The 62,298-nt window shown below is 34.7% G+C and overlaps 5 protein-coding genes across 5 annotated transcripts in view; 2 read left to right on the top strand and 3 right to left on the bottom strand.

Annotated features, from left to right (window-relative positions):
- Positions 1-6,131: 6,131 nt before the first annotated feature.
- Positions 6,132-17,752, bottom strand: LOC132277945 (U-box domain-containing protein 35-like). Its single transcript, XM_059779783.1, has 18 exons — positions 17,424-17,752; positions 16,767-16,966; positions 16,522-16,643; positions 16,056-16,238; positions 15,277-15,571; positions 14,783-14,884; positions 13,751-14,072; positions 13,351-13,436; positions 11,837-12,002; positions 11,022-11,128; positions 10,458-10,579; positions 9,561-9,775; positions 9,417-9,471; positions 9,059-9,350; positions 8,583-8,684; positions 7,950-8,378; positions 6,603-7,367; positions 6,132-6,504 (listed from the first exon to the last, which is right to left on the bottom strand). Exons 1-18 carry the CDS (start codon positions 17,587-17,589, stop codon positions 6,397-6,399), a joined length of 3,837 nt encoding a protein of 1,278 aa, XP_059635766.1. The 5' UTR covers positions 17,590-17,752; the 3' UTR covers positions 6,132-6,396.
- Positions 17,753-19,834: 2,082 nt separating this feature from the next.
- On the bottom strand, positions 19,835-23,323 carry LOC132277944 (pollen receptor-like kinase 1). The gene is made up of 3 exons (XM_059779782.1): positions 22,660-23,323; positions 21,455-22,051; positions 19,835-20,778 (listed from the first exon to the last, which is right to left on the bottom strand). The coding sequence occupies exons 1-3, from the start codon at positions 23,321-23,323 to the stop codon at positions 20,111-20,113; spliced, it is 1,929 nt and encodes a 642-aa protein (XP_059635765.1). The 3' UTR covers positions 19,835-20,110.
- A 2,284-nt stretch (positions 23,324-25,607) lies between these two features.
- On the bottom strand, positions 25,608-34,064 carry LOC132278889 (uncharacterized). The gene is made up of 9 exons (XM_059780790.1): positions 33,803-34,064; positions 33,500-33,605; positions 31,648-31,817; positions 30,875-31,020; positions 30,168-30,259; positions 29,738-30,081; positions 28,777-28,846; positions 26,978-27,037; positions 25,608-26,138 (listed from the first exon to the last, which is right to left on the bottom strand). Exons 1-9 carry the CDS (start codon positions 33,922-33,924, stop codon positions 25,953-25,955), a joined length of 1,296 nt encoding a protein of 431 aa, XP_059636773.1. The 5' UTR covers positions 33,925-34,064; the 3' UTR covers positions 25,608-25,952.
- A 9,270-nt stretch (positions 34,065-43,334) lies between these two features.
- LOC132279517 (TORTIFOLIA1-like protein 2) lies at positions 43,335-52,592 on the top strand. Its single transcript, XM_059781508.1, has 8 exons — positions 43,335-43,404; positions 44,485-45,358; positions 45,791-45,985; positions 46,085-46,187; positions 46,995-47,656; positions 48,255-48,953; positions 50,999-51,164; positions 52,244-52,592. The coding sequence occupies exons 2-8, from the start codon at positions 44,708-44,710 to the stop codon at positions 52,255-52,257; spliced, it is 2,490 nt and encodes an 829-aa protein (XP_059637491.1). The 5' UTR covers positions 43,335-43,404; positions 44,485-44,707; the 3' UTR covers positions 52,258-52,592.
- Positions 52,593-61,045: 8,453 nt separating this feature from the next.
- LOC132277942 (uncharacterized) overlaps positions 61,046-62,298 on the top strand; it is a 1,563-nt gene continuing 310 nt past the window's right edge. Inside the window, exon 1 of the mRNA XM_059779781.1 lies at positions 61,046-62,298. This exon is cut by the window's right edge and continues 310 nt beyond it. Within this exon, the coding sequence (XP_059635764.1) occupies positions 61,046-62,298 (1,253 nt within the window).

The raw sequence follows: 62,298 nt of genomic DNA, 5'->3' as shown, positions 1-62,298 counted from the left end.
AAGGGTGAACCCATCAAAAGATAGCTTATCTTTTTATGAGTACATTAAATTTTCACCTATCCTTTTAATAAACTCGCCACTTTATATCGCTCACCTACTCTTTAAAAAATTTTACAAAAAAATTAGTTTACCTCACCCACCAAAAATAAAAAAAATAAAAAAAAAAACCAATTTACCTCGCCACTTTATATCGCTCACCTACTCTTTAAAAAATTTTACAAAAAAATTAGTTTACCTCACCCACCACTTTATATTGCTCACCAACCTTTTTAATTTATCCATTAAATTTCCGACCGCAATATAAAGGGCCGGTGAGATGGCTTCATTAATTTTTTCACCAAACCTTTTAATAAGTTTACCAAAAAAGAAAAAAAAAAAAAAAAAAAAGTTTATCTCACCACTTTATATTGCTCACCAACCTTTTTAATTTATCCATTAAATTTCGGACGGCTTTAATTTCTCAACTACAATGAAAATCAAAGATTGCATTCAAAAGTTTAAAAGGAGGCCAAATGAACATATCTGCAGTCAAATAAAAGCTTGAAAAAAAAAACACACTGATGGAAATTAAAAGTCTCACAAAATAAAATAAAAATACTCTCACTTTCGATCATCTCAATATGAAGATAGAGAAGAGAAAAATGAGACCAGGTAAGAGAGTACTAAAATTTTTGCAGAAAAATCTGCAACACAATACTTTTGAATTAACAATGAGAGCTATTCAGACGTAGTGGTAGTGGTACTATATATATATATATGTGTATGTATGTATGTATATATATATATATATATATATATATATATATATATATATATTTAAGAGAGACAGGAGCAGAAGCGTTTTTATTTACCGAAAAAAAGAGACTATGGCATATATATATATATACTGGCATTTCTTCTATGCTCATTTTGACACTCGATTTTAGAGTATTTGTTTTAATAAGACTTGTAATTTAAAACAATGTTTACTCACTAGCAACTCTTTACTGCATCAACAAAAATAAATCACCCATTCCTTATCTACTCTAAAAATATATAAGTTATTATTAATTAAAAATTTACTAGGTTATTGAAGTAAAGATACAAATTCATATTTATTAGGTTATTGAATTAAAGGTTCCTATGACTTGTTTGGATAAAACTTCAAGCTCGTGTGATTCAGATTGATTATAAACCGAAAGAGTTATTTTTTGATGTAGAAAGTACGTAGCAACTTATTTTTGAGATAGCGGATCGAACAACAATAAGGAATTATTTAGAGGTCGTTTTAGATTAATATATTGCATAATACACTAATGTTAGTGTTTGGAAACACCAAATTAATATATTTAAGATTGAAGAAAATTTAATTCAAATTCTTAACTAAATAACTTCTAATTCCAAATCCAAGCCACAATTTATTGCTTCCAAACATAGCCTGCCTAAATACATAGCATAAAAGGCTAAAAAGTTTTGCTGCTCTTCAAAATTTTTATAAAAGAAAAAACCATAAGCCAAATGTGGAATGTAAAAAGGACTCCGGAGCATACCAAATTTACAACTAAGAGAAGACATGCCAAGACAAATGTCAATTAGGACAAATTATTATAGAGTGCTGTTATTTCACCCGACTAATAAACAACCGACAAAATACGACTCCTACGTGGCTTTCTAACTATGGGGCATCTTAAAACTCATATATCGGCACCGTTCATCTTCATCTTTACAAAAAGCATCGGCGACTATTCATCTCCATCTTGCTGTTTCTTGCATTTGAAACCGCGATTTGCAGGAATTTTGAAATATGCAATTCTTTATAACCATTTTTTTCCCTTCCAAATTGCATATCTCAAAATTCGTTGATCAATTTAGGGTTAGGGTTAGGATTTCTGAATCAATCATTATATATCCATATATTTTATAGAATATTGTTAGTATCCCATTCTTGTTGCCGTGGACATAGACTTTCTGCAAAAATTTCTATTTCGATATACCCTATTGATGGAAGACACTAGAATCGAATGAGAGAGAGTGAACAATATCAATATCCATGTGGAATTGCATTTGAAAGCACAAAATTAAAAAAAATTGATTTTTGGGGCCGGTAAACCAAAGAAAACATATCAGAATGTAGGGAGAAAGTTTGGTCAAAGAAAACTAATAATTTAGTGCTACGTGGATGTAAGTTTTTTGTCGGTATAAACTTGTCGTAAAAAATATTATTTTTTATTCTTTTAAACAAATGTTGAAGTCGAATTCATTGGGTGAGGTATGTAATAATTTGCTATGGTAAATATTTTATAACAACCAAATATCAAAAAATAAATAAACATTTTTAAAAAAATATTTCACATGCAAACAAACAAAGTCTAATTGTGTTCAATTTTCAAGATAGCTTTATAACTAAGGAAGGCTTCTTATTTTTCATTTGAATATGCCACGACACTCTTGAACTTGCTCAAAAAAGTAAAAGTGGAAAACAAAAACTGTAGGTCACGGCCTTTTTCATTGAGAATAAAAAACTTTAAAAAAATTAAAAATTTAATGTTACATCTAGGAGTATCAAATTGTTAAAACTTGAAATGATATCATGTATAGGTGTTAAAAAATTCAATAATAATCCATTATATAAAAATATCCCGAATTTACTATGTAACATAATGAGAGTCGTTTTTTTACGGATCCAGCATTTTTGAATAGGGTGAGCTAATTTTGGATTGGGCTAATTTGAGGTGGGCTACCATCACTAATTTTTATTTTTATTTATTTTTTTGAGCTTGGCTTAAAGTAGTATGGTAATTTTTTTTTTTGGTAGGCTAAAGACCACCTTCGCCAACCCCTCGATCAGCCTTTGTGAAAAACACCAACAAAATGTGCCTAAAGTAATTTTATGTATATTAAATTATAAATGCTCAATAAGGGTAAGCAATTTAAAATATAATTAACTAACACTTTCGAAAACTTACAAAAAATACCTCTAGTATAATGAGGTGGCAAACCATCTTTGTGTAGGTAAGAAGACTTCTCTTATATCATGTAATCTGGATCATTAACCAATTATATATTGTCACATAAATAAAAATATAATATTTACTTTAATCGGACATATCACAAGATTCACAACACCAACATTTGATCAGTTGATGATACCATATATATATATATATATATATATATATATTTGCACATATCGTAGTTGGTTAATTATAGTAAGTGATTAATAATAACACAACTTTATGCTTCTCCTTTGGATGGAGTAAGAAACAGGTAATAGGTTTTGTGCTAAACCGGAAATACTTTAATCCTCTTTGTGTCTTTGTGTATTTCCGGTTTAGCACAAAACCTATTACCTGTTTCTTACTCCATCCAAAGGAGAAGCATAAAGTTGTGTTATTATTAATCACTTATTATAATTAACAAACTACAGTATGTGCAAAGCTATTGTCCCTGAAGGATGAAACAACTCTTGGTTCGCATGATTTTCTTTTGTTATTTTATTTTTTTATTTTTCTTTGCTACTGTAAAAAGAAAAAAAATAATAATAACTACACATACAGGAAAATTTGACAACCCTGAATATTATTTTCCACATTTGGGAAGAAATTAACATTTGATTCTTGAAAAGTAATGAACAATGACTATTTATGTTCCTCTCTATCTTCGATTCATCTATGTGACGAATGGACTTTCAATTTCTTATGTAAAGTTTTGAACACATTTTCGACCTCTAGTATAAATAATTATTAATTTGAAAGACCGGTGATACTAAATTCGATTTATACTTAATTTGTGTACATAGTTATATTGGAGTGCAAATTCAACACGTACACAAGAATCCAAATTACTTTCCATAACCAAGAAGTTTGGTCCATCAAGATTTGAAGAAAATGGACCATTCCCTTGCACATATGTTCCATTTAGAGGAGGACCTTAGATATGCCCCGATAAAGAGTACTCTCGAATGAAAATACTTGCTTTCATGTACAATGTGATGAGAAAGTTCAGATGGGAAAAGGTACTTCCAGATGAGTATATCAATGCCAATGCCATCCTATTCGTCTCCATCTCAACCTAGCTAGCCCTCCTTTTTAATTATATACATAGAAATAGAAATATGTGTGTGTGTGTTAAAAGGCTAGCCTGTTATGATCTATCAAAAAAAAATAGCCACAATGGATATATAGATGCTAAATAATAATGTATCAATAAATAAAATGCTAATGTACGTGTGTGATAATTTGGACTTATGTGACGTTAATCTACTGTGGTGTAATCTGTGTTATAAGTTGAATTCATGTATATTTTGTGAAATCAAAGTTATTTTCCATCTTGCTTCTTTGGACCCAAACTCTTACCTTCCATTTTGAAAATTAAAGTAGATAGCACAAGAACCTTAATAATTTTATTTTATTGATGATTTCAAATCAAACTATGTATCTATCTATCTATATATATATATATATATATATTGTTTTATAAACAAGGCACGCACCTATAGTCATCTATCGAACATGACCCGATAGTCTCGTCAGCGAAATATTGTCCACCAAATATAGATAGATTCATAGCCTAATTGAACATGGGCTTAACCCAATATATGCCCACATTGCAGTAGTTGTGTTTAAAAATCGCACATGGTTTGCTAGTTTTTGGGTTGACCCATGTGCTTTGTCTTTTAGAGTTTTTGGGCTTAGTCTGATTGTTTTACACATGTATATGAAACAGTAATTATAGATTCATAGCTTAAGTGAACATGGCTTAACCCCATATATGCCCACATTGCAGTAGCTGTGTTTAATGGGTTGACCAATGTACCTTTATGTTTTAGTGTTTTTGGGCTTAGTCTGATTGTTTTTGTTCTGGCCCTGCATTTCCTGCTGCTGGATTTTCTCAGCTTCCCTTCTTAGCCCAAATGGACTTGGTACATTTAATACTAATCAATAAACCTTTCAAAAAAAAAAAAAAAAAAAAACCAGAGATAAAATGGCCAGGACTTGTAAATAATGCTTAAACTTGTGTAGAATTACCCTAAATAATACAAGGAAATGCATTTAATCATTTTAATATTTTGTGCCCCTCTCATTTATTTTAAAAATCTCCACTTCTTCAATTAAATATATATATTTTTGATTGGAAGTGATACCAATTGTCATTTTTTTTGAAAATATTTTGTTTGGGTGTAATTTTTTTTTTTTTTTTTTTTTTAATGTTTGGCTGTCGTAAAATATTTACGAAGAAAAAAAATATTAAAATTTAACAAATATAACTTACCGATTAATTTTCAGCAAGTTATTTTATATGTCCGGTCTGATGGACTCGACTTAGACCTCTGCTAAACACTAAATAAATAAAAATAAAAAATATTTTACCTAAAAAAGAAAAATCTTTTCCGAAGAAAATATTTACGCAGTGTCGATTAAATTTTTTTTTTTTCAACTCTTTCTTTTTGTAATTTTTTTTTTATCATATATGTCGAAGAATAGGGATTATATGAACTCTTTCTTTCTGTTTTTTATCATGTATGTCCAAGAAGAAAAAGGTTGTAGATTTTAAGTTTTTGCCTGGGCAACCATGGTCAAATTTGAAATGAATATATGCAAATCCTGATAATTCCAAGAAGTTCAAAAAATCATAATAAAAATACTATGTTCCCTAAAAGGTTAAATGTTGTAAAGGCACAAAATCGAACAAGTTAAATTAGTGTTTTGCTAACCTACATTTGTTTGGCCATGTGAGATTGTTGAGTGTGCCTTTGTGTGACTCAGAGCGCTGCTTTTTTGCTAAGATCAAAACAAAGTCTAACGGCTGTAGACTAATAAAGCATGTTTGAGCAAAACTATTTCTAATGGCTGTAGACTAATAGTGCATGTTTGAGCAAAACTAATTCTATCGGCTGTAGACTAATAATGCAGGTTTGCTTTAACCTTAATACGAATATGAATAGATTCGGTCACATGAATTTTTTAATTTTTTTTATTACATGTCATTCCGTATAGATGACTTCTTACACATCTATATGGATCTGGTGTAAATTTTTAAGTTTCAACCAGTATCTTATATTGATTTGTTCTTAGCTACTGTTGTGATACCTCCATTGCATGAATTCTTAATTATAATAATTTGCCAATAAGGATTTCCACAGACAACTTTATACATAGTACTACAAAGCTTGTCAAGATATTAAAAATCAGTTTACAGGAATTTTTGTAAATCATTTGATTACATTTGATTAGAGATCACAAAACACAACTTGAAGCCATCACTTGGACACACTGAACCATTGTGGACTGAAATTCCTTCAACCTTCACATTCCTGGCGCTGTTAAACAAAGAAGTAAAATGAAATTGGCCTTATACTTCAAACTGGTGTGTGTTTGTGTGTGTGTGTGTTTGCTCTTCTAAAATTACATTTGCTTGTTAGTAATCCATATTTGATCTTCTCTGTGGCGTATATGATGATGTGTTTGAGTGGTTCCCTGAGCTTTTGTAACCAGAATGTCGAAGCTGAGAGTCACCTGTGTTGTCCTGCAAAATGAACCTCAGAAACTTGTAATGTTTTCACAATATATTTGACATTTAAGATCTTCTCAATTAATTTTAACGATTATTGCGAAAAAAAAAACCTGAGAAAATGAGGAAAGTGGGGTCTGATGTGGTGAATTTCCTGGGCTGCCAGCCAACATCATGAAGTTGGGCATGTTCTGTTCTGCCACTGCTCTCAACCTGTTAAGCTCAGGCAATATGACGGTCCCTAGATCCGGTCTATCTTTCTTCCTTAACTCTGAACACTTGAGAGCCAATTTGGCCATACTCAAGGCCTCCTCAACTGGCCAGTCAGGAACCTTCTGGTCAAGGAACTCGGCAAAAGTTCCCTTCTCTATAGCCCTTTCAACATGATGAGTCAAACCCATGGGGGGTTTGGCTGTAAGTATTTGGAGAAGCATGATACCAAGTGAGTAAATATCTGACTTTGTTCCGAGCATGCCAGTTTGCTGATACTCAGGGTCTATGTAACAGAAAGTCCCAGCTGTTGCTGTCATGCGGTATTGAGTTACACAGTCTACTATGGATGGAGGGACTAGCCTAGCTAAACCAACATCGCTAATCTTGCTGACAAAGTTCCGGTCAAGCAAAATGTTGCCGGGTTTCAAATCACGGTGCACTAGTGGTTCTGGTTTGGTCTGGTGGAGGAAAAGAAGGCCAGTGCAAATCTCTGCAGCAATACGGAATCTTATTTGCCACGGAAGAACATGTTTTTTTCCTCGTGGAAAAAGACGATCTTCTAAGCTACCATTAGCCATGTACTCGTAGACTAGGCAACCATACTCAGGGCAAGCTCCAAGGAGGAGGACCATGTTGGGATGCCGTATGCAACTTAGAACTTCAACCTGCATAAGGAAGGTTAAAATGAATCCAAGGGAAATTAAGCTGTATATATTCAAAAAGAAAATAGGGTGTTATGATAAACCAAGGCAAAGAACAAAATAACATAAACGAAAATCACAAACCAGGTTGAACATTGAAATTTAACACACTCCAACTTATAGCCTACGTCCACAGGTGAAAACGGTTCATTACGTGAAGAAGAAAAGAGACGTACAAGCCTCTCAAACGCTAACCTCAATACACCATTTGCCTCTCACTCTTTTGGGTTTTCACTGTTCAACCTAAACAAGACACACATATATATATATTGTCTTCGAGTTATTATATTTTAATTATCGGTGAGAATGGAATGGCCCATTCCCTTAGTCAAGAAGAGAAGTGGCCATTCCAACTTTTTATTCGAATGGGCATCCCAAGGGAATGACTTGGAATGACCATTCCACTTTTAATATAGCCCACCAAACAAGAGAGAGGGAATCAAAAGGTGGAATGGTCATTCCATTCCATTCCATTATTGCGTACCAAACTAGGCCTAAGAGTTCACTGTGTTATAGAAACTTCATTGGTGCACAAAAAAGCCACACCTCTTGCTGGAACTGTGATCTTCCTTGAGCTGCATCTGGACGAAGAACTTTAACTGCAACTAGTGTATGATCCAAATAACACCTGTATACCGGTCCATAACCCCCTTCCCCAATTTTGCGAGATTCGGCAAAGTTCTGAGTGGCTGCTTCAATTTCATCTATACTATATTTCCGGTACCTGATATCATTTTGTGCCAGAGCATCAAGTACCTTCTTCTTCTCCTCTGATTCTTTGAGTGCTTTCATTTCCGCATTCATTCGTTTTTTTGCTTCCAGTTCAGCAATTCTCTGAGCTGCTTCAGCTGCTTCAATGGCTGCCTTAGACTTGGCTTTTTCTCTTTCTGCAATTGCCAATGCTGCTTCCTCAGCCAGTCGTGCCTGTTCAAATCTTTGTTGTTCCTCTATTTTCCAATGATGAAGCTCCATTGCCTGTAATAAAAATATTTTAGAAGTACTTAAGCAATATATACCATGGATATTAATTTAAAACCGATAATTTTGTGTTATCTTCTTATTATTCTTTAATACATATTTAAGTTATTATTTTAATAAACATATGATATAATTTCAATTTAAAAAAATTTAATTCTAGAATAACCAAAGAAAAAATATAAAACAAAACCAAAACTTTACCCTTTGTTTGGCTGTGATTGCTTCTCTGCATGCAGAACTGTACATGTCCATTGTCTGCTTGAGCTCTTGCTTAAGCCTCCTCATTTCAGCTTCTACGTCATCCTAGAAGTTATGGAAATATTTAGAGCGACTCTTCTACACTTCATCTGCAGCAATATATATAAATGCACAAACAAAGTGGATTTTTGTTTTCAATCACAACTTCTAAGGCTGCCCTTACTAGTGTGCAACTTAGTAATAATTTTGAATTTTGAAAAGATAAATGGTTGAAGTATTCTATTGGGATACCAAGTTATATATGGAAAGAAATGGACGACATGAGAATAAAAATTGCAAGATTTAACAATTCAGTAGTGTCTCTGATTCCTCCAATTAAGTTTATATGAATCAGACAACTAAGACACTGACTATCTTACAATGACATACGGAATATTAAGCTGAATTTAATGCTCTCTTCGAGAATTTTATTTGCATACCACATTTTGTGATGACCATGACATACTTGAATTGTCCTGTGAGTGCGGTGAGAACCCATACATCGAATTTGGATCAGGTGATCTGGATCCTGCGAATGGCGAACCAAAGTTTCTATTGTTTGCGTCGGAGCTGGCTGAAAGACGAGGGGCCACTCCCATATCCTGACTATCAAGGAAAGAAGGGAACATACGATCGGTGCTTGGCCTGGAGGAGCTCACAAATGATATGTCAGAATCCAACCCCGAGAACTCCCCATGTGATCTTGGAGCTTTATTCCTCAGAAAAGGTGACCTGTATCAGTAGTTATCAGGTCAGTGCATTGTCTCAGTACATTGCTAGAAGTGTATTACAACTTACTTGGGCTCCACATCCTCAGTCATGTTACGATATTTAAATGGTGACCTCTCATTTGCTGAAATAGGATCCAGAGTATACTCATTAGCAGTGAAAAATCACAAATAAATTGGGAAACAACGTGAAATTAAAATTATAGAAGCATACCTCTTGAGCTGCTGTTTTGCGTAGGGCGTGCATTGACTGGATTTTCAACGGCTTTGCTTTGGTTCTGCAATTGGTTACGAGTGACTCGAACAGGCACCGGACGTGAGGCAGCTCGCAATGACGAAACTTTTCCTTTGTTGATTACATAAACAGTGCAAAACTCTGGTGCTGCTTTTGAGACACTGCTCGGAACATCTGCAGTACTCCTGAATCTTCTGTGACAAAAGATCTGTAAGTGATGAGATACTATAAATTACATCTTTTTTAGTTTAGGCAGATTATGTGAGTCACATTTTGTTTTTTTACACTAGGTGCTAGTTAACCATTGTGTTTCCTAATGACCTGATACATGTAAATGTAATCAAATCTATAGAACACCATAGTCGTGTTATGTCAAATGTAACTCAAACTTCCTGTAAATAAAACATAAGTTAGGTTAAAGGATTGATTCACTTCAATTTTTATTTCTCTCTTTCTTTTTTGTTTTTGTCAAAGGTTGGTTTATTATAATTCTATTGAATATCTTCCCAATGAATTATTCCAAAGATTTTAAGTCTTGGCAACCATTTTAGTCATGGTCAAATTTGAAATGAACATGTGCAAATCCTGATAATTTCTTCAGCAATCATTAAAATAGCGGAAATTTTGTATAGAAGTTCAAAATTTCATAATTTTTGGGACTTCATACCCGCGGAATGATATAAATAAATAAAATAAAATAAAATAATAAATATTTGTTTGTCTATGTGAGATTGTGAGTGCGTTTGCGCGTGTTTGTTTGTGAGAGAGAGAGCTGTTGTGAGCGAGAGAGCTGTCTTTTTGCTAAGACCAAAACTGCAAACTAATTCTAATGGCTGTAGACTAATAATGCAAGTAAACTGAAATAGAATTAATTACCTAACAAAGCTATTTCTCGATGGAGCACCAACTACCAAAATCTCAACTAAATTTTGCTTAACATAATCACATAAGCCTTTTGCAGCATCCATTTCTTCGAGCATGACTTCATCGCATTTTATCTGTTGCAAAAATGAAACCATTGGGAAGAAAACCAAAAATTAGTATGATAAAAAAATATATACATATATATAAAATAAAAAAATTATTTCATTTTTACTTAATCTTGTAAATGGAAATAGGACATAATCAGAAGCCTCAATGTGAGGGAGTTTACCATATTGGATGAGCTCAAATTAATCATACATGAATCTCATACTAACCTGATAAAATTGTTTAAACTAATTTCATAGTTATCTAGCGAAAAACTGATTTTACAGTTGAGTCTACAATTTCTTCAATTTTTCACTTCTATTGATTTTGATTTTATTCCTTACTTTATATGGATGTTTAAATATTGCAGGATGCTGGAGAAAATTATCATACTGCTGATGGAAAATTTGTAGAACAACTAAGCATATAATAAAGAAAATGAATAATATGGAGAAAGCTGAAAGAACTCACATTTTTACGCGTACAAAAGCAACGGAAGGGGAGGAAAAACTCCCCGGCTTGATCAGCAACCTGGCTTTTATATACTCTTGCAACCCCATTGTTTCCATCACTTGCAGCTACATGAATCCACAAAAAAATGGGAAAGAAAAGCTCAACAAACTGTTAAATAGAACAAATAGTTGCAGAGGTGATGAATAATGTGAGACACAGATGAGTGGACTCCTCACCTTGGGGGATTTTTTTTTTTGTGAATTAATATTGTCTTCAATTTCAATCCTAGGGTGTGGATTCTATGCTAGCAAACACAACATCAATTTAATTGGTATTTCAATTTCATCTTCAAAAGGATGTTACGCATTTGCTTTCTTCCTTTCGGGTCATTCTTTCTTTCTACATTTCTCTCTTTGGTGGGTACTTTTAAGATTGAAGTTATACATACTTACAAAAACCAAAAATAAAATTTAAAAAGTAATACATAAAAATGGGGTTACAATAATACAAATACTCCAAACACAATCCCCCATACAAAGGGTGATTTTACAAACAAATTTATTGCAACAAATAAACCTCAAATGGTTTCAAAGTACTCTAATAAGCCATTTCAAAAAATGCAAAAAAAAAAAAAAAAAAAAAAAAAAAAAAAATGCCCTCCATATGTTCAATTTATTGCCCCACTGGTAGAATAATGTCATAATTATTACTCCCATTCACCATGAAACAGAAGAGATAAAAATATATATTTTTTGGCAATTGAATGAAAGAGATGAAACAGAATGATATAAATATATATATATATATATATAGAGAGAGAGAGAGAGAATTACTTGGAGTGGAGAAATGGGATTGTCTTTGATTGACATGGATTAGTGTCAAAGATTGACCCTTTTCAACAAGATTATCAATAGCCCATTTGAGAGCAGCTTGGCTCCCTTTGTCTTTGTCCACTCCTACTGCTACATTCTGAATCGTCGTTTCCCCATTCTCCTTTGACTTCAACATTCAGCAACTTCAATTATATAAAACTCCCTTTACAATATATTACTACCAAAACAAAGATTCCAAGCTTTGTTAGAAATTAAACCCACCACCTTCTTCCCTCCCTAAATCTTTTGGACTCCTCAAACATTCCAAGCTCTCATCTCCCATTCTCTCTCCTCTCTCTTCTCTCTTTTCTCTCTCTCTCCACAATATTTTTCCAAGAAAGTAAGAAACCAACCTAGACGCCCCTTAGAGACACAGTGTCAAAAGCTGTAACAAACCAAAAATGGAATTCTAGGAGTTTTGACCATCCAGCGAAGCTGATTTGTTAGAATTCGTGTATATGTTCATTAATTACCGGGAAAGAAAGAAAGAAAATAAAAAAATAAAAATAAGCAATGCTGATTTGGATAACAACAACAAAAAGCAATGCTGATTTGGATCACAACAACAAAACCAATGTCATATTTTTGGGCAGGTATTTAGGTGGGCCCCACTAGATAAAATTTAGTTTTGGCTACCCAAAGTAACTAGCCAGGACAATATGTCTGTTTTGGAAGAATTTTAGAAGAAAAAAAGAAGTTGTTTTTGTGAAAATTAAATTAAAAAAATTATCAACCTATGGTATGATCTCTTGTTTAAAGGAGAGAATGAGAATTCAAAACCCACTAAAATCACCCGGTGAATATAAATTTGGATTTGCTTTTTAACTTTTAAACTAATAATAATTAAAATGATTTTTTTTGCCCCTTTGTCTACAAAACTGGTTAAGGTTTTTGGAACTAGTAAAAATATTTGAAGACAAGGGTTAGAATTGGACAACTGCACAGGAAGTGAACTTATTTACCAAATTACAATATCGATTAGAGTAGGCTTGTATAGGCAGACTATGTTAGAGTCTTACAATTGAATGCCCCAAGGATTAAGTTTTCCAACAAGCCTGTATTTGTCACCAAGATTAACTTTTGGGTAATGATCAACCATGTGAACTCTAATTTTGATTTGCAGTTAATATATGTATAATTTGCTGCCAACAATTTGTTCACAAAATCAGGTTGTTTGTTGAAAAAATAAAATTAAAAAAATAAAGATAAAAATTTGCTGCCTTGTTTTACATTTCTCGTGTGTATGTATATTGTAAGTAAGAATATGTTAACAAAAGACTACACAAAGGCAAGGAGAAAAAACAAAGTATACACTTCCTGCACATAATGGATCAGAGATCAAAACCGAAACTATTGTAGAAGCTATATATTGTAGCAACCAAAATTCTCAAAGCTCTTTTTTCAGTACCTGGGGAAGGGAAATACAAGGAAAGAATCCTTCCAACCTAAACATTGGTGGCTGTTTTGATTCTTACCCATTTACGGCCACCCATCGAAGTACTCCTCATTTGAGCAAAGGCAATACGGAAAGGGCTAAGAGCTGCTGTTGCAGTCAGCAGTACTAATGGAAGCCAACGGCAAAGCATCTCAGACATGAAAGGGTGCACCCTTGTTCTTGAGATGCAAGTAGCTCATTCTTTCTTGGACATGTTGGCAAATGGCAAGTCTCTTGTTGAACCGAATTGAGATATCTACAAATTTATTTCTACAGACTCTAGCATTCCTTTCCTTCCACATACAGTATACGACATCTGCCAAATATCTGTTGAGGATGAAATGGATTTTTTTCCGGCCCAGGCAATGAGGGAAGGCCAAGAATGGTTCTATCAAAACACATTTTCTGTGGTTTTCTGAATCAGAGTTTTCTGTTGACACCAAGAACGATAAAGTATAGATAAAATATGAACACGACAACCGTAATATGGAGAAGGCTTTGATATTTGCGGACAACAGGGGAGCCGCCTAATGAATCTAATGTCGTCATCTTATCTTCAGATTCTTTAGGTGCTTTCATTTCTGCATTTACTTTCTTCTGTGCCTCTTGCTCAGCTTTCCTGCATACTGCATGGGCCGCCTCAATTGCTGCCTTAGCCCTCTCTTTTTCCATCTCTGCTACCACCAGTGCTTCCTCCTTGGCCTTTTGTGCTTCTTCTAATCTCTTTTCATACTCTGTGTTCCGAAGTTGGTGTTCCCTTGCCTGAATGAAGATATATTAGAACAGTAGAACTCATTGAAGTACTACGGGGTCTGAAAACGTTGAGGTTTATAACTTTATACATCCTCCCAGTTTTGAGCCATTTCAAATTTTTCAAAAAAATTAAAATTTCACCCATGTTGATATTTTATATATTTCCCGACATCAAACAGTTGGTTTCTGGAGTTTAAGATGTCTAAAAAGAAGAAAAAAGACGGGCAACAAACTCAACAATCTTAGTCACAATTATTTCGGTTTCAGCTAAATGAATCAATAGCCTCCGGTCATCTATTAAAAAGCTATATTAGCCACCAAGCAATAAAAATTATCTAGTTATACATTTTAAAATTTTCTGTTTTCTTGAACCATAAGAAGTATTTCTTTAATGTCTATGCATTTCTTTCTTTCTTTCTTTTTTCTCTCTCTTAAACTAATAGCACTTATCAAAGGCATTTGAATTATTATTTATTTATTTATTGGAAATTTAAGCAATTGTATAAAAATGGTCCTTTTGAACTATTTGATTTGTGAAAAAACGATCATTTTCAGTTGAGTGATCAATCTAGGTATACAAGTAGTACTTCTGATTTCCCAAAAAGAATCCAAATTGACTGAGATCAAAGTTAATGTCAAAAAAAAAAAAAAGAAAAAAAAAAAAAAAGAAAAAAAGAAAAAAAATAGAAGTGATCAAAGCAGATTGAAGCTTTCAGTACCTTCTCTTTTGCTTCCAATGCTTCTTTGCAGGCTGCAAGGTACATGTCCATGGTTTGTTTCATCTGTCGCTCTAGTCTTCTCATCTTTTCTTCCAATTCTTGCTACAAGTTTAAAAGATGTATATTACTGCTAGCATATCTACTCTGCAAAAATTTATATTGCTTTGGCACACATACTGCACTTGTTTATGCATTGTTGCACACATATATGCATTTATATGTGTGTGTATCCAATAAGTTACTTAAAAATATATGATCATGACTAATAAAATAGTAAACTTATTCGGCTGCACTATCTTCATGACAGTCGAGCTTTATGATGTCTAACATTTTGGTTATTAGTAGCACATAACTGATTTCCACTTGGAATTAAAAAATTATTCAACCATAACTCAAATCAGCAGTAGCCTCCTAATTGTATGAAGAATTCCATGAATTTATGATATGCATTACTTATCCAACAGTCAATATCAAAAAGCATTGTACTGACTTACAATGCTATGCAGTGACGATGATGTTCTTCCACTTTCCAGCCTCATTCTCGTGACTTCATCTGCAGAGTCGAAACAACCCAACTTGGACCCCAAGCATAACGGATCGTGGCTTTTGTCCCACACACTCAAGCTCTTTGAAGACCGGTGGGTCATTTCGGAGGTTTGTTCAGATCCCAGATTATCATAGAAAGCAAAGAACATGCTATCAGTGCTTATCCTTCCAGAGCTTACAAACGAGATGTCAGTATCTGGCACCGTGACCTCATCATGCATTCTGCTATTTGTTGTTCCACTCCTAAAAAATCGCAACATGTTACAACATAGTTAGTATGAATTATTCATACATATCCAATAAAAAAAGTCCATTGTTTGATTTGGTAAAGGCCTGCATTAAGAGGTATGACTAATGACATAGAGACATAGCCATCTTTGTATAATCATACGGTTCATACCACCTTTGGCTCAAGGGAATTAGAAAAGCACATTTTTAACCCGAAAACATATTCGTTAGTGAATGATGTGTGTGTATATATATGCAAGTTGTGGTAGTGGTGTCCAAATGATTGGCAATATGTACAAGAGTGCAACCCCATCATTTGGTATTAAAAGATGAAGGTAAAAAGTTTTAACTTTTGCTAGTGTTGTATGAAGGAAGGACCAAATCAATAGGAAACAATAAAATTATGCGAATCGAATGATTTAGAAGCATCAATATCTTTAAATCTAGTTGGGTCATAGACCTCCCCTTCCCCTGGCTAGTTTGATGGTGAAATACTTACATATAATCTGTCTCGTGATTATGATTATTGTGACCGAAATGCATCCTCTGTCGTATTGAATTTGATGGAACTGGACGGGATGCAGACCGTGAGGAAGCGATCTTTCTTTTTGAGATGACATAGACATTGCAGAAATGAGGTGCTCCTCTTAACACAGTGCTTGGAATATCAGTCTTGAATAGTCTGCAAAAAAAAAAAAAAAACAAATTTTTTTGGAGTTAAGGACTACCAAAACTACTTTGAGCCTCTATTCAACGACCATGTGTGCATGTAGGCATTAAGCTATTTCAGTTTCTTCCAAGGTAATAATAGAGAACTTTGAGAATGTGGTTATTTGCTATTTTAGATAATATCAGAGGCCTAATCATTTATATTCACAATGCATGAATGTTAACAGCTCATGGATATATATTACAGATGACATTTTCGTTTAACTATGGAGTTTGATTCAGCGTATGACAGTTACCTCGAGATGCCATTTCTAGATGGCGCACCGAGCAACAAAGTGCTAATTCTGTTATAGGAAACAAATTCCACTAGTGCTTTTGCTATGTCTTGATCTTCAAGTATGACATCCTCACAATGAACCTGAAGCAAAATTTGCAAGTGAAAAAAAATAAAAACAAATCAATATGAAAGAAAAACAAGCTATGTGACGGGTTTAAAGAGCTAATGAGAACCAATTTCACAACTTGTAGTTGAACTTTGAACATGTCCATTGAAAAGAAAAATCTTGAGAATGAAGCATTTATCGGAGGCCACCTCTCTAAGCGAGCAAAAGCAACGGAAGGGGAGAAACAGCTCCATGGTTTGCCTATCAGGTTCATGTCTGTTTGTTATACACCCTGCTGCACGCGAAGATTGGGACATAGGAGAACCATAGTTTAAGAAAGTGATGCAATCTGACTTACCTAAAAAATACAAAAAAACCAAAACAAAAAACAGAAAAAAGTGATGCAATCAGATCATGGTCATCCATTGTTAAGACAACTAATTGTTTGAAATGATATTGTTCATCTTATTGAAGCCCATATTTGTCTACCGAAAAGAAATAATTAAATTCATCACATTCTGTTTTGTGTCTCTTTATTATTATTATTATTATTTTTTTTTTTTTTTATGCAATTCAGTATATTAAAGTGGATCAAAATTTTCCAACATCATTAACGTCATCAAATGCAAATCTCCATGATATATATATATATATATATTTGGTGGGTGAGTATCATTTTCCTTATAAATAAACACATGTTTTGGAACACATTTATATCAAACAATACAATCAAAAGGGAACAAATATACAAAGAAAGACACACACACAAACACATTTATATGTGTGTGTGTGTGTGTGTGTGTCTAGAAAGTTACTTTGAGAGGAAATTGAAGAGGGTGTTTGATTAACATGAAGTAGTATAACAGTTTGGCCCTTGAAGAGGAGATGATCAACGGCCCATTTCAAGGCATTTTGGCTTCCTTTATCTTTGTCTACTGCCACCACAACAGAGTTTTCTCCATTCACCCTCGGATTCAACATTATCTGTCTGGCTCAAATTCTGAATCGATTACAAGATAAATCTAGATTTTTATATCAAATGATAAAAACCAAATTAGATTTTTAGATCAAATGATAAAAAGCCAGATTCAGAAATTTGAAATAAAGAGCCAGAGTTTCAAGAAATGGATAAAAAATAATAATAAATAAAACAAATAAAATAAAATCCACCTCTCATACATTGACCACCAAAATTGGTTTGAGAGTTGCGTTCGAGAGTTGGTCATCGATGGAAGGCAGTTGCGATGTCAACGTAGGAGAGAGAAAATACCTTAAAACCGAATGAGCTTGGATTCTGTTTCTAGTTACCATTCTTCTCCTACTCCTAGAACCATCAAATTCACCCAAGGGTCTTCTTACCAATTTATTTGAAAGTGGTAAATTAATGAAGTAAATTATAACATAACATCCACACTTGCAAAAAATAAAAAATAAAAAAAGCTATATAATGACCATAATTATTTATACTAAAATTTGATCAATTTATTTGAAAGCATGATTTGTCATATCTTATCCAAGTTCGATATAAAACTACCTGTTTATATTAACTTTGTCCAAATATGTAACAATTTAAATATGTTACATTGCGATATCGTAATCACTATTGCGAACTATGGTTGAAAGTGATAAATTAATAGAGTAAATTATAATATAAAATTCACTTAAAAGGAAAATGTTATATAATGACCATAATTATTTATATTATAATTGGATCATTTTATTTGAAAGTGGTGAATTAATGGAGTAAATTATAATATAACATCCAAGCTTTTTTTTTTTATTTAAAAAAAGGCCATATAATGCCCATAATTATTTATATTATAATTTGATCATTTTTATTACTAGTACTTGTAATGTACTACTATTGACCGCTAGTGCGAACTAGTATGTTTGAAAGTGGAAAATTAATGGAGTAAAGGAGTAATATAAAATCCACTTAAAAAGAAAATACTATATACTGACCATAATTATTTATATTACAATTGGATCATTTTATTTGAAAGTGGTAAATTAATGGAGTAAATTATAATATAACATCTAAGCTTTAAAAAAAAAAAAAAAAAAAAAAGGCCATATAATGACCATAATTATTTATATTATAATTTGATCATTTTTATTACTAGTACTTGTAATGTACTACTACTACTATTATTATTATTGTTATTATTATTATTATTTTTATGAAGGACTTAAACACACGCTAAAGGAATTTAGGGGTTAGGGCTCTTCTAATAGGTCCCTAAATAATGCCTCATTGGAGGGTGGAGATTTTTATTTTTTTAAAGAGCATCCCATAATTCACAAAGTCTTCGGTCCATCTGTGCCATCAATTATTGAGAATTTTTTTTTGAAAATGGCTCCTGAGAGATTCGAAAATTTTCTGAAAGTGACTCCAAAGAGATTTGAACTTCAAAACTTTAATATATTGCGTATAGTCATTTTTGAAAATTAATTGTGAACATTCTTTGTAACCTTTTCGTTATGCTAATAAGCCATTTAAATTCTTCAAATTTTAACAAATGTGTAACATTTAAACTCTAGCTCGAAGTGAACGAAGGCATCCTAAGTAGCTTGATTACGAGAAGAATTTGTCTTGTAAGTGATACTATGGATCAACTAAGAAGTAATTATAGAGTAGTTTATTATAATTTTTTGATAAATTTTTTTAATAGAAATTATAACTAAGAAGTAGTATTTTTTAAATTAAAAAAAAAAATTAGTATTTACTAGTTATATCATTACTATAATTTCTCTCTTCTCCACCACGTATAAAAATTTTAAAAATAATAAATTAGAAAGAAAAGAAAAGAAAAAAAAAAGTGCAAAGGCACCATTTTATAAATTTTCAAATTATCACATTATTATATTAAATATTAAAAGTAATTATATCCGTGAAACAATTGAAGTAACATTTACTCTATTTGAATTAAATTAAAGAAGTCTATTAAAAAGATTTTACCATGTATACCCAAAAAAATTATAAGCACGAGAAGGAAAAAGACTAAAATTTAATTTGTTGAGATAATAAAAACCAAAATACTACCGAAGGGGAAGACGGTTGTGACGATGCCACTACAAGAAAGCTAATTTGTAAAGGTAATTTTGAGATCGTCATGGCGTCCCTTGTGCTCAAAGGCAATGAAAATTGTTGAGATTATGATTTTTTGAAAAATTATTAAATGACCCGAGAATACATGGCTCATGTTTTCTTACGAATTGTCTTTTTAACCAAAAATAGCAAGCCTTTTGGCCCACATATCTAGCCCACTCTAATGTCTCATTTTACCCTAAATGCTGATCTTAGATCCAGAACTATTCAGATCCAAATTAAGGAAGCCTTTTACTCTTCTAAAACCCATGTAAATTCTATTTCCACCCCTACCATTACACACAAAATAAACCTGTCACACCCCAAGTTTCACCATCTAAATCATTCAATTTCCAGAGAAAATTTTAAAAAAAGAAAAAAGAAATGAAAAATGACAAAATCCTATTCAACCATTCATTGAGAGAAATTGAAATCATCAGATAATCCTCTTGAAGAATTTCTGTCTCCTTCACTAGCATACGAAGAGTAGAACTCATCATCACTATCCTTCTCTTTCACTTCCTCAATTCTCTCAATGGCCTCCCTCAAATCACACCTATGCTCAACTTCATTTTCACAGCAAGCCAACCCCACCCTCAGAAGCTTCATCATCTCCCCCTCACTGTTCTTCGTCGCGCCAATCTCTTTATCAAACACCTCCACCGTCGTCCCCTCATCGCGAACGATAGATTTCACCCATGCTGCCAAGTCCCCGTCACTTCCTTTGCCGTGTTGTAAATAACTCGCGGGAAACTTCCCCGTCAGAGTCTCCAGTATCAATATTCCTAGGCTCCAAATATCAGTTTTCTTGGTTATCCGGCGGTGTTGCTTGTACTCTGGTGCCTTGTAAGCCACCATGATCTCTTGAGCATGCTCTTGGTCCACTAGGGGGATTAGTCCATAGTCCGTGAGGAGGGGCTCGAAAATTTCACCAAGAAGAACGTTTGATGACTTGAGGTGGCCATGAGGTGCAATTAGGGCAGGAAGCTCAGTGTAGAGGAATTGAAGGCCCTTTGCTACTCCCTTGATGATTTTCAGTCTTGCTGCCCAATCAGGCCTTGGCTTCCCACTGTATCGGTTGCCTGAACAAATGAATCAATACTAGGATAAGAATATTTCTAGATATCAAGAAAATATTTTAAGTAATGCAAATTTTTTTTCCATGAAACTTGATATATATATATATATATATATATATATATATATACTGTGTCCTTATCGTAGTATATATTCCCTCCATCCTATAATAAGTGTCATGTTTTGAGAACCGTGACTCACTTATCATGGGACGGAGGGAGTAATTCTCTTGGTAAAGTCGCTCTATTGTGATAGTGGTTACAGTTTAAAACCGAAACAGTTTTGCCATACATGTTTAAAACTGCGTGCATTTGACCCTACCCAGACTCTGCAATGGCGAAAGCCTTATGCATGGCCATATTTTATTTTGTTTCATTTATTAGGGTTTTGCTTTATCAATGGATTCTAAGTGTTCAATTGTTGTTAAATTTCAAGAGTATAGATCAAATAATCAAGCACTTTAAAATCATATGAACATTGGAGGAACCTAATCCAAAAATCTAGCTTTCAATTGATTGCTATAAGAATTTTTTTTTTTTTTTTGTGTATCATGAAAATAATTTCATGATGAATTATCTTTTGCAAATTAAAAAGTGATCATGCTATATTATCAGATAAAAATACTTATGCCATGCATATACATATATACATACATTATATATATATATATATGCAACGTACCATGCAGATGAACAGCCAAGCTGACGTTGTTAACAAAGTTATTAACCAAGAGCTTCTCGTCCTTGGTATAGTAATAGGCCACAAGAGGAAGCAAATTGGGATGTCTCAACCTGCCTAATCTTCTTACATGCTCTTGAAAGTCTTCTCTGTTCACATTATTCATTTTCCTAAACCTCTTCACGACCATCACTGGACCACCGACAAGAGAGGCTTTGTATGAAGATCCAAAGCTCCCACTGCCCAACATCTCAGCCGAGGCTTTTAGCAACGATTGCAAGTCGAATTTCTCTACATCATCTTTCAGAAAAATCAACTTCCCGTGCCCGTTCTCGTCCTTCTTGCCGTGTGAGGATATCTCCGGCATACCTGTCTCCATTTTGTCGAAATCAGAAGAGTCCGATTTCGTGTGGCCTCGCTCTGATCGTGGAGCCTCTTCCGGTGGAGGCGCTTGGGATCGGCGCCGGTAAAGTATGAAGAAAACTGTAGCTATGGCAGCTAAAGCTGCCACCACAGCTATCACCACGGTGACGATGGTCACAAGGGATAGTTTTGGGGGAGAACATGCTGCCAGTGGGCGTCCACATAGATCTTTGTTGGCTGCTTGGACCAAAAATATTATCAGAAAAGTCTCCTGGACTTCAACTATGCATCATGCATGAATGTAGGTTTCTGTATATGCATCATTAGTTTAGAAGTCTGCATGTTTCTGTGTGTATTATATATTATATATATGTATATGCGTGTGAGTGTTTCCAATTTTACGTACATGCATTCCAAAACACGTGCATGCATGCATGGGTCCATAAATATTTTTGAACCTTGTAAATCACATAGATAACACTCAGATAGTTTTAGAAGAATACTCAAACCCTAGAGGTATGAAATAGCCAAAACTTTAATATTGAAATACGTGGAGCCTTAATAGGATATTTTAGTTTTGCTTCAAAAAATGGCCTTTTGAATTTTAGAATTTGGAATCATATATTTCTTAGAGAAAATAACATTAATGGTTTCTTGCGTTCTGGGAATATTTTATGTAGGAAAAAGTACTACTGAGAATATTATATGTAGGAGTTTGATTGAAACAATCATAGTTTTAAGAGAACCTGAAACCATATTATTAATCAATTAGGATTGTTGATTAACAGTCAAGGTGGCGACGGCGGCGGTGGTGGGAAAGAAACATACGGATCCGCCGGACTCACCTAAAAACGAGCTTGCATCCATCCCACCGAGCTTTGAAGGGATTGGACCCTCCAATGCATTGTTGGATACATTCATTATTTCCAATCCCTTTTGTACAAAATCTGGTATTTCACCTTCAAATTGATTCCCCTCAAGCCTCAAGTCCAGAAGGCGAGGAAGAATAGTGAGGGACAATGGAATCTGACCCGTGAACTTGTTCTCTGCCAAATGAACTTTCCTCAACCCGGTCAATCCATCAAAGGCGTCGGCCGGAATATCCCCGGAAAATTTATTGTTAGACAGGAACACTGATCTGAGCCAAGGGATGATTTTGATGTTGGGCATGGGGCCCTCAAGGCTATTGTTTTTCACGCTTATAGTTCTCAGAGATTCCAATTCCCTGAGGGCGTCAAAGCTGATGTCGCCGGTGAGTCCAATATTCTCGAGCTGTAATCCCGAGATGGTCCTGTTCTCGCAGTTGACACCCTCCCAATTCGCGCCCTTACCCTTTTTGGAGCAGGGTGATGTTGAGGAATTCCAACTGGCCAATGCTGCATTGTAACCCAGAGAATCTTTGAACTTGAGAAGGATTTCGGATTCGGAATCTGTTGCGTTACAAGAGGTTAAAACATGCAGTGATACAATGAATCCGACAAGAGACCACCGGAGGTAGCTATGGGCCATAACATAGGGTGGCACGTGCAGTGCCGGGGTGGTGGGCGGCTCACTTTACGGTGGCTCTAGATGGAGATGGGTGGTTTTATGGCAGAGAGAGGACATGACAAGCAATGGAAGTTTTTTGGGCAGAGAGAGAGAGAGAGAGAGATGCTAAGAATAGAGAGGGTATTAAAGCTGGAAATAGAGGACAAATGGGGTTGTGGGTGACCAAGTTGACAATGTATTGGCTTGTCTGCATGAGGTTTTCAAGTGTCTTGTGAGAAAAATACGGCGTGCCTTTGAATTGGACAGAGAAGTTATTATGGTCACTTTTATTCTTTTTTTATGGTTCGTCTTTGCACTCGTTTTTTTTTTCCCACTCTGGCCAAGCATTGCGTGCCACATATTATTAGGCATTGTAAACACAGTTTGGGTCATGCCACCAGCAAACTAGTGTGTATATACATATATATATATATATATATATATATATATAGAGAGAGAGAGAGAGAGAGAGAGAGAAATTTGAGTGAATTAATCAATAATCAGGTGCTTAATTTGAGTTTCTTTGTAAGCATAAAAAAACTGATCTGCTAATAGTAAGATCCAATAAGATTGTCCTTAAATTGCATCCAATCTATCATAGATCCAAATTGTTCCCCCAAGCCTATTTATGTCCCTGAATCCAGTTGTCACCACCTTATGAACTCAATGTGTGTTTATTATATACTACTTCCTGTATATGTCAGTACCACCACATCTGTTATGACGAATGCATCGAAATCACAACAGAAAAAATAAACATATGTATATGTCAGAACCACCCCATTTGTTACAACAAACGCATAAGAATAAATCACAACAGAAAAAATAAACCTGTTACATAAAAATAAAAATAAAAAGATTTACGTAGTTTAGCACAAATTGTACTTAGATGATAAAGATCTGACAAAAGATTTCACCATGTAAAAATTGGGATATTACAATTTTCAGCCTCTGAACTCTAAATCTCGCTCTCACTTTCTTCCCAGTTCAGTGTTCTCTCATTATCCCACTTCAAAGTCTAAGCCCCGAGCTTATATACCAAGCTACAAGAGAGTTCTAAACAAGATCTACAACCCGCAAACGAAAACAACAGGTCAAAAGAATTTCGATCCAAAACAAAATTTGAGCCCCGACATCATAGTTTCTATTCTGTAATACTGCAATATGTGTTGTAGTGATTTTTAACCCAAACTACATCTAATTTCAACACAATTACATCTCTTTTTTCTTTTCTTTTTTTGGCCAAATGTAATGTTGAAATCAGTGTGTTTAAAAATAGATATAACATGTTGAAAAACATATATAATATGTAGAAACATCACCAATACAAGATGGATTATAGCAATATGGCTTGCAAGTCTTTGCAGAAAACGCAAAGAATGCCAAGAGAGCCATGAATGAAAATCTATTGCTCTTCAAAAATACTAGTTGACCAACCAAAAGATGAAATTGTTTAACGACCTCCAAATCAAGACTACAAGGAGTTTCCAGTCTAAACTGTTAAGCATATCCAGTATTATCGTTACCGTGTTAAAAGTATCGATGCTTTAAATCGTTAATTGAAGCAGGTCTATGTCAGACAACTGTCTGGAACCGTATAACTACTACGGATTCTTTACAATCGTGACCCAGAAAACCTGAACTTGACGCACATTTGCAACAATTAACAAAAATGGAGTTCTACTATGTTCACAGTTTCATCATTATGAATTAATATCGTACTTGAACTAACTAAATTATCTTATGTTTCCAGACATCAGATTCAGGAGAAAGATAGTGTTCCTAATGTAAGAGGACCAAGCGACTACAACATGAACCACAAATAACTAGACTACGAAACCTTAGAGAAATAAAGCAGTGAAAAATAATATATGTTGTCTAAAAAAGAGAAAATTATAACAAGAATTTGTCCATTTCTACGTGAAGACTTCAAAAAAAAAATTTGTTAAAAATGTTGCAATAAAGGGTTTTCATCTCATAATTCTCCAAGAAAATTAATGGATAGACGATCCATTTAAAAGCTGAACATATATACGGAGTTTACCTTGCAACCATAAGTCCAAATATATACGGAGTTTACCTTGCAACCATAAGTCCAAAGAGCCAATGGTTGGAAAGATTCTACGTTATCCCAAAAAAAAATGACATAAAATAGAGAAGTCAGTGTGTCAGACTAACTAAATTTAAATTAAGAAGTACACTGTTCCAAAGAGGATCATTAACATGCAAAAAAAACTAAAACTATAAAGAAAGACAAATTTTAGAGTTATCTTTGCTGACAAGTACCGACTCATTTCTATTGCAAAACATCTTGAATAATTCTTCTAAAAACTACTAAATACAGGCTACAGCCAGAGTTCAATGGGGTATGCTTTGATACAAATTTCCAGGAGAAACTACTAAATGTGAGACGAAAATAAAATTTTAATTTGAATCATCAAGTATGTCGTACAAAACGGGACTATGTTGGATTTGGTGTTGAATACCAACAGATTAGCTATTTTTCACTTGGGAAAATTCTCTGGTGGGACCCATTGAAGCACGTGGGTCCTGAACTCCTATATTTGAAATAGGAAATTTGCATCTCTATAATTGTGATGTTAGTTTTACCTCAACAGATGAGGCAATTTTGTGGGTTAAACTGTGTGTACCCTACGTCAACAAGGCAAAGACCATCAGGGGGTGCTGGTGGAGCGGTGGCACGTCTGCATGTAGCATCCATTAACTTTAGCAATGCATCCTCTTCTGCACCAGCAGCTGCTTCCCTTATTGATGTTGCCACAAGAACTCGAACCATCTGCCAAGCAAAATCAGCCAAATTAAGTAACTGAATCAGAATAAAAATTGAAATGTCTCAATCCAACAAAATGGGTCAGCTTAATCAATCAAATGATTCTTCAAGGTGTGCAATTATTTTACAACAGGCATTCAGCCTGATCAATTTGGCAAAGAATGTTTTGCCTGGATCTGCACAGTTGACAAGGATCCGAAATGCATCCACTATTTCTAAATTGAGGATAAGTAGGATTCATTTGGACACAGCACAATAGGAGTGAAAATCACCATGGTCATTAGTCCACCTATGGCTATGAATCCATTTCCTTGGTTCTACCTCATATCTTATTTATGTTAAGTTGTTATCTACCATCTACTCCAAAAGCTTAAGTTGTTAGAGAGAGTGCAACTAATATATATAAATCCTTCAACACGCCAACTCACGTGTGGCCTTTTTTTGGTCTAACATGTGTTTCAATTTTAAATTACCAAGGTGACGGTGTGTTTGAACTCGAGACCTTTGACTCTGATACCACGTTAACTACCATCTACTCCAAAAACTTGAGCTGTTAGAGAGGGTGTAACTTAAATATGTAAATCCTTCAACAATTTACATTATGCAACTCTAATATTTAACTGCAAAAGAAAAGAAATTCCAGTGGCTAGTTTTAGAAGCTTTACGAAGTATATGTCTTTAGATGGGGTCCTCCACTAGCCGTAAAATGATTCATCTAGCTGACCAAAGGCGGTTGGAACCAAGACTTTGTTTTTAAGTTCAGAATTCTAATGCTTCTTTTTGAGAAGGTATTACACAAATTAAAAATGATACGTATACAAAATGGTAAGCAAAAGAGTATTTACCTTACGTAAAAAGCGGTTACCGACCAACTCAACACACATTGCCTTTGTACCTTTCCCATCCTTTAATTAAAAATTAAAAAATAAAATAGAATAACACTATTAGTAGCAAATATTAGAATTTAGAGTAGATAAATACATCATTAAGTTGGATTGCCCTAATTGTAAAATCAAACAGGTTGCAGGAGTGTCTAAAATTTTAAAAAAACTAAAAGCAAAATGAAACAGAAAATTAAGCAGTCATAGAAGAGTACAAAGGGTTCAATGAAGATTAAACAAAATATAAGGTACATCCTTCATCAAAATTTAAGATGCAGCATGAGCAAGCATGAAAATGATGTTAAGCCCTGCACAAACTATGATTTCGTAAATACTACTATCACATTATTGTTATTATTATTATTATTAATGATAGGGCTACTGCTGCAACTACTACTACTAATATTGTTGTCATTGCCTGGTGCAGTAGTGAAATGCTCATGCTGTCAAGCATGAGAAAGTGGGTTTGAATCTTGAGAGCAGATACTTTGTGCAAATAATGCCAAAGATTAGGTCTGCATCCAATCTGCCCCTACCAGCACCCCAATTAACTGGGCCACACTGGGTAATGACACTAATAACATTATTGTTATTAATTTTATGCATTCTGCAGTGTATTGTGTATATGTTCTTGCATTAATTCTAAGAAATGCAGATAAAGAATTTACCTACACAATAAAAATACACATAAACAGACATACATGTGCACATAAGACAATAAGTACACCGATGCAGGAGCATCACAAGCGTGCAAGACTCCTTGAGAAGATTGTCTGTTGTGCCCATTCATCAATTAGTTGTATAAAAATTAATATTATGTTAGTTTATTACTATTGAAAATTGTTGTTGTCTAAGCTTTATCTAGAGTCGTGCACTTCAGAAGACTATGTAGGTCCATTGGTCAATGATCCGTGTTGTGAGTTATCTTTGATCGTCTAGTATTACACAATTAGGGTCCTAATCTTTATTAAGTCAAGTGCCAATCATGCATCTTTCAAAAGGTTATTAGTGATTTGTAACTCATGTAAGTCAACAAATAGAGGTAAGTGTCTTTTCTTTCATTATGACAACTCCAGCTGTTTTCTCCTGCATAAATATTGCTTGGAGTGATTGTAGGATAAGCCTTTATTGTATTATAAATACGAGTTAAAAATGACTTTCTTGGGCCTTACTGAAAACCTATAAATCTTTATAGTATCATTCCCAATTTTGCACTCTTGCCATCTCTCTTTCGTATATTGCTGGTATCTTCTACTTTTTGCAATCTGGTACCAAAGCAAATTTCATTCCATTGATATGGCTACATGGCAGAGGAGGACATGGAAGAAGAGCACAGCAAGGCCAAGCTGCATAGATGTTGGAGTTAAGATACGCGGATAGTTCAAAATTCACTAGAAACAGGAGTCTGTGGCTGCCCAAATGGAGGTAAAAGGGGCCAATCACAGACCTTGGGCATACTGGAAGGTGGCTTTAAGAATGTAGAAAAGATCGATCTCAATTAAAACTTCAACCCCTTCCATAGACAGGGTCTCCAGGAGAGGAAACAAAACGTTGTGCAAGCATATAGTTTCAATTTTCTTCTTCTTCTTCTTCCTTTTTCCTGTCTTTGAACATACTATATTGCACTCACCATGCCAAACAGAGTCAACTGCATTAGCAAATAATTGTAGCCAATTGCACACGCATTCTTAATGGACTTGCAAGGTAACTGAACTTAAAGCGATGTTAGCTCAAAAAAAGTAGTAGAAAGGAGTGGTAGTAACCTTGGTAGAACATGGTAATATAACTTCATTGGCTCGGGCATGGTAGACAAAACACTCCGTTGGTGGACCACTGCAATATGAAGGAAAATTCAGTTAGAAAGTTAAATTCAATATGAAGTAAATATATGGTTTGCCTGATTGCATCAGCAAAATTAAGTTCATTTCAAGACAAAGTTCATGCAATTAACTTCTGAGATTTTCCACTAAATTTCTACCAGATGGATTTACCCACAAGAAAAACCTTTAATCAAGATAATCTGTTTCTTCTGACCCCTGTTACAACTGGAATCAGCATGGATTGCAAAAGAAATGGACATGGATAGGCTTATATCATAAAGTAATTCAATATTTCAGTGGGTTAATAGAAATAACAAAGGATTCTGAGAACTATTGCAAGCCCAATCTACTATAGGAAGTCATCCCGAGGCACCAATGTCACATTAGGTTAGGCTCAGTTTATAACTAGCCTAATTCATACACAACGAAGGAACCCTACTGTAACTATTTGATTGAAACAATTACCCCTAAAACTTGGGAAGGGATCAAGTAAACGATTTCAAAAAGATAAAGAGATGGTCCTTACTAGCTAAATCTTAATGGCCAAAGAATCATTGGCATGTGATGTTTATACTCTTTATATATAACTGATGATATAGAATTGGAGATATGATTTTAGCTTTGAGAAGGGTAGAGCCAAACTTGAGTATTAGGAGAGGGAAGCTTGTGAGGTCCTCTTATTCGCACAAACTGCTCTTCAATATATATTTGTATAGATAGAATCAAACTATGAAGATTCAACTATACTCTATATCTAATATTCTGATGTACTGTAAGAACCAAATCCATCCTTATATCTTTACCACTCGACAATTCAGATAAAGCAAATCCAAGCAATTAAAAGGCTTACACATAGGACTGTACATTTTCTAGCTACGTAAATACTAAAGAGCTTTGTTCTTACATGTTTCTTGAAGCTTTAGTATCCCGTGCGAACATCTTATAGGATAATAACTTTCCTTCTAATTGATATAGAAGTTGATTGACCTTGCTTACTCTAAAACTCGTTGGTTTATTCTGGCTTTCAAGCTCATCATTGCCTTGGTCAAGAAAGTTCTCAAAATTTGATGCCCCAAAGTCCTCCCCACATTTATACTCTGTTTTATCATGATTTTTAATAGAATTAATATTCTCAACATCCTCCTCATTTGCACTGCTTTGCTCCCCCATCTCTCCATCATTTAAAGGGAATATATACAAATAGTGCCTCCATTTGGCAGAGAAGTTAGGATGAAATGCACGTGTCACCTACAATGATTTATATCTCTGATCAGTATTGTGTAAGAATGCCACACCATGACTTGTTTACACAAAAAGCCTGAATACAACATTACCTCAGTCACAGATCTGACTCTGAGCTTTCCTGGTGCTGCAATATTAATGGCATCTTCAATATCTCTAGGTTTAACATCCTTTCTCCAAGTATCTAGACATATAGAAAAGGGAGGACCAAGTAAATTACATCTAAACCCATATAAATAATATAAGTGACAAAATAATCCATAAAATGGTAAAAGTGACAAATAAATCTAAGTATTCCTCTTATGCTGGCAACAGAACAGTTTTATGTGGTGAATTCCACATGTGACAGAAAACAATATTGCTCCACTAGAACAAGAAACGCTATCAATCGGTTCTCTGACCCACAAACCTTGATACCATTGGAAAGAGAGTAAAAGGAAAACATTTGATTCAGTGAAGTGGAAAGAGAAAGTAAATATAAAACACAATATTACATAGCAATGCAGAAAGAAAGAATGCAAGTATATATAAAAACAAACTTCTTCATATGTTATAGTAATATAAAGTTGTAATTGCATATATAGGTTGGCTGGCATCACAGAATTACAAGTGATAAGATAAAAGAAATTTAAAACCTGACAAGTAGTTAAGCAATTCCAAATAGGGTAATCAAATTCCATACATAATTGACCAAAAATATGGATGCAATGCACCATCAGAAACAAGTGTGAACCGAAAAGGGTAGAAAATCAAAACAACCAATGAACAATAACATGGTGAGAAATAAATTTTAACATACAAAAAGAACAAACTTGCTGAAGAGCTGTCACTCCCTTGTCAGTGCGCCCAGCAACCAAAGCACAGCCTTCAAGTGGTAAACCCTTGTCTTTCAGCAGTTGTGCTTTCTTCTCATCAACAAATTCCCCAAGAGATTTTTCTACCAAACTGCATATAGAAAAGGTTCAGAAACAGGATGAATAAGAAGGGAAGAGATAACATAAGAATTTTATATGAGAAAAAAGAGCACCAAAAAGAAAAAACAATTCAATTCTGTTTTATTATAGAATAAGTTAACATTTGATTTAAGAAAGTAAAAAATGTCAACAACTAAATGCAAGGAATCAGGAAGCAGTTGTGCACATTACAATAATGGACAATTCTGTTTAGTTTTCCTTAGACACCAAAAATGTACTTTAGTGTTCACTGAATAGTCTGAATTTAACCAAAAGTATCTAGATATAGAAATTAAGACACAGCATACGTTAGCACATATAAATATAATGTAAAATCAATATTGAATCCTTAAAAGATGATCAAATAAACATGACAGAGTACAATCATCCAAAATACCAAATAAAACAAAATGGACTCACTTCAAATGTTGTGTGAAGTGAAGTTCATTTCCTTGTGGTGACAAAATGCAGTATTAAAGAATCCCCATGCAAGTAGTCATCAGTTGGGCAAGATGGATGGGACATAAAAGCTCATGTATAATAGTTTAATATGTGAACCCAAGAATATGCACAATAAAATGCTTAACTAAAATTTAGAAGTTGCAGGGAAAGAACTTACCCTTGAACAGTGTCCAAGCCAGGCTGCTTCTGCCACCCGTCAAAAGAAGCTCCATGATATGAAAGGACTATCTTAAATGTTACTCTTGCCCACCTTCCTGACCTATCTTTGGATGGAACACTCGATGATTCACATATATCAGAAGCCTTTATAATTTCAGCAGTTTGTGTCTGTGAATAACAAATGTTATAAGATCCTCACACGAGCATGGCAAAACAAAATGAAATACAATTTTTAAATACCATTGAGTTGGTGTAATATTTTTCAGTTCAGAAACTTCAGAATGCTGTCTCGGCAAAAGAATATCCCAGAATTTAATGGGTAAAATCATATCCTCTACTCAACAACCGACTCATGAGACAATAATAATAGAGTTAAAAAAAAAAAAAAAAATTGTAGTATTGATGTCTTCATAAATTTTTAATATATATATATATATATATATAAACTACGGCACTATCTGAGGAGAACTGAACATGAGATTTTAAAAGGTAAGGGGAAAAAAGGAAGGGGGGAGCAGCCGAGCAGGGAAGTGGACTTTGCAAAAGTTTAGTGTTACTGTAATTGATGATCAAATAAAAGAGAAATCAGGGCAGTGAGTGGTATTACACATCACTCTAATTGAAATATGTATCTTTCTCACATGAATACTGTGTCCACAGTATAACAGCTTTAACAAGTCAAGAATAAATGTTGTGCATATTTCAATTTACAATACAGCCAGCCAACAGAAATTATATATTTGCATTGAATGGTACATAGCCTTAAAAAAGTCAGTCGCATTTCTCCACACATTTGAATTAAGTTTACTTTCTTCCTTTTTTTCCTTCTCTACTTGGCAAAGAGTTTATTCTATTGCATTTATAACAGTCGTTGGAAATTTATTAAAATTATGTTCACCTATTATGCTACCGTCATCTAGTGATGGTTCTATTATCTGAGTTGATTCTGTTTCAGAGGACAAAACATATGCCTTCAGATGCTAATGCAAAAGGAAGCGTTCATTTCCATAGAATAGCCAAGCTTCCCCAAGAGAAATTACCTTTCTCTCAAACAATTCCAATAGTGAAGAACACTTGGTGCTTAAAATGGACTGAACTATCATTTATCATTTTCATAAGAGTATACGACATTCAAGCATATCAATATGAGACTACCCTTATTTAAGTTTTAACATACCAATAATGAAAAGAATTCCTTACTAATTTGAATAATAAAGAACATCGTACAATTTTAATACCATTCCACTAATGAAAAAATTATATAAGAAAATAACATATAATTCTAAGAAGTAATATGACAGGAATTGAACCCACCACCCTTTGGATAAAAGCATCTTCAAGTACCACCAGACTCATGGTATGTAAAGCACTTGTTATTTAAAACTTAAATCTTCATTTCCTGATTTCCAGGAGACATCTAACTATGGTCATGAAAAACTTGCATTGTTTCAAGCAATCCAACAACAGAAAGCACCCACTAGTTATATTGTATGGCATTTGCCATTTACACAGGACTTCAAGCAAGCCCTACAACAAGGGTAATCTCAGACAATCCCAATGATGAAAAGCACCTATTACCCAGATTCTGTTGATCCTCACTGACATTTCTTGTTTCAAGGCATTAGTACCGTATTTAAATTTCAGCATTGCGAGTAATAACGAATTTGGGACTACCATAAACATTTCAAAAAATGTACTTTCATCAACATTTATTTCAATAAGGTTAGCTACAAAGCCCCTTGCTGTCAAGGTATCAAACAAACCATTTTTTTATTTTTTTGGGTAAGAACCCAAATATTGAATACATGTATAACAATATTCAAAAAATGAAACTTTGGCTACTGACCCACCTCCGTTCCAAACAATGCTGACAAGGAAGCTCTACCATTGACTACATTTGAATAAAAATCAAGTACTCGTTGCCAAGGTCTATCATACATGAATTCATAACATTCCCTGCCAAAACGAAAAATTTGCATTGATAATGGTGCGAAAAAAATTCATCTGAGACTATAATTAAACTTCATGAACATTACAGAAAACAATTTAGCTACTTCTAAACAAGAAATTGAACTGAACCCAAAACTAAACTGACTAATCAAATCATGAATCAATTGAAACTGGTCTAACGTTTAGAGAGAGAAAGTATATACCTAGAGGTCCATCTGGAGTACTTGCAAGCATCAGTGTGGTTATAATGAAAGTAAACCCTTTCCTGAGATTGGCTTTCCATTAGAGATCTCAGAATCCGTCCTACCCTTGGGTACGTTATCATGCCCTTCTTGATTGAAGTGGCCGGAAAGCTGACAGCATCGCCGGAACCATACTGTGGAAGACGGAGAAGATAGAGAGAAGAACTATTGTGAGTTCTCGGTTTATCCCACACAAAATGCTTCTTCAAAAATTCACTCGGCCTCCTTGCGCAATCAAATATTACATAATTACCCTCCATTGTGTAGATTTTAAATTACACTTCGACCCTCCAAAAAAAAAAATTGTTGGTAAATGGGGGAGTCCAATGACTCAATGACTCAATCAAATGCCCATGTCAATAACACTATAACATTTTATTTATTATTATTATTTTTTTAACAAAAATGGTTTGTAAACTTGTGTAATCACATATATTATTTTTAAGCCACAACCACAAGGGACTCTTTATTCATTGTGTCACCAATATTGAAACTCCTTTTAACATTAATTTATAAACTTTTAATTTTTCTTTTTATACTCTTTAAATTAGAACTAAAATTTTGCAATTTTATATTGTCTAAGACTAATTATTTATGTTAATCTAGATATGTTTAGTATTTTCTTATAGTAAATGGATTTTTTTGTCATTTTACTTTTTAAGAAGTAAACAAATATTTTAAATTGTTTATTCGAATACAAAAATATAAATAATAACATTCCTAAGCATAATTTTTTGATGCACTGAAATTTCATTAGTTTAATTTTTAAAGTCAAAGCTTAATACTCATTAATCATTAAAACCTAAAAAGAATACAAAATACTAATTATAAATTTCTGCAAACAAAGTAAAATAAATTTTATAATCACAAATAAAAAGAAAAAATTAGAAATATGAGAGATTAACGAGAAATGCAAAAATGACTATGAGAAAGTGAAAATGACTTATTTTTTTCTTTTCTTGTTTAATACTGCACACACACAATAAAAGAAAACAAATTTTGTGGAGTATTTCAAAATTAGCGAGCATGTCATAAAATTCAACATCGAACACACATAATACCATCCCAATATAATGAACAATTATGAAAAAAAGGTCTTTTGAAATCCCACAGTTTTAGTAAAAATCTTTAACATTAGACTATTATATGGGGTTAGAAGTAAATTAGCTCCGAAATTACTAATTTAACATTCTCTCTAACAATATGTATTTAACCTTAAAAATCAATGTCAAAATACTCCATTAATAGTTAGTATTTAACCTTAAAAATGGATGAGAAAAGATCAAAATACTCCATTAATACTTTGTAAATTGACAATCTTACCCTTCTCTTTCCAGCCACAACTTTCACCAAGACCTCCCGAATAGCCGCCGGCACAGGATCTTTCACAACCTTCCTCAATCTCAACCATCTTTTCTCCGTAGGAACCAGAACTGAGTTAATAAAGAACTGGTTCTGCTTCTTGTCAACATTATAATTAAAAACCACTCTTGATGAAACAATAAACGAACACCTCTCCATCATAATTTCTTTAGCCACTGCAATCTCAACTCTTTTTATAGGTGTGTGTTTGTAGTTGCAGAGAGAAATGAAAGCTGATGACGAACTGGGATATATATATATATATATATATATATATATATATGTATTAACACGAACTGGGATATATATAGAAAAAGGGATTTAGCATATGGCCTCAGTGTCAACTGACCATCCACATGTTTTACATTTTGTTCTTGCAACTCTTATTGATCATCAATTGGGATTAAAATTGACTCCACCATTTTCACTCTCTTCGGGATGGTATTTGCATTCAAACACAAAAACAAGTACAAAATCTTCGGCTTAATAACTAAACAGTAAGTTTCAATTTATAGAACTTCCAATAGACTTCAATTTCTATCACTACTCACTAAATTATTTCTTTTTTCTTTTTCTTTTTTTCTTGTTCTTCTATTTTAGTTGAAATGTTGTAACTTAGTTTTTTTTTTTTTTTTCATAAGTTATTGTTATAATTTCTACTAATAAATCCTAAAACCTTCCAGTTGCAAAACAAAGCAAATTAATGAAGTTCAGTTGTTAAGTCAATTGAATTGAATAAATACCTTGTTTTTGTTACCTGTGACGAATTTCAAAAGAATGAGGGTAGTAAATGGTAATAGAAATATAAGGTTTATGTATTCATAATTTGTATTTGAACAGTCTCTGATAACAGATATGTGCAGCAGATTATAGATAATATTTGAGTTCTTATTTCTTAAGTGTCTGTGTAACACATAAGTACTAATTTTAGATGCAAAAATATCCGATGACAACAGTGAACTATCATATAACTTGGTTGACTTTTCTCCGCACACAAAAATAAATAAATAAATAAATAAATAAAAATAAAAGGCAGAATAAAGGGTTGTTGGCAACCTAAATTCCATGGTTTTTATTCTTTATCAAATTACCTCACCATTTGCATATATATATATATATATATATTGACCAGAAAAGTAAACCAAGAAAAATAAATAATTAAAAGAGTGGATGGCACTGGTTTAAGTTAAATGAAGTCCCCTCTTCTGTTTTGATCATTTTGGAGACTAAAACATAAATCTGCTTAATGGCTTGTTCTACCATAAAGGTATGAATTTCCAATTTTTCCTCTTCGCATTTCAGCTAAAATTTAGATAAATCTGCTTATGGTGAATGTAATTCTTGTTATTGCCTTGTTTCTGCACCATAAGACAGAAAATTGTATTGTAAGTTAGGAGTACTGATCTCGACGCCAGTGGGAAGAAAAAGGTGCCCAATGCCATTGCCCAACTTACAGGTACAACAAAACTATATATGCCAATTGTGTGCTTATTTCATGTCTTGGCTTGTTTATATCATGACTTGGAAAAATATTTTACTAGTGTTGCTATGTTTGAGAAGAAAAAATGATGCTGTGTGTATGAGTGGGAGATAGAGATTTTCATATGTAACAGTATCATTTTGCATAACCATGTGTTGCCATTTGAAAATGTAGGTGTAAATGAAGTGAAATTTGATGAGCTGATGAAAACAGTAATTGTTATCGGGACGGTTAATCCTGAACTGGTAGTGGAGAAAATGAAGAATGCCAGGGTGGAGGCAGGCATCATCTGTGTCGGATGCCCTACCAATGCACCTCTCGTCCATGCCCAATGTAATGGAGACATGTGCTTCATCCTTTAAAGATGAAATTTCTTCGACTTGTCACCCATTTTGCAGTACTGCAATCTCATTTTCGGAACTAGCTATATCTGTATTATCTTGAATGTTATTGGGGGGACAATTTTAAAGTTAACAAAGAGATGCAATGTTGAAGGTGATTTATTTCGACATGAAATCAAAAGTACTTATTCAACTTAAAATGTGATTTCGACTGGACTTTATTTTATTTTATTTTATTTTGTTAACATTGCTTCTCATGAAATCAATCAAATTCTTTCTTCGTTATTGTTGCGTTCAGTGGGGATCAATTTAGAGTTTGAGCTTCAAACAGTGTGTTCTTATGGTTGTGGTGTACCAATAGCGCAGTAAATACACAAAAATAAGCAGCAGGTTGGTCTTTGTTTTTTCTTTTTCTTTTTTTTTTTTAGTTGGCACCAGGAACTCCCCTAGGCAGTGTCCCTTAGGGACCCAGCCAAGCTACAAACCTGGGGGTGCACCCGTCGCCACATCGAATACACCAGGTAAGCCGGAGGTGATAAAGGTAGTGGCAAGAATCAATCCCAGGCCGTGTGTGTGGCCACTCAAAGACTTCCCAACTGCTCCAAGCCCCCGGAGGCCAGGTTGGTCTCTGTTTGCCTCCAAAAAAACTCATCCTCCACAGGACATTCAATCATGCACTGCTTACCTTAATAGGGCAGAAAATTAATCCAATGTTATGATTTTTGTGAATGTAATAACAATATGGTAAATACCAGAGTGTTATAGCGAGTAGCTCTTCCCCATATTTATATTTATGAATTTTCTTTAATTGATAGAAAGTCAGGCTCACAAGGAAGAGTACGAGAGCTAGTACTCTCTATATTTAGTTAAACGATTAGAACAAGTCCTGCATAATAAACAACCACAGTTGACAACAAATGAATTATGATTAAAAAAAAAATTGGATTCATTAGAAACACAAGTTGCATACAAAATCAGCCTTAATTAATTGGTAATCATCAGATTACATAGAGACAAGGTCGAAAATCATTTAAAAGTATAATCCCAAGTCACATTGTACACTAGTTTATTTGAAGCTTAGAGAGGAAGTGTAAAGTGTAAACATCTATTTCAGCTGTAAATGATCAATCTGAGGTCTGAATTGCTAATTAGTAGTATTTCGTAGTCTCAACGCACATTCCCATTGCTCTTCGATCACATTCCCATTTCATATATAATGCAATGTCCACCCTCAAATGACAATAAGTTAATCTTTATATCAACTTCGTTTACTTGCTACTAATCAACTATAAATTGAATTCTTCAAACATATATTCTAAGCTGAATATTTTCTACTAATAATTGTGGTCCCAACTTCGGCCAGGTTTGCGCTAGACTGAAACATCCAATATTTAGACTAAATGAGAACTAGAACACATGTAATGACATATAAACCAGGTCATTTAGAAATTCTACTTAGAAATCATTGGTCTTCGAAGAATTCGTTTGAGATAGTTAAATGCAACCGAGCTTGATTATATATATATGTAGACGGATACGAGTTGACCTAATTAACAAGCCAAGAGAAGGCCACCAACCCGGCCTAAACTAAACAGCTAGCTATATTATGCATTAATTTGTACAGAAAATCACCGGTACCTTTCATGATATCCTTGTCACAGTAGTTTTAGAGTAAGAACAGTTCGTCTCTAATTTCTTTTTCCAGAACTCGCGTAAGAGGGACATACAGTGGACAATGCACTTTTGCAGTTTTTAAAAATTAAAAATAAAAATACTCATAATTTTTGAAGGATGAAATGTCCTGCAAGTTGGGGATCAAATGTGGTCTTGCTAGATTGTTTGAACACATTTGTGATATGATGATACTTATCAAAATTTCCTCACTAGAAGTAGCTAAAGCACTCGTAAACCCCTTGGACACAGATGCCTGGTGCTTTTTTAGTGTGTTTACGAAGGAGCAAACATTTCTGTCTCGAAGAATAAATGGGCCATATGTGTAGACAACTTAGAAGTTGAAGGTGAAGTTGTTATTGTTATTGATCAAAATCAACATCTGTGGTTTCATGATGGCATCTCTTCTATCTTCTGATATGTTTAGCCTGGTTCTTGGCTATTTGGCTACCGGCATCTTGATGATGGCTGAAATGGGATCTCTTTTCTTATTATTATAATTGGCCCCGGGTTTGATCCATAAAATCTAGAACAAACTGCACCTATATATTAAGAACTAGTGTTTCTGTTTCGAATTCATTTTTCGGTCGGCACATAACAAATAGAATTGAAACTGAGGTGCTGGTGATCATCAATTGGAAGACTAATTCCATGAGAAATTATGTTTTTGTATATATTGGGCTCTTGTCAGCTGCATTAAAAACTGAATTCTCGCTACTAAACAACAATGTATAGGTCCCGTTCTCAAAAACCACCTTCACCACAGGAGGATCACTTGAAAGAATTTCAAATTAATCTTGACTAAACACTAGCTAGGCCCATAATTATACATATCCCACCTCAGCAATGTTATCTTCTCTTAAAATAGCGGCAATAGGGGCCTGAGATTTGCTATTCATCACAGGGCCCTTAATTATATTAGTCTAACATAACCTAGCATTTGGGAATTGCAAGAATTTTCAAGTTTACCCCATAATTAGGCAAACTATCACTTTCAAAAAAATGTACTTTTAAGTTCTATAAGTAACTCCTTTTTTCTATACCATTGATCACTCAATGAAAATCTGAAGCTGCATCATCATTTGCACCATGAAGGTATACATGTACTTCCAAACCATCCCTCCGATTTCATTCAGCTATATTCAGCTATATACATAAATCCATACATACATACATATATATATATATTTATATATATTCATCCAAATTTCCACTAAGCTTAGTCCCTATGCAATATATTAATTGATCACCTTCTTTGTTCAACCACAATGCAGAAAACAGTTTTGCGCGTCAGCTTGAACTGGCAGAAGTGCAAAGTTGCTGTACTAAAAGCTGTTGCCAAACTTGAAGGTAACTTCTTCTTCTTCTGCCCCCAGGGGTTTGGTGGTGGTGGTAAGGTAAGGGGCTGGGTTCTAATATATCTCGGTTTCGAACCCCAACACTCCATTATGACTCCTGATTTAACGGTGTTGTCGTTGTGGGGCCGATTACAACACCCACGGTTTGTAGCTTGAGGTGGGTCCAAAGAGCCCTGCCCAATGGAGCTCCAAGTTCCAAAAAAAAAACTTTTTTTTTTTTCCGAAAAGTTCAAGAAAACGCACACACCCCCTCACAATATATATTGTCCCCAATGGGTGTTAGGAATATATATACGTATGTTTATAACGATATTGTTTTTTTAATTTGGAAAAAAAACAGGAATAAATGCAGTAGGTGAGGATGGTGAGAAGTGGACATTGACAGTGGTTGGAGATGTTGATCCAGTGAAGTTGGTTAAACAAATAAGGAAGAAAACAGGAAAGGCAGTGGAGGTGATGAGTGTTGGACCCCCAAAGCCCAAGTCACCAAAGCCTTATGATGATATGAAACCCCTTCCTAGGTGTTGCAAAGAGTGCCAGCTTGTGGTTGTCACCTACTTACCCTATGAGGGTGGATTCTGCTCTATTCTTTGAGACAGATTCCAACCCTCCTTGTATATTTTGTAATTTTACTTTTGAATATGTGTGTGTGTGTATATATATATATATATATATATATATATATATATTTACTTTAATATGTAAAAAAATTGTCTTGTTTCATCCAAGAAGAATTTTAATTAAAAATGAGTTAAGTACAAAAAAAAATCCTACGGTGTATTATATACCAAATGTGCAAAAATCCTCCTGTTAAAAAACCACCCTACATTTTTCAAATAGAGCAAATAAAGACATTTTCTCAATTTGAAAGCTGAAATACCTAAAATGCTCTAAAAAAACATATGTGCCCAAATTTGATTAAAGATATTTTGGAATTTTTATTAAAAAATTAGTCAAATTTGACTAGGACCAAGGGACAACATATTTATTATATATCAAATTTCAAATTATAAAAATTTATATGCACGTACTAAATAGCAATTTGTTAGTGGAATATTACGGGTTGGATGAACTTCAACAAATTGCAAACTGTAAGTAGACTTTGTTTTGATGCAATTTACAAAGGTGAAGAATGAGTTCCCTGCAGCCTTGTAAAATGTGTAAAATACCTGCAGCTGGTTTTAGTTAGATTTTAGGGCGGAGAATAGAGAGTCGTTAATTAAATGGTGGCATCATATACAGGAAGTGTTTATCTGTAGGTCTAAGCTCAACTCCACTTAACAAATCATTTTTCCAAATTCCAACTTCATGGATACATTTGTCTAAGCCTTCCTCAAACTACATGTTGAATATATTCATCTATTACGCACTATGTTAGAGTCGCTTAGAAAAAATGAGAATCTGTTTTTTGACACTTATTTTTCTAAGTGTTTATTATTTTGATATTATTTCTACAACTTAAATTATTTCGATTCAATAAGTTATTATTGCTTGTCAAATTGTGTTAACACAAGTGATGGATAATTTCATTTTGAAGATTGAACATAAAAATACATGCTAAAACTCATAAAGAAACCCAGACAAAACTTTGTAGAAAAATTCTTGAGATTAATGTCGAGGACAGCAATTCAACATGGTCAAATCTAATTAAAGAACAAAAAGGACAAAAGTTTGACTAAAAAGAGTTATTCCATCCTCAAATCTTATGAGCATATTTGGCATATTTTGTGATTTATAGGAGTACTATAATTGACAATGAGTTTTTGGTGCAATTCTAATTATCTGTGTAAAACGTTGATAGAGATTTTTTTTTTTTTTGGTCTTCATTTTGTGTAGGATCGTAGGCCCTGTTTGGGGGAGCTTCCAAATTTTAAAATTCCTTCCTTTGAATCGGTTTTGGAGAATGCATTTTGATGAAAGGAATTTAAAACAAAAAAATTGTTTGGTAGATGAATTTTTTGAAGTTCTTTTAATTATCCACATAATTTAACTTTGACAATTATACCCTTAATAATTCATGAATAATAGCATAGAGTTGACTTGATAAGTCCAAATAGGGGAAGGAAAAATAAATAAAAAATTAAAGTGATGGAATGAAATTACCTATGATGCATCAATGATTAATTGACACAATGATGATCAAGGTATACAAATTTACTCGATCTACATTATAGAAGTTTTTTTTTTTTTTTTTTTTTTTTTTCCTTAATAAAAGCGGAAAGAGATGGAAAGAAAAATAAAATGAAAGAGAGAGATGGCAACAAAAATATCATATTTTTGTTCTTATTTATAGCTATAAATTACTTTAAAAGTGGACCGGTAGCCTTTAAAAAAAAAAAAAAAAAATTATATATACATATATATATATATATTGTGTGTGTATATATATAGTGAGAAAGAAAAGTTATTTAGAATTCTACATAAGTTTAAATTTTATATGAAAGTTCTTTAATCCTAGAACTCTTTAGGCTTTAAAGTTAAATGGGAGTCTATAGTAATTTTTCCTGCACTCCTCGATGTCATTATTTTTCCTTTGTTGAATAGTTTTTCAAAAATATTTTTTTTAGTAAAGATTTGTGAAATTTTGCTCAGCATTTTAAAATTTATTTTTGGGTAAAGAAGGAATGAAAAGATGATACAGAAAGAGAAAGATTTGCAATGGAATTCAGAAATAGAAATAAAAATAGGTTAAATAATGGACAATATAAGAATTTTATATTTATTATTTAAAAAAAAGTGTGTAACTTACAGGAAGTCGATTACGAAGTATGATTTATTGGCTTTGTTCAATTTGGTTTCTAAACTACTCAGAGTTTTTAAAAGTTCATTTTAAAAGTTTTTACCAAACACTTTTGTTATTGGCAAAAGACTTTCTGAACTTAGAATCCCTCCCAAACAGACCCATAATATATTTGAAAACTTCAGCTTTTAATATATTTAAAATACAGTATATTACTGTGTATTGGGATAATGATTCTCAGAAACCCTAGATCTCCAATTTACATCAGACAAAGCTAGTTTGGAGTTTCTCCCATAATTTAAATTAATTTGAAATTTCCAGAAAATGACAACGAATTAATCTTGACCGTCATTTAAGAATATCCATCCGATCTCTCGTGACCTTGAATCAGAGTTATCAGACAGTACAAGATAGGTAGACCATGTACGTAGGGCCCACACCGGAAACGCTCCCGAATTCGAAAAACAAGTGAAAGCGCGAAAGCTGAAGACTCATTAAAATACTCCACAAATTAGAGTACTTATTAAAAACCAAACATCGAGGGAGACGATCTTCTCTCTCCTCACTCTCTCTCTCTCTCTAAAAAGAAACTCCAATCTGCTCTTTTACGGGTAAGATTTTCTTGATCTTCGCCTGAACTTTTTTCTGTACTGAGATTCGTTCCCTTTAATATTTATTAGTAGTATTCCTTTTCTCGTTGAATATATATATATGTGTGTGTGTGTGTGTGTGTGTGATTTAATTTCACCTTTGTTTTCCGTTGATTTCGAAGTAAAATATAATGTATAAGCATTTTGAAATTTATGGTACTGATAATTTTAATCTAGTTTTTCTTCAAATCTCCTCCATTTTGTCCTGAAACTTCGCGTCATTGTTTTTGTATTTCACTTCATCCAAGATTTCATTTTCAGCACCGTCTTTAGGGTTTCCATCTGAGTTCTTAAAGACGATGTCAACGCATTTGGTATGATGAATCTTGGCTCAGTGTAAGGCAGTAACCGTTTGAATCTGTTATTTTTAATTCAATTTTCCTTTACTCCGTTTGGTTGTCGAGAAAACGGGTGAAGGCAATGAACAATAAGAGCAGGTTGAATGTATGTTTAAGCTTCAATGTTGTTGTTTTTGTTTTTTCCTGGTGATTAGCTTCAATAACGTTGTTGTAATTGTTATCAGTATTCTGTTACTATATTTTCTGAGCATCCAAACAGAGCATTTGTGTCATTTTGTTATCTGAATGTTAAAATATGTCACTACATTTTCGTAATTACTATTGTTTATACATTGTAGCTTCAAGGTATATCCTTGTATTCAAATCATATCATAATGCTTTTTATTACTGCTCTTCCGTTTTGATGGCCTTTGTTTGGTTGCTTAGAAAATCACTGAAAGAGAGAGAATAAAGTTGTGACTGCAGTGTTCTATGGCATTTTCCTTTTCGAATAAAAAATACATAGTAATGACCACTTTAAAGGCCTCGTTTTATTAGTTGTATTAGCCTCAGTCAAGTGGTGTAATTTTTTTCTTTTCTTTTCTTAAATTGATACTTTATTGATTACCTACAGTCTAAGGTAATATTTTTTAGCAACCAAATGGGAAGCATCAAATCTATTTAAGAATTTTGATTCTTAGGCATACTTTTTCATGTATGAGTCAGTAGGCTCTGATGAACCTGACTTCAGTGATTTTGACAGTGTAGGATTTTAATTCGGAGCAAATTTTGGCAATGTCATCCATTTCAGTTGCGGTTTTGAACATCCAGCATCCTTTAACCTTCAAACAATCCAATACATGGTCAATATGTTGAGGTTTAAAGGGCTCAAGCTTTGTATAATCAGTGTCAAAACCATGGATGGAAGTTTGGAAGTTAAAGGGTGAGATTATGTCGAATTGAGGGTTAGTATACTGGTGTGCAGGATGAAGTCACACACACATTCAAAAGTGAAAGGAACCACTAGGGTTAACAATCAGCAGGTGATTTTTGAGCTTAAGCACCGAGTGGTTCTTGCATTAAACAAGCTTGCTGATAGGGATACTTACCAGATTGGGGTTGAGGAGCTTGAAAAAACCATTGAATGTCTAACTCCAGATGGGGTGGCTCCATTTCTGTCTTGCATTTTAGATACTGATTCAGAGCAGAAGAGTGCAGTTCGTAAGGAATGTATCAGACTGATGGGTACACTAGCTACTTTGCATGAAGGCAGTATTGGCCAATATCTTGGGAAAATGGTAGCCAGCATTGTTAAACGGCTTAAGGATCCTGATTCTGTCGTGAGGGATGCATGTGTGGAAACAATCGGTGTTTTGGCTTCTAAGTTGAGCAATAGTGAGGGTGAATGTGAAGGAGCTTTTGTTTCATTGGTGAAGCCTCTTTTTGAAGCCTTGGGTGAACAAAACAGGCAGGTGCAGTCTGGTTCAGCATTGTGTTTAGCCCGGGTCATTGATAATACCAATGATCCTCCGGTGTCCATCTTGCAGCGGATGTTGACTAGAACTGTTAAGTTGCTTAAGAATCCACACTTCATGGCAAAGCCAGCAGTCATTGAATTGAATAGAAGTATTATTCAGGTCAGTTTTTCAGTGATACAGTTGAGTGATACTGTTGACTTTCACATATTTTCCCAAATTTTCTGTTTTGCTTACTTTCTCACAGAGCATTCTGTTTAAGTAAGCTCAGTTTGTGTAATTAAGTGAAACAAAAAGGAGAAATAAATTCTATACTTGCTTGTCGATTGCTAGAGCCAGTAATTAAGTTTAAAAAACGATTATATGGTAGTAAGTTGTAATTTTCTTGCTTGCTGAAATAAATGTGTGCGCACAACAGCTTGGAAATGGAAAGAAAGGTCACGGGAGGGGTTTTAAATATTGAATCATTCCTGTTGAGTTACAATAATAGCATTTCAATACAACATCTAGTTTCACATACTTTTCGACAATACAAAGTATTCTCTCCTGTTTGATGTAGGTGGTACAACTTTAATTTCTTTTTAATTGTCTCAGGCAGGGGGTGCCCCAACACAAAGTGCTTTAAATAGTGCAATGAGTAGCATTCAAGAAGCTCTCAAGAACAGTGACTGGACAACACGCAAAGCTGCTTCTGCATCACTAGGAGAAATTGCTTTGAGAGGCGGATCCTTCTTTGGGTCTTTCAAGAATTCATGCATTCATTCCCTTGAATCATGTCGTTTCGACAAGGTCAGTGTTAATACTATCTGTAATCAACATCTGGAGAAGTTCCCTTTCTTGCAAATGCTTAAGTTGGATCCATTAGATGCTTCTTGTACTTTTATATAGGTGAAACCAGTTAGAGACACAGTACTGCAGGCCTTGCATCTCTGGAAAAGTCTTCCAGGGCCTGATACGCGTGAACCTTCAGAAGCTGGATCTTCAATTAAAGGTTTGGTGGCATGTCTTATAGAAGTTAATCCTTAGATTTGCTGTTCGAATCTACATATTTTATCTTCTTTAATATTCAATTAATTTGATATGCATAAATACTGTAGTTACTTTTGACAATATTCTTGCATCCTTAAAACATTTGACGTGGCTCTTATTTGTTTTTAGACTGATTTGTACTATTGTATTGCTTGTAAACAACCAAAAATCTAAAATATATTTACTGAATTCTGGACATTCTGGGATGTATATTAAGCAGTATGTAGACTATAGGCAGCTGTTATAATTAATCAGAGCAAATCAAGTTGAATACAATTGTAAGGAACCTGAGTTAGTGTAATGTAAGGTAGTGATACTATATTTACTCCAAGATTGATGATATGGAAGTAATCAGCTGAGGCAAATGTACTACATCATGCCCTTATTCTTATGTTAGAACCATCCCTACTAACTGCTGTATATTAGCCATGGTGTGCATTGAGTTGGAGGGTAATTAGAACTAATTGCAAGGAACAACTATTTAGGGCAGTTAGGAATCTCTAGTCTTTTAACTTTCTGGGAGGATTAGTGGAATCAATTGCGAAGCTTCATTTTATGTTAGCTTAGATATTATTTTGTAGTAGGATTTTAGCTTAACGTATTTGATGAACAATGTTAGTGGTTCGCTAGTTATTTGTTGTATTATGTGGCTAAATCTATAGAATTGTCTTTTGCCTTTTCCATACTTTTCAAAGTCTTGCTTAAAAATTTGGTAATATATAGCTCTCTGTTTATGATGGTATGTTACATAATCATATACTTCCTGCAGAAAATTCTTGTAAGGGTGACTATGGTTCTATTTCGTGTGCTGCTGAGTCCAGATGGAAGGATGTCCCCCTTACAAAAGTTGGTACTGGTTCAATTAAGAAAAGGGTTCCTCTCTCTGTCAGAAAAGCATGCCAAAATTATGCTGAAAATCCTCAGCGTTCAGAAGCAAGTGATTGGCCGATAGAAATTGCAGTTCCAAAAACCCATTGTGTTTCTATAGCGGATGTCCACAATGAAGAATCTGAAGGTAGTTCTGTCACTAAAACATTTGAAAGAATGAGTGCTGTTATCACAAGCCCTCAAGATGTTGATTATGAATATGTGCCAATGGATGATAGACAGGAATGTTCTTCTGTGACTAATCTTGTTGCTGATAACTTTGAAACCAAGTTTGTGACAGTTTCTCATGACTGTCTTGAGGAGGATGGTAAGGTCAAGCCAATGGGAATAAATCAGCAGTTTGCAGCTGAAGAAATTAGCAGTGAAGAACATATATATTCCGCAAACTTCCGGGATCGTAGAAGTCTTGATTCCACGGTTACAGAATCGAGTTCCCAAACCATGCGCGGTTGTTGTTTGCGAACAGCAAATGAAATGGTTTCCGTTCGAAAGCAACTTTTGGAGATTGAAAACAAACAGTCGAACTTAATGGATTTGTTAAAGGTAATTGCTTTTGTTTAGTGGGTATTTTATAGGTTCATGGCTTGATCATTGAGCAAGAAATTCACTTGAAACCACATGCCTACAATTATGCACTCTAAACTTTTAGCTGCGTTTCTATACATAAAACATTTGAGTTTTTAAAGTGTAACCTATTTCCAGTATCAGCATTAGGATTAAATTAGACCAATACAATTGGCATCCAGTTTTGAGAAGCACACGGAAAGTCACTCACCCATGCACACACCATGTTTTGTTGGCAGCAAAAAACTCAAGACGTAAAAAATTCGGCATGCCAGTTAATTTGGAGAAAAGAAATATTAAATGTTTGCATTCCTGTGAATTGATTTGATATTTTTTGGCATAGTTATTTTAGCAATAGGCATTAACTCCATTCCTTCCAAATAATCAGTGTATATGCTAACCTGCATCTCGTTACATAGTATTCTTGTTTTGGGACTTCTGTTGTTTTAAAGTTAAATATATTTTCTTCTTTTCCCTCATATGGGTGCTGAAGTTGATGTTTTATTCTTTTTTCTTTTCAAGCATTCTTATAGTCTAATGACCTTCATTATCTCTCTTTTTCCCATTACTTATTCAGGTTTTTACAACCAGCACAATGGATAGTTTGTCCATGATACAATCACAAGTGTCATGTCTAGAACATGTAGTGGATAGAATTGCTCAGGACCTTGTTCATGGAGGGAGGTATTCTGACCAAGCTACTTCCAAACTTTCGAAGAAGAGCTCAAGTATTGCTTCTCCTAGACTCTCTACATGCACTCCACGTCCATCTATAGATATACGTAATAGACAGCCTTCATTATTAATGAAAAATCCCGAGGTTTGGGAGGAAAAAGCCTTTTCTAGTAGCAGATCAAGCAATTCTGCTAGACAAGGAATGGAGACGTGGACAGATCACAGGGTAAAATTAAATAGAAATCCTGTAAGGAAGGGCAGTCAAATAAGTTCTGGACATAAAATCAATGTTGGTCAAACAAGAAAGAATGATGCTATCTTTGCTCCCATTTCTACTACTGATACCAGACAAAATAGTCCAGAAATCAGTAATAACCCGTGGGAATTTGTGAAAGGTTATCTATTGGAAGGGGACATCGACTCCGCATATGTGGAAGCTCTATGTTCCGCTGAAGAACTTGTTCTTATTGAACTTCTTGATAGAACCGGTCCTGTCCTGGAAAGTTTATCACACAAGACTGCCACCGATGTTCTAAGCACTTTGGTGTCGTACCTCCTAGAACAAAGATTTATAGATTCCATAATCCCTTGGTTGCAGCAGGCAAGTTTATTTTCTTTCAATTGCTCTTACAACTGGTTAAGTTTATTGTCATTATTTTTGTATGTCTTAGCTTCTCTTTCATCCAATATATGAAGTGCTGCTGGATAAGAGTAGTTTCTATGTTCTCTCATCTCTGAGATATGTAGTGGATTCAAGCATTGCTTGGAGTCAGTTGGCATGTTCTAATTACAGAAGAAATTGCCCTGGCAACAGTTGAAATGTGCTTGGGCACCTAGGCAATTGTACACTGTTGTGGGATTGGTTGTCTTAGCATCATTACCAAGTCACTTTTATAGTTGGAACATACACCTCGTCTAGGGTCCAACTGAGCAGTTATGATGAGTTTTCAACATGTACACTGCAAATGACTTAATAAAATGATGTATAGCAGAAAGTAGTCAAAGTACTTTGGAAATGCACAACAGAGGAGATGATTATAGAAAGGAAACTAATAAGTTTTCCATCCAAAATCTCTCTCTACACATTTGATGGTATTTACACATGGGTAAACACCTTTGAGTCTGTGGCGATTTTATAGTTTTTAGAGTAATTTGTCTTCACTGGATTATTGTAATACAAATAATGGATGATGAACAATGTTGATTTATATACCAATATACTATTTCATGTGTGATTTTAGCTCGCTCTGTCTCTTTCTTCCCACAACCAAAAAAAGCACATACAAGTACACACAAAAGACAGTCATCTTCTCGTCTTGCTTTTCTTGTTTAGAGAACTTTTATGCTGTGTAACTTAACATTTTACTTGAAGTTTTTCAGTTAATAAACTGCTAGGGTCTATGCAGACACTCATAATTTACTTGCAAGGTTTTCATTTAATAAACTGGTAGGTTTCCATGAACCCCCCAAACTCTCTCCCTCTCACTCACACACACACACACACACTACTCTCCTTATGCACAATAAATATGTTTTTATTTGAAAGATGTGTTTTTAAATCCCAAGAAAAGTGAATTGCTTATATATTGTGTTTCAGATATAACTTTGTCCCATTATGATAGCTCCCATTTCTGTAATTGGCCTCATTTTTTGTCTTTTGAACAAATGATAGAAATGGTTTTACATTATTGCCCCACTTCTGATGACGGTTATTTTACCTTTAATACATTAATAGAGTACAGAGTGTTGTATGTGACGAGAAAGTATTCAATACACTGGGTATACCGAGAATATGTAGGCAACCTTTCTTTCTCGCCCTTCTTCCAACTTTTTTCAGATAAGGGGCTAATATAGATGTTCTTTCTTAGTACATTGCCTTTCATTACCAACCTGTTGTCTTAGAGCTCGAAGTTACCTGATGTTCGCTACTAGTATCAAATAAAAGCGGGAGGAGAGATGTTAGCCTTTCTCTATTAGTAAGCACTCCCCTAGTTTTGACCTAATGAGCTTTGTTTCCTTAGCCCAGTCAATGTTGAATTGCTATTTTCTATTATCAAGGGAAATGGAGAATTTTCATTGGTCAGGACTACATAGTAGGTACCCTTGGGGTATTGATAATTTTTCTGTATGTGACATATACATTGTGTCAACTTATTAGATGTGCACCACCACAAGTGCCTGGCTGTTTTCACAACTTTGCCACACAGAATGATAGATAGGAAGAATGATAAATTGACTTTTGTAATCAGTTAATTGCAGAATTTGTTGTTTGGGAAATATATATATATATATAGATCTTTCTTCCTGAAAATTGGACCACTGAAGTTGATTTACAGAATTTGGTCCAAACAGGGAGGCATTTTCAAGAGTAGGAAGTAATGATGGTCTTTTGGATCAGTGTTTACTACGTCCTCTCATGATCCCAACAATCAAGATGAACCTGTTTTTTAGGATCATGACCATACTTTTAGTTTTAGATAGTTTTTTTGAATATTAGTGGATTTTTTAAAATATTTGATTTTTTTAATTCTTCCAAATTTGAGTTAGATAGCAAGACTTGTTGACATTTCCTTTCGTTACTGCATAAATAAATGGAACAATGGTTTACAGCAGAAGTATCAAGATTTAATATTATCCTTATTTTAGGTGGTGGACCTGAGTTCTATCCATGGACCAAATTATGTTGTTCTTTCTGCAAAAGCAAGGAGAGAATTTCTATCTGCAATTCAGAAATCTGCCAACATGGAGTTTCCCAACCTAGCAGAGAGAAGATCTGTCATGCAGCTAACAATGAAATTGCACCAGATATGGGGTGAGGCAACTTGTACACATTTAAATTCTTTTAATTCACATGTTGCATTAACCAATGTTTAACTTCAGTTTTATCTCTAATTTAATTCCTGGATAGATATGAAAAGAACTATTGAATGAGAAATTTAAAATGTCTCGGAATTGAATGAGAAGGTTCATATATTGAAGTCATAAATCTTTAGATAATTAAGACAGCCAGTTTGGGTAAATAATGTCAAGAATTAGGCCTGTATTTTGTCTACATCCCATTAATTGGGACTGCACTAGGTAACCTTTTATAAATCCTTGCATGAACCACATTCTTGAAGCCCCTGTTAAAGTTGTTGAATTTCTTTTAAGTTTTGGGAATCATAGCTGAAAAGAGAGATTGCAGTTCTTTTATAACAAATAGTTATTATGTATCGGGAAAATGAAAATTTTATTTTCTTATGGCCCACATTTTTTTCTCAAGGAATTTAAACCTTGTTTGGTAAGCAAAATGTTTCTTGCATTTGTAGTTTTTAGCATGGAATTGTAAAGTATTGAATATGTTTTAAGAGTCACAATAACTTTTTCTGATTTGGTGTTGATAGCTCAAAAGATAGAACACACATGAAAAAGGCCAGTTAACAGGATACCAATACTTTTACTTCCTAAATGTGTGGAAGGCTGTCTTTGATCAGTCCTGAGATAAACTACACCGGAAAAGGGAGTTCCAAAAACATAACCATTGCCTTCTAGGTTATAGATCGGGTATTTGGCATGAACTATCAAGAGTTCAAGATACAATGGTATATACATACTGATACCAAAGTATGTCTCTGGTCTTTCCTTCCCATAGCTGTTGGACATAGTAGTGGGTAAATGATCCTTATTTCGCTTGACCAGATTTAGCACACTTACAATTCTATTAGAGTTGCAAAGAACAAAAAATCCTTTATTTTGCTGGGCTATTCTTGAATTCTTTCCTTTATTGTTATGTCGAGTGATTGACCAAACTTGAATACTAAATCGGTAGCTATTGGTCCTTCAATCCCATACTTAGAGCTAGTGATTAAATTTCTGGAGTATTACTGACTAAATGTTGTCTTCTCTATGTAGGAAAATGCTCCTGAGAAAAAGCTATAATCAGTGTGCCTGAGGATTTGCTGATGTGAAGGAGAGAACTTCTGTACCATTCTTGAATTCCAACCTCTATATATGGAGACGATGAAAAGTGTGTTTGAAATGAAAAATCGAATCTTTTAAATGACTAATTATGCGACACTGGTTCCTCTCATCTCTATGTTCCAAGGAGAAGGTTTGGTTTGTCAACTGTGTAGTTTTCAATGTTTGCTACTTTGCTCCCTATGCTGTTATTTATAATGCCAATGAACGTGAATATATAGGAACGTGAAAATATAGGACCTTGGGTAGATCATTATAAGTGCCCTATTTCCATCTTAGGCACAACTTCGAAATAAAAGATTAGGGGCTCAATATAAGTTGTCATTTTAGATAAATAATTAGAAAGGTATTAACTACAAAGCTTGAATGATGTTATGCTCCATTTGATTTGTTACTCAGAAGAAGAAAAGAGGAAAGTAAGAAGAGAAGTTGTTACTCAGAAGAAGAAAAGAGGAAAGTAAGAAGAGAAAAGGAAAGAGGATGAGAGGAGTGTTCCTTTTCTCTTCTCTTCTTACTTGATTTCAGTATATGTATTTGGTATACATGAGCAAAAAACAAACTTGATTTTAGTATTTGTATTTGATATACATGAGCAAAACCAACACTATAGATTATGGAGTAGTGATATAGAGTTCGAAAGTTGGATATATCCAATTGCGTCACACATAAATATCGTCTAATATGTTGAGAGTCGGAATAATTATTATTTTCCAATCTCAATTAACAATTGCATCTCTGGTTAATTAATTGCATCTCTAAGGTTGTCAAGTTGGTTTCTTGGGAAAATATTGGAGAGAGGAGAGAGAGATTGGGAGATGAGAGCTTGGAATCTCTGAGCGGGTTTGAGAGAAATGACATTGTCTCCTGGCTTTTTTTTCCCCTCTATCGCTTGCCTTTTCATTTGCTTTATTTTCTGAAATAAATTGAACATATGTAGGGCATTTGTTTTAATGTTATGAAATGTCTAATAAAAGTTCTTTGAAAAACAGGTTATAACTTAATAGTACTTTTTCGTCTTTTAAACTAGAAGGCCAAGAATTCAAATCTCTCAGTGTTAAATATATTTCTTTGATTTACAAAAAAAAAAATAAAAAACGATGTTTATTTATTGCAATAAAATTGTGGGTAAAAGAACCCTTACCATCAAAATCTCTCAATGCCCATACCTGTAGGAATATTTTCTATTATTGTGACCTTGACCCGATCATGATTATGATCATTCTTATGTAAAAAGAAAGAATGACTCGAAAGGAAAAGACAAATGCATATATGAAAATGAAATGCCAACTAAATTCATATCGCGTTTGGTAGAATAAAATTCACACCCTATGATCGAAATTGAAGACCATATTAATTAAAATAAATAATACAAAGTGAGGATAACATCGGATGGGTATGATAAAACTCTTAAACATCCTCTGGAGTCTAGTATACTTTCGTACCTATATCTTGTCCACTTGATTCGCCGATTTTTTTAGTGCTTCAGCTAATCATCATAAAACACATTCATTCTCCAAATAATATAATCTGCCAAGGAATTGAGTTCCATGGGTACAAATTCTATATCAACTAATCGTTGCTAGATATGATTGAACAAATGTTTCAAACTTAAAAAGAAAACTAACATTATACCAAATGTATTCTGCGTATGATTCAACCACATGTGCTCCATCTATCAAATTTGTATTTTTGACCTATTTTAATTTCAGTATCTCTAACTTTTTTACTAATGTTGACACCCATTTTGGCATTTGGGTTGTAGACCCATTTTGATTCATGGGCCATAGAGGATATTTGGTCTATGGATTTATGATTGGGCTGAAGATGTTTTGGAGGCAAGGACGTAGATTGTGAGAAGACATTGGGCTGAAGGATGCAGTAAGGAATTCGGGCTTGGAGGCATGGATTAAGCATTGGACTTGGGCTGCAGATGGGATAGCATTGGTGTAGTGGCGTGGCAGATTCTACACAAGGACATTACTAATCAGGTTGAATATTTTTTTGAACTTCTTGAGGAATGAGATTTATGTGATTTTTTGAGTTAGTGTTTATCTAGGATTAGTTATTTTTAAAGTGGTAGTTAGTAAGGCTATCTGTAGGATTTGTTTAGTTTGAATGATATAGAGTTTTATTGTAATTAGAATACTTCTTTATTTCAGTCTCGTTCTATTTCTCTCCTTCTCTATTTCAGTCTCATTCTATTTCTCTCCCTATATCTCTTTCTCCCTATCTCTTCTCTCTATCATTTTTCTATATCTATTTCTTCCCCTTTTTATTCTCTTGATACATTACTATATATTATTCACTGATAAAGTCCTTTTAACTAAGGCATTATTGAACTCAAAAGAGGAATTTTTATTGTTCCCTTTTTCCTCGCATCGTCTGAAAGTCAACTTGCTCAAAGGGACTAAAGTTGACAATTTACACTTGAGATGGTTCTAGCACGCCCACACTACATCAATTTGAGATCGGTTCTAGCCAGCCGATTTTAGCGTTAACATTTTTGGCATGCCCGATGGGACCCATCAGGTGAGTAATTATAGTAAATATGCCTCCAAAGCTAAGAAATTCGAAAGGCGTGACTATAGGTGACAATATTGGTGAAGAAAACCAACAACTCGGCGTTGGTGATGATGCCGACTCATCTATTCCATCCAATCTTCCTTTGGGTCGGGTACTAAAATCGATTGTGCAAAAAATTGATACCCAGCAAGCACAGATCAGTGAAGTAAGGTCTCAGGTGGGGGAATCAAATCAAAATTTGGTTTCTCAGATACATGAGATGAGGTCAATGACTGGGGAATTAAATCAGATGATGTACGCTCAAATGGAGAAGATGAATCAAAGGCTTGAAACCAGTATATCGGCTAATCAAAATCGACATAATCAAGCCGAAGCATCTTATATTAATAAGTCCATATTTCAGCGTATGACGGCACCATTGATACATATTTCCCAAGGGCCTCAAACAAGCACCGTACCGCCAAGTGCAGTACTTGGTATTAATTTCGGCAATGTGCCGAATCATACACTCGGCATGCCAATGGGGAATCCACCAATCTTATCAGATCCACCAGCAGTGAATACTGTGCCGATGTACCGACCACTAATGAATGGTCAGCATTATCAGAATGTGCAGCGTCCACATATGCAGCCAATTCCACCAGCGAGAGATCAGCAAGAAGTAGTAGGCAACCTAAACCAAGGTAGGGCTAATCCATTGATATCTCCAGCGACTGCTGGGGGGGCAAGTAAATGCCAATCATCAAAGGGAGTGGGTTAATCCATTCATTCCGCGGTACTCAAATGATCCTCCAGGAAGAAATGCAGGGATTGATAGGGCTCAGATTTTGGCTTTAATACAGGCCAAAGTAGCACAAGGTCGCAGACGTGCTCGGCCAGTATGTAGAAAGCCCTATCCTGATCATGTCGATGCTCATGAGTTGTCTAGAAATTATCGGTATCCCGATTTTTCTATGTATAGTGGCGAAGAGAATTTCTCTGCGGTGCAGCATATTGCAAGGTTCATCGCACAATGTGGAGAAGCAGGTCCTAGCCTTTGGTTAAGGATGAGGTTATTCTCCAGCTCTCTTGCCGGGGCGGCGTTTAAATGGTACAGTAACTTACCGGCCAATTCTATTCAGACTTAGGATGAGATAGAGGAGACGTTCCATACCCAATTCTACCGAACAGAGACAGAAGCTACGCTGGCAGACATATTTCGATTATCTCAGTTGCCGAGCGAATCGGTTGAGACTTTTGTTGCCAGGTTTAGAAAGGCTAAACTCAAATGCCGAGTAAGTTTGCCAGAACCAAAATACATCAAGTTAGCATTGAATGGTCTAGACATTGAACATCGCAAGAGGTTTGACGGGGTTGAGTTTCAAGATCTCTTCGACTTAGCAGACAGGGCTTCTCGGTATAAAAAAATACTAAAAGAAGAGAAAGTGAGGAAGAATTCTTCTAAGGGTACTTGGTATAAGAATCCTAATTATAAGGTATTCTCGGCAGAAGTTGGAGATGAATTAGAAGTTGATGTTGCAGAAGTCAATATCAAAAAGCCATACGTTTGTGAGGCGTTGGTTAAACCTAAACCGACCATGAGGGGCAATGCATCATCAACATCAACATCGGCAGCAAGGAAAGGTCCTGCCGATATCGGGAAAAGTTATTCTTTCGACTTGTCGAAAACAAATCAAATCTTTGATCACTTGATGGCCGATAAAATGATATCTTTTCCTAAAGGGCATAAGATTCCATCGGTAAGTGACTTGAAAGGAAAAGAGTATTGTAAGTATTATAACTCTTGGAACCATGCTACTAATGATTGTACTGTTCTACGAGGTGTATTGCAGAAAGCTATTGACGAAGGTACTTTAAAATTCCCGGAGAAAACTTCAGAGACCATGAAGGTGGATACTAATCCATTTCCTACAATCATATCTACAAATGTGATAAGCTTAGCCAAGCGAGAGAATCGGCAGAAGGCTGAAAAGATATCTGGTGAGTTCCTTTCATCAACTGCGATACCTGAAAAGATGGCAGAACTGCAGAAGCAATTAAGGGAGGCTTAATTAGCCTTGATTGACCATGACTGTTACCCAAATTGCAAAGGAAAGCAAAAACTAAAGGAAGATGTGCCAATGGAGGTTCAACCAAAGAAGAAAGGAATTCTTGAGAGGCTTATTTTCCCATTGAAGCCTGGGGAAGAGCCTCGGCAAGGTGGTCCTAGCAGCAGTCATTTGAAGGCGGGAAAGTAAACTCGGTAAGTTTATATATCTAGCCAATTTCATCCCCAAAATCGACACCCCAGTTTTAAGAGGCAGTCGTCGGTTCAGTCAGAAATTTGGGTACAGAAAGGAGCCGATTCATATAAAGTACGAACTGTGAAATCAAGGACAGACTCAACTAAAAATAGATGGACTCGAGTTAATCATCCGAAATTCCCTAAAGCTAAACAATATTAGAATGGGGGCCTAACTCGATCTCAGAAACGAAGGGAACAAAGGAGAAGGGCTGAGGAAAAAATGAAAGCTGAGGAAAGAAGCAAAGTAGTGTTAGCCGAGGAAATCGGCATTCCAGATAAAGATGAACCGGATGAGGAGCATCAGCCAACGTGGCCCAGACGCAACAATGAGTTCAAAATTCAGTTTGGTAGTTTCCCAGATGAGATATCATGTAACATGGCGTTTGTATTACCAGCAATGTTTCAGGCTCCATCGGCATCAAATGCAAATACTGAGAAGAATGAGAAAGAAACTCAGCCGATTCAGAATTTATCAATTCTTTCTTTAAAATCGGCAGAGAAAGTGGTTTTTGAGAAACCTTTGTTAGCAATGACTCAACAGCTCAAGCCTTTGTATGTTAAGGTATAGGTAGAAGGTTAACCTATTAATCGAGTCTTGGTAGATAACGGCTCGGTTCTGAATGTTATTCTAGCAAACACATTAAAGAAACTAGGAAAGAGTATGGAAGATGTTATTCCTACTGATGTAGCAATTTGTGGTTTCAACGGAGGCTCTACTAGCACTAAAGGGATCCTTCCCTTAGAAGTAGAAGTTGGAGGTAGGACATTTTTTGCGGCATTCTTTATTATTGAATCTACGGCTTCCTATAATTTGTTATTAGGCCGTGATTGGATTCATCCAAATATGTGCATCCCATCATCATTACACCAGATGCTAATTTTTTGGGATGGAAATAAAGTGAAAATAGTGAATGTCGTTGATAAGCCATTTGTGGCAAAAGTGTACTTGGCAGATGCTGTTTTGTATGACGAAGAATGTGTTCCTATTCGATTTGTGGGAACAGGAGCCGATGGAAGACCAACATCGGCAACCATGAGAAGAAGCCTTGCCGATCGTGAAATCGGCGAGTTACAGCAGGAGAATTCTAGGCCGAAGGTAGAACTCCCTCGGCTTACTTGATGAACGCTGAAAAATGCGTATTTAAACCCCTTAAACATAGGCATTCTAGTACCTTTATCTATCTTATTTTGCTATTTTAGATTGATTTCGTATTATTTCCATTTTCAGGCACTTATCCCGAAAATAAGCTAACTCAGCCAAATAAGAGCTTAATTGAAGCAATTCTGGGATTAAACAAAGAAAAGAGCAAAATGGAAGAAGAAGGAAGCAAATGAAGTCAAAGGTGGGGGAAGCAGCAAAGTTCGATCGATCCAAGTTCAAGGTTCGATCGATCAAACAATGATCGATCTCAGCACTTCGAGATAGATCCAAGCCTTGGCCCAAAAGCATAAAGTCCAAAAGTTCGATCGATCCAACACCATCCTTCGACCGATCGAACACTTTTGTCCTTATTCAAATGATTGATCATATCCACAGCTGTACCACCCACTAACCACTTTTGTCCTTTTCCCATAAATATCTCTCCAAAATATCTCGGATTTGTCTTTTCCCCAAAAGCTCAACTAGTTGGATCGATCCAACCTAAGTTCGATAGATCTCAGCCAGTTCGATCGATCCAAGTCCAATGTTCGATCGATCGAACTTCCTCCAGTGCAAAAAAGTTAAAATTTCATCTCATTGAAAATTGTCCTTTATCCAATGATTAGAGAATATTGTGTACACGATCCCAGCTCATTTTGGGTGTCATTTTGACCTACCTATATAAGGATAAAGATTGCTTTTTACAAGGGAGAGCCAATATTTTTTTCATATCATCTCTTGAAGAACAAGCTTAGAGGAGGAGGAGGCTAGAGACACCATTGGAGTTCTTCATCAACAAGGAGCAGATTTCAACCATGGAGTTAGCCCTTGAGGGTTGGAGCAACATTACCATGAGTGGCTAGACATCCTCTTGGGGCTAGAGTTAGTCCCAAGCATGCTTTCTATATCTTAATCTTGTATATTATTGAGAGATTAGCGTTGTAATTGATGTTTTGACACTTTGATATATATAGATCTTGTTTATTCAATGATTTATGTGGTTTAATGCTTCCAATTGATCATTTCATTCTATCCATATGTCTATGTATGCTAGAATAGATGTTCATGTGCTTGTCTCTAGATTTTGTATTATTGATGCATGTCTATGTGTATTGATGCTATAGATTTGGAGATTGTCAAAACATGGTGCTTAAAGGAATGCTCTTGTGATTCTCTTGATGGTTCATACTTATTCCTTGATAGATTATGCCTCTCCCCTAGTTTATTTTCATGCTAGTAGTGTAGTTGTAGTATAGTGTTAAATGGGAGAACAATCCATGCTTGTTGTTTGATATTCCAAGCTTTTGAATGCAAGTAGCATATGTCTCTATCCTTGTGTTGTATTTGGATTGTGAGCTTAATGAAATGATTAATGACTTGTTTTGATCTATTGTGCCTTTCACATGTTGTTTAGACAATATATGCTTCATTGCTTAGATATATTGTGCCTTTCACATGATGTTTAGACAATACATGCTTAACTAGTCATCCTTACTTGTTGAATCAACCAAATGCACACACACCAATATTACAACACAACATTTGCCCTCATTAATCACTTGTCAATGGTATAGAAATGCATTGCTTGGTGGTGATCTCTAAACCCCAAGATCTCTCTCTCTTACTTACTCTTAATTGCATTCTTTTGCTATCACTTAGTTTAATTTAGTTGCTCTCTAATCAACCAACCAACCAATTGTTTGATCACTCGACCTACTAGCCCTAATAACGATTCCACGACATTGCTCGATCCTCACAAATCTCTTGGGACGATCCCTACTCACCCTAGCTATATTTATAGTGAAAGGTAGTAGTGGCTTCTATAAATGTAAAACTCTTGGCCTTCGTCTTATAATGCACACACTCTTCAAGCTTGACGGTGGTGCAGCATACACCGATCATTACTATAATTGAAGAAGAAGTTTTTTACTGAAGCGAAACTTGAAAGAGAAGAAGCTCGGCAGCAGGCCTTTAGGCCGCTTGCATTAGGTTACAAGCATACATAGCTGAAAAACGGCTAGAAAAAGAAGTAATAGTAGAGCCAGGACCATTGGTTAATCTTACTGAAGTCGATCGATTCGATAATGAAAAGTTGGATGCAATTCAGTTGGAAGACTTGGAATTGGCACTGGCTAAGCTCGATGATCTTAAAGCAAAAACTCAGGATCCTTTAAAGGAGGTGAATTTAGGCACTGACGCAAAGCCTAGACCAACTTACATCAATGCACTGTTAGAATCAGAATTGCAAGCTGAGGTTATCGGCATATTGAAGCAATACAGTGATTGTTTTGCTTGGAATTATGAGGAAATGCCGGGTTTATCCAGAGATTTGGTGGAACATTGGTTGCCCATTAAAGATGGCTATAAGCCATATAAACAGCCACCTCGTCGAATGTCTCAAGATGTGGTAAACAAAGTTAAAGTGGAAATCGAACGATTATTGGATGCTGGCTTCATTCGAACTACAAGGTATGTTGAATGGTTATCAAATGTAGTTCTTGTTATCAAGAAGAATGGAAAATTACGTGTATGTGTGGATTTCCGAAACATAAACCTGGCAACTCCAAAAAATGAGTATCCAATGCTGATAGCCGATCAACTGATTGATGCGACTGCAAAGCACCAAATTATGTCTTTTATAGATGGACACTCAGGCTATAATTAGATTTATATAGCTGGGGAGGATATTCTAAAGATAGCTTTTAGGAGTCCCGGATCGATTGGAACTTTTGAATGGGTGTTAATACCTTTTGGGTTAAAGAATGCTGGTGCCACATATCAGCGAGCCATGAATTCTATTTTTCATGATATGCTCGGCAAGTTTATGGAGGTATATATTGATGATGTGGTGGTGAAATCATTAACGAAAAAAGAGCACTTAGTCCACCTCAAAACATCTTTTAAGAGGATGAGGGCTCATAAGTTAAAAATAAATCCAATAAAGTGTGCTTTTGGAGTATCGGCAGGAAACTTTTTGGGTTTCTTAGTTCATCAAAGCAGTATAGAGATTGATAGGAATAAAGCTAAGGCGATTATTGATGCTAGTGCGCCGAGAAGCAAGAAACAGTTGCAGAGGTTACTTGGGCAAGTGAATTATCTTAGGAGATTTATTGCTAATACACTTGGGAAGTTACATGTGTTTTCCCCGCTACTCAAGTTGAAGCGGATGGAAGAATTCAAATGGGATGATACACATCAAAGGGCATTTGACCAGATTAAGAAATACTTGTCAAGTCCTCCTATCATGATGCTACCAAGGAAGAAATGGCCGATGAAGTTATATTTATCGGCTGCTGAAGAATCCATTGGAGCTATGTTAGCACAAGAGAATGAAGCAGGAAGTGAACAAGCAATATATTATCTCAGCCGAGTTTTAACTCTAGTCGAGTGTAGATATACACCGATTGAGAAATTATGTTTGGCTTTGTATTTTGCAGGAATGAAATTAAGAGTCTATATGCTGCCTGTTTTGGTTTATATTGTTTGTCAAACCGATCTTATAAAGTATATGCTATCAAGGCCATTAATCACAGGCCGGATTGGCAAGTGGGCTTTGGCATTAATGGAGTTCAACTTTGCATATGTTCCACAAAAGACAATTAAGGGAAGAGCATTGGCAGATTTTTTTGCCGATCATCCCTCCCCTGAAATTGAGTCACAAGTATTTGATGAGCTTGACTCAGCATCTATATTCATGACTCCAAGGACTTTAATGTTCAATGGGTCGAGTACTAGTGAAGGCTCAGGAGCTGGCATCGTGATAATATCACCAACAGGGAATCAAATTTCGTTTTCCTTCTTTCTGGATTTCAGGTATGCAAATAATCAAGCCGAGTATAAAGCATTAATTATTGGCTTGGAAATCCTGCTAGAGATGGCAGTTAAAGACGTCCACATTGTAGGAGATTCAAGTTTGGTGATTAATCAAATCTCAGAAGACTTTAGATGTTTGAATTGGCAATTAAGGCCATTCCATTCATTGGCAACCCAATTGGTCAACCAATTTCATAATGTAACTTTGGAATATAGACCAAGGGCCAT

Source organism: Cornus florida, unplaced genomic scaffold, assembly GCF_030987335.1.
Source record: "Cornus florida cultivar Cherokee Brave unplaced genomic scaffold, ASM3098733v1 CherokeeBrave_3.0.0_Hap2_Chr10, whole genome shotgun sequence".
In the NCBI taxonomy this organism is placed as follows: domain Eukaryota; kingdom Viridiplantae; phylum Streptophyta; class Magnoliopsida; order Cornales; family Cornaceae; genus Cornus; species Cornus florida.
The sequence above is the reverse complement of the archived record's forward strand: the minus strand, read 5'-3'. Positions and strand labels throughout refer to the sequence as shown.

Excerpts from the sequence above, each read along its gene's own strand:
- LOC132279517 (XM_059781508.1), top strand. The coding sequence starts at position 44,708 with ATGAAGTCACACACACATTCAAAAGTGAAAGGAACCACTAGGGTTAAC. Across the intron at positions 45,359-45,790 it reads TGAATAGAAGTATTATTCAG|GCAGGGGGTGCCCCAACACA; the intron begins GTCAGTTTTTCA and ends TAATTGTCTCAG. Across the intron at positions 45,986-46,084 it reads AATCATGTCGTTTCGACAAG|GTGAAACCAGTTAGAGACAC; the intron begins GTCAGTGTTAAT and ends ACTTTTATATAG.
- LOC132278889 (XM_059780790.1), bottom strand. The coding sequence starts at position 33,924 with ATGATAACGTACCCAAGGGTAGGACGGATTCTGAGATCTCTAATGGAA. Across the intron at positions 30,082-30,167 it reads GAGTCAGATCTGTGACTGAG|GTGACACGTGCATTTCATCC; the intron begins GTAATGTTGTAT and ends AAATCATTGTAG. Across the intron at positions 27,038-28,776 it reads TATTACCATGTTCTACCAAG|GATGGGAAAGGTACAAAGGC; the intron begins GTTACTACCACT and ends TTTTAATTAAAG.
- LOC132277944 (XM_059779782.1), bottom strand. The coding sequence starts at position 23,323 with ATGGCCCATAGCTACCTCCGGTGGTCTCTTGTCGGATTCATTGTATCA. Across the intron at positions 22,052-22,659 it reads GGATGCAAGCTCGTTTTTAG|CCAACAAAGATCTATGTGGA; the intron begins GTGAGTCCGGCG and ends TGGTCCAAGCAG. Across the intron at positions 20,779-21,454 it reads CTTGGCTGTTCATCTGCATG|GCAACCGATACAGTGGGAAG; the intron begins GTACGTTGCATA and ends TCATTTGTTCAG.
- LOC132277945 (XM_059779783.1), bottom strand. The coding sequence starts at position 17,589 with ATGTTGAATCCGAGGGTGAATGGAGAAAACTCTGTTGTGGTGGCAGTA. Across the intron at positions 16,967-17,423 it reads CTCTTCAATTTCCTCTCAAA|GTAAGTCAGATTGCATCACT; the intron begins GTAACTTTCTAG and ends TGTATTTTTTAG. Across the intron at positions 8,685-9,058 it reads CATGGTCATCACAAAATGTG|GATGACGTAGAAGCTGAAAT; the intron begins GTATGCAAATAA and ends CATAACTTCTAG.